At 34.0% G+C, this 60,948-nt stretch overlaps 1 protein-coding gene across 2 annotated transcripts; it reads left to right on the top strand.

The window, feature by feature from the left end:
• Positions 1–13,029: 13,029 nt before the first annotated feature.
• On the top strand, positions 13,030–54,440 carry LOC129231370 (arylsulfatase B-like). Of its 2 annotated transcripts, none has more exons than XM_054865666.1 (10): positions 13,030–13,205; positions 19,962–20,165; positions 23,919–24,078; positions 26,116–26,228; positions 28,216–28,350; positions 40,937–41,059; positions 43,193–43,319; positions 50,247–50,543; positions 53,317–53,771; positions 54,208–54,440. In XM_054865666.1, exons 2-10 carry the CDS (start codon positions 20,013–20,015, stop codon positions 54,367–54,369), a joined length of 1,725 nt encoding a protein of 574 aa, XP_054721641.1. In that variant the 5' UTR covers positions 13,030–13,205; positions 19,962–20,012; the 3' UTR covers positions 54,370–54,440. The 2 variants fall into 2 exon arrangements, with proteins under 2 accessions (XP_054721641.1, XP_054721642.1); XM_054865667.1 differs by lacking the exon at positions 13,030–13,205 and adding an exon at positions 13,306–13,454.
• Positions 54,441–60,948: the final 6,508 nt, after the last annotated feature.

Here is a 60,948-nt window from a genome sequence, read left to right on the forward strand (position 1 = left end):
AAAATTTACTGAGTTGGAGTCGGTTCTTTTTCTTTCGACTCCGCAACCCTAATTTGTTGCAGGACTGCGGAGTCAGCGCCGGACTGATTTTGGAGTTAGAGTCGGAGTCAGAGATCAAAGATTTTGAAATTCCAAGTCAAAATCTGAGTCGGACTGCTTTTTGGGTAAAGGAGTCGGAGTCGCAGTTGAAGGCTCTAAAATTCCCTGAGTCGGAGTCGGTCATTTTCTTCCGACTCCACAACCCTAATTCGTAACAGAGCCGCGGAGTCGGAGTCGGACAGATTTTGAAGTGAAATAGTCGGAGTCGAATGCTCTAAATTCTCGGAGTTGGTCATTTTACTTCCGACTCCGCATCCCTAATTTGTAGCAGGGCTGCGGAGTCGGACTCTGAGCCGGACTGATTTTTGTGCAAAGAGTCAGAGTCCGACGCCTTTTAAACTCTAAATTGAAATCGGAGTCGGATTGTATTTTGGGTAAAGGAGTTGGAGCCAGAGTCTGTGATTTTTGCTACAACTCCTCAGCTCTGATTTTTAGCCCCGACATCATAATTAGCGTCGTCGCATAAAAAATATTTAAAGCCAAAAGAGCGATTGCGTGCCAAAACGCGACAACTTCTCAACCAAACTAGTCACCTGACCTGGGAAACATTGGGTCCCAAGCTTATCTCACTGAGACATTTGCTGTCGCTCCCTCCATCAGTATTCTATCTCAATGGGATACTAATGGAGGGAGCGAAAGCTTCAAAAACATTTCTCCCAGGTCAGGTGATAGTTTGGCTGGGAAGTTGTCGCGTTTTGGCACGCAATCGCTCTTTTTGCACTAAATATTTTTCAGACGACGGCACTAATTATGAAGTCAGGGCTACAAATCAGAGCTGCAGAGTTGTAGCGAAAATGACAGACTCTGGCTCCAACTCCTTTATCTAAAACATAGTCCGGCTCCGATTTCAACTCGGAGTTTAAAAACCGTCGGACTCGGACTCTTAGCATCGAAATCAGTCCGGATCCGAGTCCGACTCCGCAGCCCTGCTACAAATAAGAGTTGCGGAGTCGGAAGTAAAATGACCGACTCCGAGAATTTTTGAGCATTCGACTCCGACTTTTTTTCTTCAAAATCAGTTCGACTCTGACTCCGCAGCCCTGCTACAAATTAGGGTTGCAGAGTCAGATGAAAAATGACCGACTCTAACTTCGAGAATTTTAGATCCTTTGACTCCAACTCCTTTACCCAAAAACGCAGTCCGACTCCGACTCTTGAAGTTTAGAAGGACTTAGACTCCTGATGCCGACTCTTTTACGTTAAAATCAGTCCAACTTCAACTCCGCAAGCCTGCTACAAACTAGGTTTGTGAAGTCGGAAGAAAAATGACCGACTCTAAAACGGGGAATTTTAGAGCCTTCGACTCCGACTCATTTACCCCAAAATAAGTCGGACTCCGATTTCGTCTCAGAGTTTAAAAACCTACGACCTCCGACTAGGTTACTTAAAAATCAGTCCGACTCCGACTCTGCAGCCCTGCCACAAATTAGGGTTGTGGAGTCGGAAGAAACTGGCCGACTCTGACCCAGGGAATTTTAGAGCCTTCAACTCCGACTCCGACTCCTTTATCCCTAAAACAGTCCGAGTCAGATTTTGACTTGGAATTTCAAAAACTTTGAACTTTGACTCCAACTCTTGAACTTCAAAATCAGTTCGGCTCCGACTCCCCAGCACTGCAACAAATTTGGGTTGCCGAGTCGGAAGAAAAAGAACCGACTCCAACTCACAGGGAATTTTAGAGCCTTTGACTCCTACTCCGACTTTTTTTTTACCCCAAAAGCAGTCAGACTCCGATTTTGACTCGGAGTTTCAAAACCTTCGAACTCCGATTCTGACCATTTTGCTTCAAAATCAGTCCTACTCCAACTCCGACTCTGCAACCTTGAAACAATTTAGGGTTGCAAAGTCGGGAGAAAAAAAGCAGACTCCGGGAATTTTAGAGCCTAAGACTCTGATTCCGAACTCGCAAGACTAGCACTCAGTAATTATACACCAAGCTTACAAAAGTAGCAGATAACATACAGTACAAATCTTTTAATAAGGATTGATTTCGGATGAATTAAATTTTGAATTGTTTCAGCAAAAAATGTACATATTTATTTGATTTGTTGATATTATTATTTTGAATTTCAACCCTTAAACATTGATTGTTTACCAGAAGGTTTTTAGAATGAAGGTCTTTCTTCCTGTTTTAACTATCTACGTAAATAACTATTCGACAGTTATTAACATTACTAATTTATGTATAATTTTTGCACACATTTCTGATAGATCGAGACAATTCGTGAAAATTAAAAGCATCCTTTTTTTTTTTTTTTTTTTTGGTAAAGTCTGCCCATCTCTGTTCAATTCAAATGAATATGTATTCTGAAAAAATATCGTCTGCTTTCGAAAAACAATATTATTAAAACAGAAGATTAAAGCCAAGCCAAGTAAGAAGAAAACAAAGTAGAATAATTCAGCAGCCCTATTTTTTAATTTATCGTCTGCGTAAATTTATTTTTATGATATTTTGGAAACAATTAATTGTTATTTTTTCTGAGAATATTAGATCGACCAAGTGTGTAGTGAGTAAGCGAAAGTTTTCAGCCTGAATTATTGTGATAAGTTTTTATGTTGTGCATCGATGTAGTTAAATTGAGCGCTTGTGTGTGTGCTTTTTGAAAAATAGTATTGCAACTTTCTCAATGATTGTTATTAGAAGATTAACAGAGTTTTGAGCAATGTTGAAAGATCAGTTCTAAAAGGTATCGTTACTGATTATTGTTACTAGCAAAGGCAACGCTGCTAACCTTTTGCCAGTTTTAAATAAATAACGGATACCAGGCCTGTCATTCAAACTCCCCCTCCTCACTTCTTCCCGGATTTTAAAATATGATGTAACTGCATTTTTCATGTATTTTGATTTTTATTCCTTGTAATGACGGTCATGTACAAATATATGTTTAAAGAGTTCGCTCATTGACTGAAAATTTATGGATTCTTGTGTCTTGTAATCAATGTTTTGAAATTATTTCATACACAGGCACACTAGTATTTAAATTAAAGCATAAAAGTAACAAATATTTATTTTCAAATCTAAAACTTGTTCTAAACGCTTCTGCTGTTCACAGGAGCTTGGCGAGAAGCTACTCGCCAACAAAGCAAACGTACACAAAATACTCGAGAGCCGTTAAAATAATTACTAGTTAAGTAAAAAGTGTTTTTATGGAACTAAAATGTTATTTGCACTCATGATATACAATCTTTTATTACATTTATAAGTAAAATCAGTACAAAAATTTAAAAATTATAGGCAACTGTGGGAAATGTACTCGTTGAATGCACATATATGTTGTCTTTTTCTTTATTTAGAAGTAAAAAACATTTGTACATACCTAAGAAAATTTACTGGATTTCCTGGTATGGCTTTTTCTTCACAGTTTATAATGCTACAATACTGCTTTATTGCTATAAATCTAATTTTTCCCCTTCTGCAGTTAAATGTTTTTATCATTCATGGCTTCAGCTTATGAAAACTTCTTCAGCGGTTACGGTCAACTAGAAATTGCTCCCCAGGTCACATGTTATGGTTGCCGTTTTGCGATAGTAGGGTTGCACGTCCTCCACGCTAGAGCCCCTTGAAAACGACAGGCTGACTTATCCGACATTTTGGTTTCAAGACGAAATTGGATTCAACCTCGTTTCTAGTATTTATAAATACGTTGTAATATTCGCTGGTTGCTCTGTCATAAAACAATTGACGATAAGTAGAGTAAAATGTCACTTAAGTTGAATCTAAAAAGATAACTTAATTCACAAATTCAACAAAACATGTATCGGAAATGTTTGCTGTAATAAACCTCATTTTCACACCTTATTTGTTTTTAATTTGTATTAATTAAATGGTCTTCATCTACAGAATAAAATTATCAAACATCAATCAGGCAACACATCTAAAGCTTGGACACCAGTTTTCTGCAATAAGGCATTTGTAAAAATACTATTTTTTTCGCCCGACAATTTTGAAATCAAAATGTCGGATAAGTCAGCTCCCCTTACTCCACGCCGTTACAAATTTCTGCTCTAAGGTTAAAACCAGTCGTATTTCTGGACCCGTCAGGATAAAACGAGGTAGGTTTTAAGTGCTAGTTTGGGCACCTTCCCGATTTGTCAAAAACGTTCCACAACAGTGATGCAACTGGGGGCCAGCGTTAAGTCAGAATTGCAAGTACCACGCATCTAAATTGCTTGGAATAGCTGCGGAACCCGGAGGCCTATCTAAATAGACCGTAAGCTCTCGTTAGTCAAAACACTTAATAAATATGTTCAGTTAATCTTTAAACTGGTAGCTAGAAATATTTTTACCCGAAAATGAGAAGTGTGCATCCATGCAACTTGGAGTAATTCAGAAAACTTTTTGACAGAGATACTTAATTTTCACAGGAAGTTATTAAAAACCTGTGAAACCCCAAACGTTCTATGGAACTTACCAGTAAAGTTTCGGAATTTTTTTCGATAAATATATTCAAAACTGTACGTTAATTTCCATTCATAGTAGTTTTGGTAAGATAACGTATTTTTATGTTACTAAGGTGTAGCTTAATGTACTTTTTAAAACGAAGTTGATTCCATAGTATTAGAGTGGTATGAATTGCTGGATTTTCTGTTTTTCGGAACCGAGGCAAATGTTAAAATTGCCACTCTTAGCCATTTTCTTTCAAGTTTATAAATTGATTTTCAAAAAAATTAATAAAGAAACACTCAATTTTCTGCTTCTCTCCCCCCCCCCTGAAGTTGCCACTAGGACCCCCCAGCTTGCTCCTCCTTAGATCCAGCACTGGGATCTACAATAACGGTAATGGGGCATAAAGAACGGGATACAACATCGCTCTGCAGCACCATGATTCACGTCAGTTTGTAGATTTCGAATTATTTCTTTAATGGTTTAGTAATTTGAAAAATTAAACAAATTTTTGTGGAACAGTAATGGCGGAAATAAAACGAACTTCTGAGCAAAATGGAGGAGGGAAAATCCAACTGCTATGCAAAACTTAATATACACTAAAAAAAGAAAGAAAGAAATTCATATTTTTTTTCTAGTGGTGCCCAAACTTTTAGTTGTCGTTTTTTTTGCCCTCCCCCCCCCCCCCTTTCAGTCTCAATCGCCGGCTCTGAATTTTATGCATCATTTATACTTTGACTTCAATGCATATGTTGAAAAGTTCAGAGAAACTCCGTTAACACGAAATTTGCGGGACCATGATAATTTTTTCATGTTAACTGGATTTCGTCGTATCCGATAAATCAAGGAAACAATTTATCTCCTAATAGCTATATCATGTTGGGGAATGTGTGGCACAGTGAAATTGTTAAGATGACCGAGTTTTTTTCAAAATGAGCAAATCGGAAATTTGTTTTAAAAATTACATTAGTACATAAAGAAAGAACATTGTATTGTATAACAAAACTTTAGTTGAAACAATATTTTTTATTTTTAGCAGTAAATTTGTGTCTTCAAAAAAAAAAAAAAAAAAAGAGGAAATTTTTCATTTTTTTTTTAATGGGGGCAAAATGAAAAATAAAATATTTTTCTAATGAAATATTTTCTGTTCAATTATAAAACATATTTTTGATCAAAAGAATGAGCAAATAAAGGATTAAATGAATAAATGAAAATATAATGAAACAGTAAGCGAGTAATTAAATGAATAAATCAATTAATATATGAGGGAAAATAAATGAGCGAGTAAAAGAATAAAATGAATACGAAAATAAGTGAATGAATAAATAAATAAGTGAACTTATTAATGAAGGAGTGTAAATGAATTAATTAATAAATGAAAACGTATATTAAATGATTGAGTAAGTAAATGAAACAGACTATTTCACTTTGTTTCGTCCACTTTTCCCTGCATGTACTTGATTAATTGTACAATTTATTTAAAATACAAATAAGCTTAATATTGACTAACTTAATACTGCATTGAATGTTAGGAGGCCTCAATTAATATTCAAAATGTTAATAACAAGAACTTTATCATTTTATAGTAACGAAAATAATTTTTGATTTACGACAAAAGATTACATTATGAATATGAATTTCCGAAAATTTCCTGCATTAGCATATGCTTAAATTTTCGGCGCTATTTGTTTTCCTGACTGGAATGGACTACACATATATATACTTAAAATAACACCAGATAGGTGGAGTTAAAAACAGAGCAAATATTTCACCATTTCACTTTGCCCCGCTATTTCATTTTGCCCCATGTTCCCCTACTACAAACAACGTACTGTTGTATTTAATACGTATGTAAAAATATGATGCACTAATTGAATTTTCCGCTCAATGCTCTTTAAAAGTCGGTTTTTTCTTTTTCCAAACTTTTAATTTTCTTTTATTCTTTTTAGTGTTAATATATTTTACAAAAGCATGGACAAGCGTTGTGGCACTCGACCTCTCCATCCTGATATCATTTCCTTTTTATTCAAAGTAAAATCCACTCAATCGAATCATTCATTAAAAAAAAAGAGCTAAATGATATTAGGAGAGAAGATCACCAGGAATTGGAAACGAACTCTCTTAGCAACCTTTCTTAGTCAAAGACGGATTTCGACCCATTAAAGGGCGGTGCACAAGCTAACAAAAGGGCGCCAGTCATTTAGGGTTTGTGTTTAGATGGATAGCGTCATTAGGAAACATGAGGTGTTAATTCACACTTTCGCAGGCTTGTAGCCAGTGACGGATCTAGGGGGAGGGGCAAGCCGGGGTTCTTTCCTCTCGCGCTGACTTCAGGGGGCGGCAAATTCGAGTGGTGCGTCCGGGAGGGAAAAAGGTTTATTCTAAGAAACTCTAGAAAGTGCACAAAGTATTAAGCATTTAAATATGAAATTAGAAAAAAAAAAAGTAATGCAAGAGTTAAATAAACTGAGAAAAATTTACTAAACAGGTAGGATAAAAATCGTATAGGTGGGATTTTATGCTTTCTCGTTAATTTTGCTGACAACTGAAGTTGACTAACAGAGTGATTTGTTTTAAAAAACGTCTGCATATTTTTAGAAAGAAGTCGGTAAAACAGGGCGGCGAGCGGCAAGCGACTCTTTACACAGGCGTTTTTAGGTGTTACAGAGTGGGATAAGCAAGCACTTTTGGTGGGACTGAATTGTAATACGTGTACTAGCCACATAAATTAAATTTAAATAATAATTTACCGAATAATTATTATTTCCTCGTTGATCAACCGGCTCCTGGTGTAGGCACTGTGCAACCACTTATCGTGTAATTACTATAATAACTATATCGTCCAATTATCGGTATATTTTAGGGTGTCAAAGTAAAGTATTAAAAATGAATAGATAAACTTTTTTTCCTTGTAATAGATTTTATGTCATGCTCAAAACCATACAATCGTTTTCCATCCACAAGTTTTCTAAAACATCCTTTTCTTAGAAACAAAGTGGGAGGGGGGGGGGCTGTTGAATGTGTAAATAATATTGCTGGATGCCTTTACGAGCTACAGCAAGTGACACATGACTCTTCGTCCTAGGCGCAAGATGGAGGGAGATAGTCTTGTCCAAAGAAAAAATACATATATTTATTTTATTCTGTAATTTTATTATTATTTTTTCAGTAGGAAGTAAAAACTTTGAAAAATGCTGTTAAAGATATCTTTAACAGCATTGATTTATTTTAGAAAAGATTATAAAGACGTATGTGTACAGTATCTAATTCTTTCTTCTTTCTCTTTCTCTCTGAACACAAAATAAATTACAAAATGAAAGTAAAAACTAGCAATGAAAATGTAATACTACAAGAATAAATGAAATAATTTTTCATATTCATACTGAAATGAAATGCTTCATGACTTAGAACGTGTTAGTTTGAAAATTGCTGATGTGGATTGATCAAATTCAAAACAGGGCATTTGCTTTACTAAATCAATTTAGGGGCTCCGCACCCTCCTCGCTTCGCTCGTCAACTCCCGTTCGCCACTTGCGGTGGCTCAATGCCATCTGCGAAGGGTGACAATTGATGATTTTAATGCTTTTCAGTGTGTCAGGACATCCCTAGATGTCCTCAGGACTGGATGTTCAAGCCCTTACGGTTTAGAGAGGTGAGACAAGGCGGAATCCCTTCCTATTTATGTCACTGTATACAAAGAAACCAGCATTAATTTTACCGAATGCTTACGAAATGAAATACACTAAAATCCCGATTATCCGTGGAATGGGGCGGCACGTAACCGCGGATAATCCGAATAATAGGTAGAAAATGATACTACTGTATGCGATAGCTAAAAAATATGAATAACACTGACTGCTAACAACATAGCTACATTCCATATACTAGTATTTAACGTAAAAAATATACATATGTAAAACCTAAAAACGGGCAATAACATAATCGTACATATGTAAAAGCTAAAACCGAGCAATAACATAATCGTATGTTTGAAAAGCATTTAATGACCGTTAAAAGAAACAGTGAAATGACCTGCGGATAATCCAAACCACGGATAAACCGACCACCGATAATCGGGAGTTTACTGTAGTTGACATTAAGCTGTTTAAACTTTAACTTTTATACATTTAATATAAATTAGGAGTACTATTGGGTGGCAAAAATTCATATTTTGCTTCTTATACCCAGGTGATTATTAATATCAAATCAATGATAGAGAATCTAAAAGAACTTGCAAATGTGTTTAAGGTAGAAGTCAGTGGCGTAGCTAGACCCGACTTTCGGGGGGGGGGGTTACTTCTTTTATATATATATATATATATATATATATATGTATAATCGCTTGGAATTTTTTCCTTTTCTTCTTTTTTTTTCGTTCTCTTCTCTCTTCTTTTTCTCTTTTTTTTGAGACTAACTTTTCGGGGGGGTTTTGTCCCCAAAACCCCCCCCCCTTAGCTACGCCCCTGGTAGAAGTTACTATAAAATTACGCGAGTAAGAAAATTGTGGAAAGTGGAAAGTACGAAGAAAATGAAGACACTACACAAATTAGGGGGGGGGGACGAAAAAGCGTCCAAAAAAATGGGAAAAAAAGAAGAAAAGAGGAAGAGCTAAAGCAACAAAAAAAGCCCACCTCGGTTTAAGAAAACCGAAAAGGGGATGCCAGATCAGCTTTTTGTCGGAAGATGCAACATCCTGGGAAGGATGCGAAAAATGCTAGCCAAAACGATCCCGTTGGTCAAAGGTTAGCTTGAAAGAGCGGAACAAAGTGTCACATGGAATTGAAATTTATCGCCTCCAAAAACGCGGTCTCCTTTCTTGGGGAGCATTTTGAAACATTTGAAAGGGTGCGCCATCGCTCTTAAGAGGGTGGAGGGGGGGGGGGGATCACTACACTGTAACAAAAATTCCGAAGCGCTGCTGATTATTTCCATGGAACGTTGCAGGATTTCACGGGATTTCACCTATTTCCCCATAAAATCAAGTGTCTTTACAAAAAAATTTCCTGAATTGGTTCAAGTTGCACGACTGCAGACTGCTTACTGGTGTGAAAAATATTTTTAGCTACCATTGTAAAGATTAATTGAATGTATTTATTACGTGTATCGTCCTTAGTTCGGCAGCTACAGGTTCAGGTTGACAATGCTCCTTATGAGAGTGAATAAGTTTCTGGATAGCTGCAGTTCTGCGCGACAAGAACTAACAGGCCCCAGGATAGCTGCAGCTTTGCACGACAAGAACTAACAGGCCCCGGAGATGATTGGTTTTTACTTGCAAATCTGCCTTAGCGCTTTAGACATGGTTGCATTGATGCTTCTGGAGCTTTCTAATAACTGTAGAAGGTTAAAATGAATTGAATTAAACTTATCGAATTTCCCTTGAAGCTCTGTTTTCTTCAGAAAGGTACCTGATTTTCGCTAGATAAACGTTCCTGAAATTATCTTTGAATCGATCCATGGTTAAAACCAGTCTGGTACCTTCACGGGAAATTCGGCAAGTTTAATATAATTGATTATAACCTTCCTGAGTTATTAAGAAATCCCCAGAAGTACCAGCGAAGCCATAGCAAAAACTAAGGCTTAATTGCAAGTAAGGACCAAGCATCCCCCTTGTCTGCAATTCTTGTCTCGAAAATATGCAACTGTCCAGAACCTTATTCGCTCTTATAGGGACCTTAGTCATTGGTCAACCTGGATGAGCTGTAGACGAGCTCTATACTTATTTAACACGCTCAGTCAATCTTTAAAATATTAGCTAAAAATATTTTTCCCAACTGTGAAAGTCTGCGGTATTGCAACTTGTAGCAATTCAGGAAACCTTTTTGCAAAGGTACTTAATTTTACGGGGAAATAGCTGAAAAACCGTGAAATCTCGAAACGTTCCACGGGAATAATCAGTGACGCTTCGGAATTTTTTTACAGTGCAATCAAAACTAAATTACATACTGATCCAGTTCAGGCTTGGAGTAATCGCCGATTGTAATACTCGTAATCGATTACATTTTCATATAATCATAATCGTAATCGTAATTTGTCAATGGGATATCCTCGTAATTGTTAGCAAAATTTTAATCAAACTTTTCTTGAGCAGTCGTAACTGTAATGATGTAAATGAACTAACTTGTACTTGTGTCACGTAATCGTGTGATCTTGACTTGCCGACATTTAAAAAAATTAAGTTTCTACAATTGTATGGAGAATTTAAGAGTTCAATAATAACCTGGAAAAAGTACTTTAAACTGTTTAGTGCTCGACAAGGGCCGGTCTAATGTGGACTAAAATGCTAGGTAGTTTGACTAGCGTTACACTGTAAAAAATTTCAGAAACATTACTGGTTATTTCCGTGGAACGTTTCGGGATTTCACAGGTTTTCACCTATTTCTTAGTAAAATCAAGTATCTTTGCGAAAATGTTTCCTGAATTGCTACAAGTTTCACGAATGCAGACTTCTCACGGTTGGGAAAAATATTTTAGCAGCTTAACAGGGAAGATTTCACAATTCTTCAAAAAGTTTCGAGTTTAACTTCAGAAAGGTTACTGACATTCAGCAGAAAACGTTCCTGGTTTTTGCAAGATATATTACTGTCAGAAATTTGGCACATCAGCTGCCTATTATTTTCCAGGAACGATTCTGAATCGTTTTTACAGTATATATATATATATATATATATATATATATATATATATATATATATAAAAGTACGGGTGTTTACTCAGAAAATACGATACTGTAAGTGTATGCATTCTTTGCTTGAGAGAATACAACAGATAAGAAACTTCCCAAATAATTGCTGCAAATCTTTTTGCAAAACACTTTTTGAACAAAGACACTTGAAGCAAACATCTTCGGAACAGTTTTCAAACACACTTTCTGTCAAGACTTATACAGCTCAGCACACTTTGTGACGCATTTGCGAACAGTTCAGGGGACGCTTTTGAGAAATTTTTATCAACCCTAACAGAGAATACTGTCACCATGTTTAGAACAGTTTGTATCACATTTATGAAACCGTCATCTTTTCCATTAAGGTACTTCTGATTTGTACCAGACGTACGCTGTACAAACCGAGGTGGTATACCCAGTCACCGGCCAATGGATGGCTTCAAGGGCCGAGGCCATCACTAAAGCGATGCGCTCCTGGGAATGCGCAGAAGTGCTTTTCCACAACTTAGCACGGACTCCACTAATGTCTGGAGTAATGCCAGAGATTATTTAGCCAATGAATCCTGCAGGGCAATCCACAAATCCATAGTAGTGGGACGTGATGGTGATATCTCCTAAGCAGCACGTTGCAGTGTATTCCAGATATGCTCCACAATGTTCATGTCTGAGGTTTTGTCCATTAATGTATTTAACTGAAAAGAAAATGAGACAAAACTGAAAGCAATGAATAAATAATATGGAAGTTCCCGATAAAAACATTAGGCTCCATTTTTGTTAAATGTCAATGATGATTAAGCTGAAGTCAATATTTAAATGGTTCTAATTAAATTAGAATGCAGATAAATCCTAGTAGATAGGAACGAGGATTAGTTTTTTTTTAATGCCAGTTGCTCATCGTTTTAGACGCGCCCAGATAGGTGTCGCAAAAAACAGAGTAAATATTTCACCATTTAACTTTACTCAGCGAAACAAATCTCTAGAGGCAATGGCATTCCATATCTTAATTATGATTCATATGATAGAATCACAACTGCAAGTTTTAAAGAAAAAAGTCATACACCAAATGTTATTTTCGCAACAACAAAAAAAAAAAGAAGCGGTTTGAAAAAGAAATGTTTTTGTCTCTCCCCCCCTCCCTCTTTTTTTTGTTTAATATGGATTGAGCCACATTTGACACTAAACGCAAATAAAATGAATCAATAATACAACGTTTTGATGCACAAAAATTGCAAATTACAGCAGACAGGTGTTTCGATGTTACAAGGAACACCTTTTTCAATGCAAAGAAGTGTGAGCTTTTGAATGAAAAATTTTGATGTTCACGGATTTTTAATCATCACGGACGACTTTTCATCCAAAAGCTCACACTTCTTTGCATTGAAAAAAATGTGCCTTGTAACACCAAAACAAGTGTCTGCAACAATTTGCAATTTTGATGCATCAAAACGTTGGATTATTGATTAATTTAATTTTCAAGCACAAAGTTATTTATCCGTTACTAAACTCGACATTTATGACACTATCTTTTTCCCTTACGCAATTAATGAAAAGTATCTCATGTGTGAGTATGTGTTTGTGTGTAACTAACAAAAATCACTTCACAGATCATTAATTCTTCTTTAGATAGACCATTTCACTCACATATACTTCAGATTCGAAAGAGCATTGTCGCAGAATGTTTCATCATTGAACAACAACAAAAGATACTTATCCCTATTCACGTTATTTTTGCATTTGCATTGTATACATGTCTATTTAAACTCTCCAATAAACTTCTCTTGTCAGTATCAAGTGACTATACGTTTGTTCTGCTCGGGGTATGAAAACAGCGCAGGGTGGTGGAATGTATTGTTCGTCATATTGTCTTCGAGTTAGCTCCGAAAGTTATGACATACCTCAAGTTTTTACTACGGCTTTGCAAGGTCAGCATAATCACAGGAAAGATCGCTTTTGTTTAGGAGGCATTTCGAGCCGATATTCCTTCAGTTTGCTTCTAAATGCCTTGAAAAATTATGAAAGACTTGTGTGATTACTCTGGTAGACGGCAGATAAGGAATGCTAGTGAGTTAAATTTAATCAATTTTTACAATTTCTGCGAATTTAGTGTAAGTTAGTTAGTTGCAATTTTTTTCTTTAAATTTTTTCAAATAAAGAGTACTCGTAAGTTCACTGCAGTTATTTCTTTTAATTTCTTTAAATATGGAATACCGATAAGTTCACTGCAGTTATCTCTTTTAATTTTAACAAATGCGGGATATCTTCAAAAAGTCTTGTGTGATTACTCTGATAGACGGCAAATAAGGAACGCTAGTAAGTTAACTTTAATCAATTTTTATAATTTCTGCGAATTAAATGCAAATAAGTTTGTTGCAGTTTTTTCTTTAATGTAATTTTTAAATAAAGAATACTCATTATTTCACTGCAATTATTTCTTTTAATTTCTGTAAATAAGGAATATTGATAAGTTCATTGAAGCTATTTCTTTTAATTTCTAAAAATAATGAATATTCAGTAGCTCACTGCATTTTTTTTGACGACTTTCCAATTAATAAAACTAGCTTCTTGTTGAAATTTGATGAATAGTTTGAGCCGGTAATTCTTATTGATTAGTCATTAGTGTAACATGATGTGTCAGCATTGTTAAATTGTCTAAAGTTTATTTCACATCGATATACTTCATGTAGCTCTGCCTGAACCCTAGCTTAAGGGCAGTAACTTATTGCTTTTACCTTCATTTTTGAGGTGAACCGTACGATAGCTTGCGGACTCTCGCTGGCATGTTAAAATAATTTTAGCTACCAGTTTGCAGGTAATTTCAACTTCCATGAGAGTTTGTCACGACCGGGTGGCCGGTGCATAATTGCGTAAAACTAATGCAAGATGTGTTATTAAGTAATACGTGAGGTGTATAATAATTATTTCTCAAAAGCAGATAATTTTTATTTATACGAAAGAAATAAGAAATGTTGAATTGAAACTGAACACGTTGCAGTCGATTTTATGAAGCTCAAAAAACTTGAACGTGCTGTTTTTGTGAACTAAAATTAAAAACTAGAATATAAACATGTCTATATATGATTGATAAAATAATGCGTCAAAATGTTCATGTATAGTTGTGATTTATTAAATAAATTTATGTGTGTATTATACTCTTTAATTGGCAACATTTGGAGGATTAGAAGTAAAAAACCGGCAAATATTTCATTGCTGTAGCTATAGATACAACATCAAAATGTTTACCGTTGTGAATGTTGCAATATGTTTATTTAATTATGTTCAGTTTATAAAGTTATTTAATACTTCTGATTCTGTAAAATCAATTGCTGGAAGCTTCAGTTTTATAGAAAACCTAACGTAATGAATGAAAAACTCTAACATTTAATGATCATATATCCCAATTTAATATTCTACACATTTATATTACTATATTTTAATTTTACAACGGCATATTTTCATTTTCACGTAATCTACCATGGATTACATTTGGAACAAATATTCTACAACAACCAAAGATTCAAGTTTTGCAGTTATCTTCTGAAAAATATGGAATGTTGATGTGTTACGGAGAATCACGCGTTTTACATACTTGTAGCACTTTTTAATTGTTTTAACTGATACATATGAAAATGTTATATATGATTCAATATTGAGGCTACTGAATGCAGGTCATTTACTTTGATGTGTTGATGCTTTCTCGCGGCCCACGCCGTTATCCTCCTAATGCGTAAAAATTAGTTATTCAAGCGACTATTAGGATAAAACTGATTAGTGTACTGAAAATTTTAAGTAATAAGGCATGCTCTTCTTTAATGTATTAGATTTGTGTACTGAAAAAATTAAATTTGGTTCCATTTGAAAACAAAGTTTTTTTTAATAAATGGTAAAACTAATTTTTCATACAAAGTCTATCAATTTTAAGATTTATATATGCAAGAATTTATGATTCCCCTCAAAAACGTTATCTTTTTTATTCATATACAGTCAGGGGCGTGCACAGAAATTTTTGGGCCCTTCACGAATGACTTTTACGGGCCCCCCCTCCATACTGTTTATCCGAATATTTCACCCCTCTTTTTACAAATACTGGACCGTCTCCAGACTCGGGTCCGGGCCAACATGTGTTAAAAGGGAAAACTAACCTCAGAATTTATGCATGAGCTATATGATTAAAATATTTTCGTAATTAGGAGAAAAAATACTGATGTGTTTTATCTGAAATAGTGTTAATAATTCACTTTATTTTAAACAGAAAAAGTTTCAAGAACTCATTGGAGACAAAAAAAAGACTTCTCCAATCCTGTCACAATCGTAACAGCTGTAAAATAAATAAGTTTAATAGATGAATAACTGAATGTGTTAGGTAAAGTACTTTCAGGTTATTGCTAACTAAAAATCTTATAAAAATACATAAAAATCTTATAAAAATGCTTTCAGGAGACACAATTAGTGGTGTACCATCTGTTAATTGTCTGCTTTGTGTCACAACCGTAGCCAGGATTGGCTTGTTTCACTTCTCTAATGTAACATGTATGTACTAAAAAAGAAAAAAAAAAGAAATTAACGGTAACTTTGCAGGGGAAAAAAAACAATCGCGAAATAGGTGCTTTTTTTTTTTTTTTTTGGAATATGAATAGAAATTTCGTTTCTCGGTTTTGACAGCAAATCGGCGGTTTTGCAGTATTTGTTGTCCCCAATTTTGCAGTGTTCTTTTCTATGAATCGAAGAAACATTCATTTACATGCCATCTGTTTTGCTAAAGAAATATCTGCCGTAAACCCCGTCCCCGAATAACCACAAATCAGCGGAAGTGGTAGTCGTCAGCCCTCGGCAGTGCGATGATGACCCGAACGACCTGCAATGGAGCGTGTGGTTTCCTTTTTTTTTTTTTTTTTTCTTTTACACAGACCATGTGCAACAACATCGCCGGTGCCTTATCGTAACATGTTTTGAATCTAGCATCATACTGTTGACACGTTTAGTGTGCGGGAGTGTCAAAAGGACAGGGAAGTTTCCAACAAGGCGTTGCTATGCGTGTTGTTAGGGTAGTTAACCTTATTCGAGGGTTACCTCAAGTACCTCAAAAATGACCAAACGATCAAAAAAAAAAATTTTATTGCTTATTTCGAAACTAAACACTAGTCCAAACACAGGGGAAAAGTTTCATTGCTTTAGTTCAAATATTGAAAAAGTTATGAGTGGTTTTAGGTCATGCTCGCTATGTGTTCTTGTGTAAAAAGAAAACTTTAACTTGATTTTACTCGATTTTCGTTTTTTTTGTGTTTTCGTGTCATAAGAATCCCTAAGGATATTTTTCTATTAAAGATACAGCTTCAAAGTAATACTTTTTGCAATTAGGATAATATATTCAACAAAACTGTGCATTGGATAAGCATTTCATAAATTACTCAAATGTTTAGAGCATGTTATACCTTTAAAAACCAAATTTTTTTGAAAAAAATTACAATTTTTTACGTAATTGATCACAGAAAATTTTCTAGTAAACACAAAAGCAAATGAATGCACAGATTTTTAGAGATGATGATTGTGATCGTTTAGCAAAAAGCTTTTTTTATATTAGTTTTATAACAAAAAAGCCTTAGGGATTTTTAAAAATTGAAATTTTCCCAAGTGTTTTGAATTTTCGAAAAAAGTAAGCAATATTTTAAAATTTTTAAAATAAATTATTGATTACAAAGTAAGTAAGCATGTAATGGTTTCAACAAAAAAAAAAATAACTTACTTAAATTGAAAAAAATTGCTTGAAAGGTACTGTGACCCCTTAAAACGATATTTATTGAAGTTTTTTTTTTTTTTTTTGATTTACCTCCTTTAAATATGTTTTGATTGGTTCACAGTTATAAATAAGCCACTTGCCTACATCATCTGACGAGTATCGATGATTTTCCCATGCGAATAGCGTTTAAAGTTGGTAATACATATACTTATGTGCACTGCCGTGTGTAGGTAAAGAGCAGTAACTGCAAATTTTGCATTTTTTTTTTTTTTTTTGCATTTTTGTCATCTATTGTACGTTGTCTTTATTGTACTAACTCGCTTACATGATTTCCGCTGAGAAAAAGGCGTGAAAAAAATGCCTAATTCCATCATGTTCCTATTATTAGTATTGAATTCACCACACATTTCTTCAAATATCTTTAAAACTCATTTCTGCAGATACTGCTGTTCACCTGCACAAGGCGATGCAGGCCCGTATCCAAATTTTTATGAAGGGAGGGGTTTTAATGCTTTTACAGCCTTATCCGAGGGTGGGGCTTAGCGCTTGCCCCTCGAAAACCTTGGTTTTACGGCAAATTGCTGGTCCCAGTATGGCATTTATACACCTGCGAGGATTGTTGTACGTTCTCCCCTCCAAATGGACAATTCTAACTGCTCAAGTAACCACAGTATTCCTTAATTTTACAACTTCTATTTTATCAACTCTTATTTGATTCTTTAAAAAACCTTGTTCGTTTCTTTTTAATCAAATCTGTTTATTATGCGGTACTTAGCAATAAGTGCTAAAAACTGTTCAAAAATTATTTTATAATGTAGCAATTATATTCGACTTTATATTCTGAAATAATGCTAAATACACTAAGCAAGAGCCTATTGCAGGTTCAACTGACATTACCAAACATTATCACTAATGCATCTTCATAGCTGCAATGTATACCAAATTCATCATAACTTCCTTACAATACGCAATTTTAACGCACTTAATGCTTTGTAGTGATAGATCATTCGGCTGTTATTCCACCAGTTTTTCTAAAATATTATTCCATTTGGTAAAGCTCTAACAGTCGTGAGTAGCCGGAAAACTTCAGTGAGAAAGTTAAAAAAAAAAAAAAAAACACTGCATACAAACTTTCACATTAAAGATAATTCAAGTCAAATGTACATTTTCTGCATTGTGCTTACATCTTTTTTCCCAATGGGAAAAGCAATTGCATTTTCTTTACCTTGAATATCTGAAACAGTTTTTCGATAAAATGTGTTATTATGATTTACCCTGTTGCACACTTCGCAAGGTGAAAATTTTACCCTACATTTAAAGGAAGCGTGCCCTTTTCTAAAGCATTTGTAATAGCACTCCTGATTCTTTAGAATTTCTTTTTTATTCATTTGTTCTTTCACATTTTCTAACATCTTGAGCATTTTCATTACAATAATAACAGTATGAGTTGTGGCGCATTGTGGTTAGCGCCGAAGTCGTGGAAACCCCTCTAGAGAAATTATTTTTATTTTGCGTAAACCCACTATTTGCTTTCCTTTTCTTCGAATTTATAATTATATTTGACGCTTCCCTACCCCTATTCTAATTTTTCTACCCCTAATCTAATGAAGTCCAAAAGTTTCAGCATGAAAGTGAAGTCAGGTTTTACTGTTTTTTTTTAGAAATGTGTTGTTCTAAAAAACAGTAAATACCTACAGTATATAAACCTAAATTCTAGATTGATATCATCAGACAACAGTTTAAAAATAATTGGTCCTAAAATACTCTAATAGGATTCTGAAAATGATTTTAGACTTCTTATGTTTGTTTCGCATGAATCGTTATGTGCTCTTAAGCTTTTACATTAGACGAATACGTGACAGGCTCCGTATTAAGGAGCTTATTCGTGTCAGAAAAAATACATAAATCTCTACGTGCCCAACCGTTTTTTAATCAAAGCTATACTTGTGTCATTATTATCATCTGAAAGTGTGAACCCAGATAACGACTTTCAATAACAACAAACAATAAGAACAACGCTTTCAATAGCTCAAGACATCCTTTTTTTAACAAAACTTGCTTCTAAATTCCAAATTCTGAAGTTTTGAATATCAGTTTACCCATTTGATTCCGTGCCGCACTTGTTAGGGGCCAAAAAATGTAAAAACTTACTTCAAGAATTCAAGGCTCGAGTTTGTATTGAGTAAAATCACAAGTCTTTCAAATTTGAGATTATTTATTTTTCAACATTAAAATTCTATCCTGACTGACCTTATCAGATTGAAAAAAAAATCACCGCATCATGAGCGGTTACGGTTATAAAACGAATTCACAAGTGCAGAAATAATTTACATAAATAATTCTTACACTACTTACTACCTTCGATCTATACTACATACTGATTTTTAAATCTATACCACTCACTACTTATTAGAAATACACTACTTACGCCCGTTAACGAGTGACCGGACCAGTCTTGTTTGAAAAAAATGCCCTTTCATGCCTTTTTGTTGTAACCTTATTTGATCTGTTTCATTTAATCTGTAAGCACCATTTACTGTCGTATATATGTAATCTATTGGCAATAATGAACGATCATTTTTTAGGTTTTATATAATTTTTTTTGTATACATTGTTATCCGTTTTAGATATAGCTTAAATGTATGCTAGTATTATTGATATTGTTAAGCTATTGCATCGTTTTTTGCCTATATTGCGGATTATCCGCGAATTCAGGGGTGCCCACCTGGGGAGTAGGGTCATGGTACAGACTGCGCCATTAAAATTTTTAGGAGGTGTTTTGAGGGATATTTTTTACTTTTGGGGAGGGGCTTTTGGGGGCATCACGATACTTAGAGGGGTGCGCCCTTGCTCTCAAGGGGAATGGGCGCACCTGTGCGAATTCACTTATCCGCGGTTACAGTGCCACTCTCTTTGCGGATAATCGGAAGTTTACTGTGCATTGCATTCATATTTGCTGCCAAAGCCAATTTAATAATTAATCATAATTTCAGTTTTTAATGAAACCGAGAAAAATATTTTAAAATTGATATACACATGGTAAAAAAGTAGTATAATAATTCTCTGCTTTCCCTTTTTTTAAGGAGTTTACTTAAGAATCAGTCATTAGGCTCCAAGCATCAGCAAAGGAAACGATGTTGATCTTAACGCTACTACTAATAACAGGAATATGTCCCCTATATGCTGAAGAAGAAGAAAAAGAGTCATCTAAAGAGAGTTCTGAAGAAGCTACTAACCTTATTGAGCCTGCAGCTCCAAACATAATTTTAATATTAGCTGATGACTTGGTAAGTTATTTCTTTCATTCTTTCACATCTTGCTTCATATTTTTCTTCCTTACATTTAATTGTTTAGGTTTGTCTGAGTACGCTTTTACTTTAAATTTGATATAATGACCATCATTCGAAGGATTCAAAACATTAGGGGCCATTCCATGTGACGGAACGGGACATTTGGAGCATTTTTGTCAATATTTTGTTCTATAAATTCAGAAATAACAAGCTAGAAATTTTAATTTTGATAGCAGCAGTAAGAAATTTACGTAGAACATTAAAATTTATTGTTTTCAAATAAAATAATTGCAGAATAGGCAATAAAATGCCTGTGACGGAACGGGACGTCCCAGTCCGTCACAGGCATTTTTTTTATTTCATATTGTTCAATTATTTTCTTCAAACAGACAAACGTTTGATGTTCTACATGGTTCTTATGACTAATCTTTATTGTTGCTATAAAAAATAAAATTTCTAGCTATTATTATTTGTATTTATAAAAGAGAATCTAGTGACAGAACTACTCCCAATGTCCCGTTCTGTCACATGGAATGGCCTTAGTTTTGTTAAAATGGTATGGTTTGTGAAGTTGGGTCTCATTGTGTTGCTATTGTTGTGGTTCACGTCTTAAGAAATAATCAGTATTACAAGGGAGCCCACCATCCCTAAGAGCAAGGCGCACCCCCTACCCTAAATATCGCGAAGCCTCCCCCCCCCCCAAAAGCAAGAGACCCCCTACCCCAAAAATGTGAAAAATACCCGTCACCCCCCCCCCCCTAAAAATTTCGATGGCACATTCCTGCGCCATGAGCCCCCCCCCCCCTCCAGGTGGATACCCCTGAGTATTAGTGTGGATAACAATGACTTTTTGTTTTGGACACGAATTAGGTTTTAATTGAAGTACAAGGCAGTATCTAGAACTTTCTTTCGAAAGGTAAACTATTTAAATGGTAGTTGCGAAATAAATAGCGAAAATGTTTGCGAATATCTTTTTTTTTTTCTTTAACGTTAAAAATTTCAATGCATTACAACTGAGTCTCACGTCTCACTTTCTACATAAATGTCCTATCCTGTGACATTCATGTAGAGAGTGAAAAAAATCACACTCTGCGAATTGTTAAAAAAAAAAAAAAAAAAAAAAAAAAAAAAAAAAAAAAAACTTTGCTTTTTTGCGATCAAAACGACAAAAATTTGAGCGAAGCATGCAGATTTTTGGGATCCTTCCTATTTACTGACAAAAAGAGAAAAGTTTAAATCAATAATGTATTTCAACCAAGATTCTTCAAATTGAGGACAAGGGACCCACCCACCTATAAATCTGTAGTTTTTTTGTGTGTATGTCTTATTACTTTTAAAAATAGGCACCGAAATGTAGTTTATATTCATGCTTTCTTCCCCGAAGAAAGCACATTCCTTGCACCTGAGAATGGATGCCCATTTTACTATATTTTAAGCTACGTGAGGATACGTAATTTGAGAGTTTTGAGATTAGAGTTTTAAAATTTTTCTTGAAATTTTAGGCGAAATCTAGTTTAAATCAGCTGCTCCTAAGTTATTCTTATGCGGGTCAATAAATATTTTGTGTTTTCGATTGGCAGGAAAATGAAGCATACAACGCCCATACTAGTAGAATAAATGCAAGAGGGGTCAAAATGCAAAGCGCAAACCACGTTGTACTTTCTTGATGCAGGTGCGGAGTTGAGATTAAACGATAAAAAAATTCAGAAACATTACTAGTCATTTCCGGACAACGTTAGGGGATTTTTCGAGTTTCCTCCAGTTTCTTGTGAAAAAAAGTATGTTTGCGAAATGTTTCCGGAACCGCTGGAATTTCCTTAAATGCAGAATTCTCACTGTTATAAAAATATTTTTGGCTATCTGTGAAAAATATATTCACCATCTTTATTAGGTGTTTGAACCTCAAACAATTGCGAGATCGCAGCTCTGGCTATTGGAGTTTGGCAAGAATTGCAGGCAATTAACTGTTCCGTATTTGCTTGCAATCCTGCCTCAGCGTCAGTCATATTTGCTTTAGGAGTTGTCCTGGTAAGTCAGGAAGACTCCACTCTATTTCTTCAAACATATCTAAGATTTCCTGGAAGGTTCCTGATTTATTCCAAAAGCGCGTTTTATTAGAAAGGTTACTTTAGTAGGAAATTTTCCTGTCTTTTGCAAGCTGTGTTATTGGACACATTATTCAGGCATATACAGAAATTAGACACATTAACTATCCATTATTTTTCAGAAACACTGCTGTTTTTTTTTTTTCCCTTGGTAGTTTAGGGACAAACAAATAAAATGGCGAATTCGCATGCGTGCAAAAAATTAACTGAATGTTTCACTGGTACTCTGACTTTCGAGAAGAATTCGCAGAAAAGTAACGTTCTCAAGGAATGCAAAATCATTTGTTAAATGAAAAACAATTCAGTGCATAAAGAGTAGTTTCTCTGAGAGTGTAAGCATGCGTAAGAGCTTTTTTTATTTTCTAGAAACTTTCAATTTTCAATTGAGATGCTTAAGAAAAGTTCATACATAATAAAAAAAACTATTGTCAGATATTCACCCATACATTTAGCATGACTGGTTCAATAATAAATCACAAAATAATAACAATAATGACTACTTTTCCCTCTTGGCAATTATAAGCATTGCTATGATGGCATGCTGAAGAGACTCGTTTACTGCCTTACCCAGCAAACAAAAAATATACGGGAAACTATTTTTTAGGCGGATCTCAAACGAACGTAATTTCTAATGAGGTACACTAATCGTTCTAAGTTTTCAGCAACCAAGTCGATATTTTTATGAATTAAAGTGACATAGGCCAGAATTTTGATCCATAGAACCAATCATTGCGGACATTTGCAGTTTCAGAGTATTCGGATGCACAAATTTAAGCTTCAACAAAATAAATCCCACTTATAGGAACATAGATTAGAACTCTCGCTGAATGTAATAAATTCCATGGCTCAGAGCCAGATTAACGCAAGTTCAAAAATAGCGATTTTCCGTTTATTAGTGCATTGTATGAAGAATTCTTTTCCACATCCAGCCACGTGAACGTAATTCTAAAAAATTCCAAAAAAGAAATCCTTTGCAATTATTTACTAGTGTTAGAAGGGCTTGCTTCCTATCCTTTGCATGCACCAGACAAAAGTTTTTTCTCTCTCCTGTAAAGTAACAATTATGTGACTTACGTTAGTCTGGCTCTGAGGTACAGAATTTTCAGTGCCTCAAACAGTTGTACCGTGCATTTGCGTGTCCCGAATAATAGAATATCCCTCTTATTGGAATAATTTTTCGTGGCAAGTTGGCTATTCCATTTAGTCAGATCGATTGTATTACTATTTAGCATTCAAAATGTCTTTTTTTATTTCTTTTTTTTTTATTTACTACAAGTAAGAAATTAAACTCAAAATTCAGAACAAAAAAAATAGAACATTTAAAACTATTAATTTTGACCTCTACTTACACAATTTAAAAAATACAATCCAGGCAGCCGTAATCGCTTTAGTATAAACAGGACGTTGTCTATGTTCCGTCTACCTACCTAAATTTTGTTTCCAAAAATAGACTTCAAATCGTCTTGACTGTATTACTCATGTAATATCACGCTAATGACTTATCAAATTTGAAATCTTGATGAACCTATTATTATGTGCGAAATAATACTGACAGCTCAATCTTTTGAATTAGATTCGGGCAACCTAATTCAAAAGCAGCTCACCCTTTTGAAGCTATTTTTTATGATCAATCCAATTATTTCAGGGCTGGAATGACGTCAGTTTTCATGGTTCGCCACAGATACCAACTCCCAACATCGATGCACTAGCATCATCGTCCATAATCTTAAACAATTATTACACTGAACCACTATGTACTCCATCAAGAGCAGCTTTACTAAGCGGACAATATCCGATCCATCTTGGTAAGCATTTTAACTCTTTAATTCACAAAAACTTTCAATTAAGAATGTATCTGAAGTGTTCAGAGCACAAGTGAACAAATCAATAACATACACTGTAAAAACCATTGAGAAACGTTCCTGGAAAATAATGGGCAGCTAATGTGCCCAATTTCTGCCAGTAACATATCTTGCAAAAACCAGGAATGTTTCCCGCTAAAAGTCAGTAACCTTCTTGAAATTATCCTTGAATCTGTCTAAATGTTTCTCTGTTCAACGACACTCTATTTAAAGACGACTTTTCACGGTCCGGGATGCTCCACTTTCGTTTTAGAAGCATTATATTTAAGGACGCATTTCACTTAAGGACGATTTTTTGTGGTCCCTTGAAAGTCGTTAAATGGAAAGGCAACTGTAATACAAATATCTATCCGGTTAAAGTCAGTCATTGTCCTAGAAACTCCAGAAGAAACTTAAATTGGTACTATGTAATAGCTCGGTGCCTTCCTCATTTGCAGAGAAAACTCTATTACATTATTACAACCACAACCATGGCCAATGTCAAAACAGATTTAAAAGTAAGAGTCATGCATCTCCCTTGCTTGCAGTTTTTGCACAGAGGCGGAATTTAAAGATCTATTGGTTCTCTCCGAGAGCTTAGCTAATCTAAACAAGCTGTAACAGAACACTAGCCGTTACACGTAATAAATACGCTCAGCTAATCTTTAAACTGGTAGATAAAAATATTTTTCACAAGCGTGACAAGCCTGTATTCGTGCATCTCGTAGCAATTCAGGAAACTTTTCTACAAAGATGCTGAATTTTCACAGGAGAACGGTGAAAATCTGTGAAATCTCGAAACGTTCCCCGGTAATAAGCAGCGACGCTTCGGATTTTTTTATAATGTATTATTTCCTGAAATCCCGTTTCAAAGTCTTCAAAATTTATTGACAAACAGACTTCTAAACTTGATATATGCTGATGTTCTGCGGCGTTGCAGGAACAAAGGATTTGGGTCAGTTACTCACAAAAAAAAATCAGAAAGTATAGCCTTTAGAAAGTTATCTTTTATCTCATACGCAAAAATCCATTGAAAAACGAAAGGAAGTACAGGAGCTAAATTAGACCTTAGAGCAGAAATTAGTAACTGGGAGGAGCAAGTCCAATCGCTGACTCAGGAAATGCTCAGACAAAGAGACCAAGTCACATGGTTCATCTTCAGCGAGTGAGAGATGGAAGTAATCAGGGAATAATGGAAGATCAGGGAAGTAATGGAAGAAATCAGGTTTTACATGAAACGAGTGGAAGAAACCTGATTTCTTCCATTACTTTGTTTTTAAATATATCACGTGACTTGGGATCCTAGCTTCAAGAATTGAAGGCTTCACTCTCTCCATTTATATTCCATCTCAATGAATTAGATTCTTATGCACAAAACCACCTCTGTGTGTAATAATTCTCAAGAAAATGGAATAATGATTAGTGCATTAAGCGATAGTTAAGATAGCTTTCAGGAAACTCGGATAATTTTCGAAAAAAAAAATCGCATCTCTATCTACTGGAGCATATTGCACACTATCTTTACTAAAATCTACACTGTCGCTTTATAATATGCTAATATTGACTAGCACTGTCCTAACTTTGTAGTTGATTAGTCCACGAATTATATTGAAAGAGAAATCCGCACTTTTTCATTTATTCGGTATGCAACTTTTTGTATTTTGCGCAATACAAGCTTTGTATTTTATTGGTCGGTGCATCAGTTGTTATGAGAAACACTGATATTTGTAGAGCAGTCGAAGTATAAGAGAAAAACAGACAAAACTTTGCATCAAATTTGTTTTTAATTTCCCTAAGCGGCTACCTGAATAAACATGCTTAAATTTTTATTTAAGTAGAAAAATATGTATTAATTTATAATAAAGGAAATTTATTTTAGTGTAAATAAATTAGTTTTTAAAAGTAGGCAAGTACCTTGCTTTATGTTTGCTATTAATGTGTTTTCCTTTTTTTTTTTTTTTTTTTTTTTTTTTTTTTTTTTTTTTTTTTTTTTTTTTTCAGGTTTGCAACATTCCAATATAAAAAGTGGAGAACCAACAGCTCTTCCATTGAATGTAACAATATTACCCGAATATCTCCAAAAGAAAGGCTATGTCACGCACATGGTTGGAAAAGTAAGACATATTTCTAACTGAGCAAAATTAACTTTTTTCACTTAAATTGAATTTTAAAAATCGATATTGTAATTTCCCCTAACCTTCTTTCGATCTCAAATTGTAGTCTTAACCTTCCAGAAAAGAAGAACAGGCATGTAGGGTTTTCAAAAATTCATAACATCGCGAAGAAAGGTTGCATTTGGCACAGGACAGTAAAAAACATTTTAGCTGATACATGTATTTATTTCGAAAGTCAATTTAAAAAACTTATTTTCAGGATTGTACAGTCGAAGTCGGTTTCAGACTGATTTTGGGGTAAAGGTGTCGGAGTCGGGAGTAGAAGGTTTAAAGTTTTAAGAGTCGGAGTCTGTTATTTTCCCTCAAAGTTCGCAACTTTGCCAATATTTGGGTAGTCTGGGTCAGAGTAATTTTGGGATAAATGAGTCGGATGCCGGAATTAGAGTTGAAAGTTCTAAAATTTACAGAGTCGGAGTCAGAGCCGGAGTTGGTCGTTTTCCTTCCGACTACGCAGCGCTGCTTACGATTCTGCTTCAAGCTTTTCGGAAGTTGAAGTCAAGAAAAAATTCACCAACCCAAAGAGTTAGAAGGACACCAAAGCTGCGGAGTCAGACAGTCGAAGTCGGACTGATTTTGGGGTAAAGGAGTCAGATTCGGAGTTAGGAGTCGCAGGTTTAAACTTCCAATAGTTGGAGTCGGTTGTTATCCCTCTGAGTCCTCAATTTTGCCAGCACTTGAAGAGTCGGAGTTAGAATCGGAATCGGACTGTTTTAGGCGTAAAGAAGTCGGATTCGAAGGCTTTAAAATTCCCTTAGTCAGAGCCAGAGTCGATCATTTTCCCTCTGACTCTGCAGTCCTGATTAACACTAATAGCCAGTTCCCAAACGCAGCGTTTTTTAGTCGTTTTCATTTCGTATAACGAAGAAAGTTACTACTGAAATTCCATCTAAGAAAAAGTTTTTGAAACCTTCCGATTTAAATGAATAAGAGCTGTTCAGTCACTTCTGGGGGGTTTCATTTACTGGTTGGTCTGTATACTAGCAACTATAAAATTATTGAGAATACACTTCACGCTTAGTTACGTGATATTCGTAAGCACTCAAATGCCTGAAAACCACAATATAAAATTACTTTATCATACTTTAATGACCAAATAAACTTAAAATTAAACTGAAACTAATAAATGTTAAAATTATAGTTAATATTACAGAAAATAAACAAAACATGAATTCTTTTCTGACAACTTAAAGTTTTCACAATCAATAATGGTTTAAAAATTTTAATTTTGCAATTTAACATAAAATTAAAGGCTATATTTAATGCCGATTTTTTTTTCAATTTTAAACAATTAATTTCTTGTTCCATAAAAATTTTTGGGGACTATTTCCCTTATAGTGACAAGGATTTTAATTACCGTTGACGTTGTTTGAAAACGGTTACCTTAGTTTTAGCAGAAATTGATATATTGTCGTGTAGCTGTTAAAGCAAAAATATTTTTTGTTCTTTTCGTATGACATTTAAAATGTGAATAAAAGCTCTGAAAAAGTAGTTATAACTTATGCAAAACTTACTTTTACAAGCATGGAGTAATCAACTATGGAGCACAGAAATTGGGAAAGTGGAAAAAGAACGTTTGAAAAGAATAACAATAATAAAAATAATAATAAAAGAAGCAATACTTCAAAACCTGGCTGTAATTCTCATAAACTTATAATTTGCCAGAACCTTTTTTTTTTCACTTTTTTCTTCATTTCCGAATCTTTATTTTGTTTAGTGACCAAAAAGAAAGAAATTTTGAGCTAGAGTGTTTTTTTTTTTTTCCAGATATTAAGTTGGATTTATTGATAAATAAATTTTTTAAAACAATTTACATATTTTTAATAATATTTTTTATTGTTCATTAAAGTAATATAAAAATTAAGTAAAGTTATTATGTATTGCACTTTTCGATATAATCTTTCTTATTTATTGTTGTTTCTGATTCCAGTGGCACTTAGGTTATGCAAAAAAGGATTATACACCGCTCAGCCGAGGTTTCAACTCATTTTTTGGATTTTACAATGAGATGATTGATTACTACGACTATACGAACTTAGAAAGACAAAATGATCAAAAGTCATCGGTAATATATTTATTTTCAAAATATTCCAATTCATTTTCACTATTTAACTGAGTGACTATTAGTAACACATCGTTAGTTGATGGAGTGAAATGTTACTGGTATAGCCAAAGAGGAAAAATCGACGCACTAATTCGTATTTAAAAACTGTTTACACTAGAGACACACGAAAAGTCAATTTATCAGGAATAATGCTGCCGTGGGCAGGTAAACGGCAGTATCTGTAGGGATGAGTTTTCGAGATATTTGAAGAAACGCATTTCGGACTCAACATTAACGATAGGTAAACATTGAAATTGGACGTTTTTTTTTTTTTCTCTCCTTTTTTTTCAGCGGAAACCAAATAACCAAGCTTGTACAATAAAACTAACGCATAATAGTTGACAAAATGCAAAAATACATAAATAAATAAATAACAATTTGCAATTACTGCTGTTTACCTGCCCACGGCAGAATGTATTTATGAAGTGTATCGGCTTCTGCTCGACTATGGCCCGTCCAGATTGACTAAGAGCCCCTTGAAAAGGGCAGGCGGACTTATCCAGCATTTTGGTTCCAAGACAAAATTGGATCCAACCTCGTTTCTAGTACTTATAAATACGGTATAATATTCTTTGGTTGCTATGTCGTAATACAATTGATGATAAGTTGAGTAAAATGTCACTTAAGATGAATCTAGAAAGATAACTTAGTTCACAAATTCAATAAAAATGTATCGGGAAATCTTTACTGTAATAAACTTCATTTTCACATCTTATTTGTTTTTAATTTGTGTTAATAAAATCGTCTTCATTTACAGAATAAAATAATCAAACATCAATCAGGCAACACATCTGAAGCTTGGCTACCAGTTTTCAGCAATGAGACTTTTATACAAATACTATTTTTTTCGCCCGACAATTCTGGCACCAAAACGTCGGATAAGTCAGCTTCCCTTAATATATAGGAGCCTTAGATTTGCTAAGTTCCCAATAAAAGAAAATAAGGCTCTGGGGTTCGTAGCTTTGCAAGAAAGTGAGATGATTGTCTCTCACTTGCAATCCTGTCTTAGCTCTGGTCATGGTTGCAGTAATGCTTGTGGAGCTTTCTAGGAAAATGAAGAAGACTCCAAGCTATCACTTAATACCAGTTTAAGTTTTTGCTAAAGGTTTCAGAAACATAACTGTCTTTAACCGGATAGATTTCTGTGTTATTTCGAAAGATTCAAGGATATTTTTAGGAAGATTGCTGACTTTTAGTGAAAAATGTTTCTTTTTTTTGCAAGATATGTTACTGACTGAAAATGGGTACATTAACCGCCTATTATTTTCCAGGAACGTTTCTGAATTGTTTTTACTGTGTAATTAGCAACTATAAAGGTAATTACAGTAAACTTACATACGAATACAATTAAACTCGCAAGGAAAATTTTTATCATACAGTCGTTGATTTAAGGAAGAAAGATTTTACTGTACCTATATTTAGAATGCAAATGTTTTTAAAAGCAATTTTTTTCATAAAATAATAACGTACTGGCATTTTATCACAAGAAACAAGGTGTACTGCACAGACCACTGGTGCTAAAAAAAAAAAAAAGTGTGAAAGGTTAGGGATCATAGCCTCTAATGTTTTTTTTTTTTTTTTTGTAAATTTAAAATATATAATTGAATTTTAACATTATAAACTTTGCTGGTGATTAAATAAAAGGAATGTAAGACAACTGACCTTATAAATTCATTAAAAATTTCTCTATACATATGTTGCGATTACTTAATTTACTACCCTCGTATATTATTGAATTACTGATTATATGACGTATAAAAATGAAATACAGTCTCAAAATTCAAAAACTTGAAGCAATCGCAGACTTCCCACCTTCCAACTCAAAGTTACATTCTTACAAAATAGCATGAGAAAGTCCAATTATTTGGAATTTTTAGTTTTTATTCTCGGGAAATAAATTAAACCAAGGAGTGAAAATTCAATTTTCAATCGGTTATGAATTTTTAACCTACGCTCCTCCCTCCTGACGTTCCCTTACATCTACTGCTCAAATTACAGTTCCTCTGTTCTGCACTCAATTACGCAAATGCCTCCGCTTTTCTGTTCATCAATGCAACAATCTTTGTTACTCTTTCAGGCTTTTTTTTTTCATATTCCTCTCTTTTCATTTTTCGAAGATAGGTTGCCATCTTCTCCGCATTTTGAGGAGTTGCTCCGCAAAAATGGTGTAACTCTGCTGCTCCGCAAAGAAGTTCTTTTGCTCCGCATTTCCTGGTCGAAAGTTTTCAAGTTTAAATTTTGCTATTTTATCATAACAAGCATATAAATATGGGAAATTAAAAATGCTTATACTCGAAGATTAAAATATCGTTTAAAGCTGTTTTATTAATTTAAAAATATTTATTTTTATATTCGTGCCTAAAAGGGTTTATTAAAGCTATAAAACAATTTTAAATGCGTAGTTTTAGTTACTTTCATTGATTTTTTATACAAAATACAGAACTGCTCCGCAAAATTTTAAATTGCTCCTCAAAATCACCACAGAGTCTCCTCAAATTGTTTCTCCAAGTTTGGCAACCCTGAAGATATGTTCCTGTAGTGTTACAATTGTAAAACGCAGCCATTTTTTTGCGCGTTTCCCTGTGAAGATTACAGGTCTTTTGCACACTAATTTTCAGAGAGACGGATCTTTTTCCTGATTACCAAAACGGAAAATGATTATATGAAAGCATCACAATGCAAAAGGCAGAGAGACGCCCACCCTCGTCGACTGCACGGCGGACCATATGAAGCGACGGAAAACTGCAGATTTTGGACCTTGAATTTCGAGGCAACAGTCGAAGAAAAGGTTCCAGGCCACACCTATGTGTGCCTTATTACTTCATACCCCCCTTTGAATTTCTTGAGCTCACATATTAGCACTGAGTCGTCTTCGCGTGACGGCAAATAGCTCAAAAGAAAACGTGAGGTGATCAATCATTTTAAGAGTAGATCCACTCGACTGTAGCTTCTGCCAGAAAAACCCAAATATTCTCTCCTTAATAATTAGGAGGTGTCGTCGTCTCAATTCCTATTCAAGAACTGTTAAATTATACAGCAGTACTTCCTGCATAAGGCAAGCTCGTAGGTAGAACTTTGCTCTGGGAAGGGGGGATGTCTAAGGACGGTTGCAGGAACTTTACAAGAGGAGGAATGCTAAATCAGAAGTATTAGCTGTCAATTGCGTTTATTAAGGTTAATCCAAGTAAGACAAATTAGTGAAGCACCGCTTATACGTTTTTGAAGGGACTGTATTAAAAAAGCGTACAAATGAACAAAAGTATAATAGGTATAGGTTAATGTCTATTAGACTGCAGGGATCAATTTAAAAAACGTATGACTGATAAAAACGTATAAAAGAGAAACGTATAAACGGTGCTTCACTATTGAAATATGATGATTAGCTAATAAGTTAATTAAATAACTGAAATTGATAGAGCCATAACTAAAAATTAGTTGACAAAAAATTTATATAAAGGTTTAAATTAATTATTGTAAGTTTATAAAACTAACATTAAACTAAGAACAGTTATTATATACAAAGTTTCAAAATATCGTCGCTTCAGAGCAACAGTAACATATCTAAACACAGAAATAACAATTTAAAAAATCCAACTCTTATTTTCAGGTGACGATATGGAAGAAAAAATTCCATCACATAAGCGTCCTCTCGAGCATTATCTTTTGATGCGTCGAAATAAGTGTAGTATAATTCCTAAGAACAAAAAGTTCGCTATAAAAGAAAAAAAGGAAAACAAAAACGCTTTTAGACACATTACTTGGAAATAACAGATTATAATTTATAAAATATAAAATTTTATAGTAGCTTTCAACAAACTATGTATATACTTCAGCCCATTTTATTTATAAAAAACGCGAATTAAATTTACATCTATATGAATGCTGTATAACATAATTTCGCTACTCTCTCCGATTTAAACAAGATTTCAAGCAAAATTCAATGAGGTCGTTTCCGAAATTTTAAAAGTATTTTTTTCTTAAACAGCATGCTTAAAAACATAGGATTTCACGATTTTTTAAATAATTTGACAAAGTTTAATATTTAAAAAAGAAATGTTTTAATCTGTGCGCAGATTCAATTTTCTTTTTTACGCTTCTGCACATGACATCACAAGTGATGAAATGTATTCACTGATGCCATGAGCGCAGAGCGAATATTTAATTCGCTTCTTTACTCTCGTGTACTGGCAACGATATGGGTTGATAGCAAGCGTGGAACGAAATATTTAATTTGCATCTGTGTTATCATAAACTGGAAACGCGGTAGACAGCCAGCGTAAACATTCAAGGGCGCCAGTGGAATGCGCGCCAAAGTTCACCACTTGTGACGTCGTAAAGACAAATTGGACATTAAAAAAAATAATTAAAAATTAAACGTTTTGGAAATGAAATATTTTCCTCGCTCCTGTTTTTTTTTTTTTTTTTTTTTTGCTCATTCTATCAACTTCAGTGACAAAAAGTAGTACTTTTGACTGATGGAAACAACTCCATATCCTCTGAATAAAAATATTGGCAAGGTTTAATTTAAAAAGCTGGAATTAATTATTTATTTACTAACATTTGTAATTTCTTTTGGTAATGAGAAATAGAATGAATTTTCTAATCTTATCCATTTTCTAACTATCATTTCTAATCGTCGTTTAAAAGCTTGAACGAACACTGTTAATCCTTTGTGGCGCGTTGGTTTCCTTTGAAGCAACGAATTTATTTATTTTTCTTCAGCCAACTGACACAGTGACTTTAGTTGGCTGAAAATATAAAGAAAAGGGATGGAAGAATGAAACTCTGGCCTGAAGTGAAGTTACCGTGTGTCAAAGGGTAAAAGCTGTTCGAAAAACTTTAAATTATTTAAAACTTTAAATTGCTTTATTACCGTTATTTATTTATTTGCAATGTATTGGTAAAATAAGATATCTTAGACTCAGTTGTGGTACGTTGTTTTTCTTTCTAATGGGGCTGCGTTGGAGGAATTAGCCTTTAACAGACGTAGTGCGACCCATCGATATGGCTTCCAGTTTTTCATGTGCCACCATTAAGGCACGGATGTCAAAGGCACACGAAATTTTGACGCCTAGTTTCTACCAGATGGAGATATCTGAGCTCATTTTGATGGAAAACTGCACTAGGAATTCAATTTTTCAAGGGGCATGCAAAGTCAAACGAATACTCAAGGAATATTTTACCTGCCGAGTTATGGTATTTATAATTAATTAAATTAGTGTGTATTTTTTACAACATTTTGGAAAAAAATCAAATAATTGCTTTTTGTAAATATATTTGATAAAATCATGGATGATTTTATTGGCAATTTTTCTCTGATGTTTTCCATTTGATACCTTCCTTATTTAAGGTATCAGGAGGTTGAGGCATTCATCCACCTGCCGCTCCACCGAGCTCGGTTTATACTGTCAATTAAAACAAGTTCTGTTCAAGTTATTCTTTTTTAAATTAAACTAGCAAAATAACTCAATTTAAAATAACTGTATCCTTTTTACAAACCAAATACACAAGAAATTCATAGTACTTGAATGGAATATTCAATTGGCTAAAAATTTTTATTTTTAATTCCATCCTCTTTTGGTTTACAGGGGCCTTAAAAATGTTATTTTTGTCATTTTTCTGATTTTTGAGGCGCTGTAATCTACAAAGGGTAAACAAACAAACAACAACAGTTACATTTTCTTCTTACCGGTGACCGTGGTTCCAGCGATTACTTTTTGCCATATTTCATTTTTTGTTTTTTCCTCTAAGTGATTTATCCCCCTTTGAAATGAGCAAAAATGTTACATTTGACCTTGAATTTGACCTAATGTCATTATTTTCATTATTATGTTACAGCCACGTAACTCAGCACATAAGACTACCATCTTATGCACTTCAACATCACAGTGTAAAATTAACTGCCATAAATGTTAATTCAAATAGATTTTGGCCAAAATGCAAAGGTCTAAAAGTCCCATTTTTGACTACGAAAACTGCTTTTGATGATCTCTAAAAATTTCAAAGATCCAGATTAGAGAAAAAATAAAAGTGGTTTTAAACATCTTTCACATGCAGCTTTCAGGGATATGAGTTTCAAAAAAATTAAAAATGGTCGAGCAATCCGTCGAATCTGTATGGAATGACCCTATGTTTAAACCGCCAGTAGGCATTGCCGTTACACAGTGAAATTTAACTACCAGTTCTCTAAAACGCTAAATATAGATAGATTGGAAAATGTATAACAGATATCGTTCTTGTTGCGTATCTTGCATTCTTTTAAAAACGCGGGTGTAAACTCTTGTGGTGAACACCTGTAGTGAGTTTAAAACCCAGATATTGTTGAAAGAAGCAGAAGTGCTTCGAAGCTATGTCAGAGGGCAATCTTTACGAAGAATGTCAGATTTTGTAGATTTTCGTATCAAGTTATTAAGTGTTAGGTAGACGCATTTTGTAAGTGTTTAGTAAGGCTCCTATATAAGGGGAGCTGACTTATCCGACATTTTGGTTCCAAAATTATCGGGCGAAAAAAATAAACATTTGTACAAAAGCCTCATTGCAGAAAACTGGTGTCCAAACTTCAGGTGTGTTGCCCGATTGATGTTTGATTATTTTATTCTGTGGATGAATACAATTTAATTAATACAAATTAAAAACAAATAAGGTATGAAAATGAGGTTTATTACCGTAAACATTTCCCGATACATTTTAGCTGAATTTGTAAACGAAGTTATCTTTCAAAATTTACCTAAAGTGACATTTTACTCAACTTATCATCAATTATTTTACGACTTAGCAACCAGCGAATATTATGACGTATTTATAAATACTAGAAACGAGGTTGGATCCAATTCTGTCTTGGAACCAAAATGTCGGATAAGTCAGCCTGTCTTTTTCAAGGGGCTCTAGGTAGACGCATTTTGTAAGTGTTCAGGTATGAAAATACATTACGTAGAAAAAAAGTTCAAATATTATAATAAACTTAACAACACGTGTCTGCGTGCACTTTTCATGGCAATTTAGTGCCATACCGTGGAGTAAAATAGTATTAAGTGTAACTTGCATAAAATACTTATCAGTTATATTTTATTTTCTTATATTCATGTCAAATTTTTCTTTTCGTAGGTAAAAAGAGCAGTTTGACAGTAATATCTCTGTGTTGCAACGATTTGAAATTTGTCGAGATTTAAAAATTTAAGATTTTTAAAACCTGATACTTGACGTAAGTTTTATACTTATGAACGCAGTAAGAACACTTACTTAGGTTTGTTGCAATAGAGTATTCCATTGCAAGAATCGAAATTTAAATTTGTAAATACACCGTCGTCAGTAGGAATCGGGGCCACTAAATATTATTCGCTACAGATAGTTTTAGTTATTATTTTAATTTACATAGAGCGTGGTAAATAGAAGTAGATGGTCGCATTTATCTGACGAACCATTTTAAAACCGTCAATTAAACTACGTTATAGAGAAAGAAGTAGGCGTGTAAAATTTGGCCACTATCTGCGTTAGCTTTTTTTTTTTTTTAATTTATTTGCAGGCCATGAAATAAAATTAAAAAAAAAAAAACTTCTTGTTTGTGCTTATTACTGTGCAGCCAATTCTTTTGTTTATTCAGCATCAAAATTAGATACATTAACAACAATATGTAAGTTAAAAGTTAGCAAACGTTTGGACACAAGCATAAAAAGCTTACAAGTCGCTTATAGCCTCAATTTGCAAACAATTTACTCAGAAGGCATTTGATTTTCTAAAGGATTAAAACAAATCTTTTATAAAATAAACTCTTAAAATAGTGTGGTTAGAAATCCAGTTATGATTTAAATCAATCTTTCGAAATTTAAATAACTATAAGAATAATAACTTTTGTATTTGAAAGCAATTGAATCTCTCCCCCCCCCCCCCCCGCCTTCTTCATCTTTTAGTTAGTTTTTAGTTGTCGATTCGTATCACTGATCAATTTCAGACGCTTTTATTATTTCTTTTCTCTTTCCTATTGAAGGGCTCGGGGAGCAAGAATGTGATATGCCACATGATGTGAATTTTTCAGTAGGCCAATTTCTAACCTATAAAAGAAATTTATAGAATTTTTCAAAGGTAATACACATTCTATATTCTGCAATACTAAAACCAGATATGTTTTTCTCCGAATGACATCATCCATTGTGATGTTTATTTCAATTTCAGTTATGAGAAACAAAAATTTTAATCGAAAAGTCCCTCCTTGTCGCATTTCTGCCCCGAGCCCTTCAATTTTACTTTTTAGCTGACCGAAACTCTTATATTTCATAATTTGGGTAGATCTCATTTACAGGCGGCTGGTGCATCAAGCAATACTTTCGAAACTGCAATGTCCGGAACCTGCATTATGCCCTTAATTGTGGCTCAGTCAATACGGAAGAGGCGTAACTAAGTTGACAGAAAAACACCTAATAAAAAACCCTAATACATTTTTACACTGGTAGCTAAAAATGTTTTTCACCAGAGTTTAAAATCAGCATTCACTTCTATTCTATTCTATTCAAGAGTCACAACTGACTACAAATGTATTATGTCGAGGACTGCATACTAAGTGCCTTGCCTCCATTATTTTTTATACCGATAGATGGCAGCACCACCACCGGATCCAACAGTTAATGAGAATTTTGAACTAATCCAGGAGCTAATAGCTACCTGAAATTAGCACCCCCAGAGGTATCGTTTCACTTGGAGGACATTGAGACCACGAGCATATTTAACGTCGCCCAGTCCCCTTTAATGACGACGGTGGGTCTTCGACCATCGAGGTTCGAACCCGAGGCCCTCCGGCTCCGAATCCGACACTCTACCGATCGGGCTACCACGGCCCCAGCATTCACTGACAACGTAAAAAAAATCCGAAACGTTATTGAGTATTTCCGTGTAACGTTTCGGGATTTCAATGGTTTTTATCCATTTCCTGGAAAAAATCAAAGTATCATTGTCAAAAAGTTTTCTGAATGGCTACATAGGGTGGTTCAAATATACATGTAAAAAAAAAAAATTTTCTCCTAGATAACAGGACACCCCTCAATATTTTTTGACTTATGGATAGTAATATACTGGGAGAATTTTAGCTTCCTATTTCAACTGAAAGAAGATACTCAACCCCTTCCCCCGAACTTCATAAGTATGGGGAGGGGTTGAAAAAATACATTGAACTGAATTGAAAACAAATACATTGAAACAATGCTACATATTATAATATACGCGAGTAATATGCATATACATTGCAATAAAATAATTATTTACAAAAAAAAAAACAGCTGGGGAAATTAAATGTTTCTAAATTTGTGACATTTTCTATGCTACGGCTAACATTAAATTTAGGGGTCTTTGAGCACCCTCTTAAAATTTGGGTAAGAATCTAAAACTTTTAAAGTATAATACTATTAGTAAGCCCCCCCAAAAGGGGGGGGGAGATTGGGCTCTAGCTGAAAAGAAGTTTTTTTTAACCACCCTAGGCTACAAGTTGCACGAATGCAGACTTCTCACTGGTCTAAAAAAATATTTTTAGCTCCCAGTTTAAAGATTAACTGAGCGGATTTATAAAGTGTATCGGTTACGGTCCGTCCGGACTGATTAAGTTCCAGAAGGGAGCAAATAAGTCCATGAACGTCATAACTTTGCAAAGTTCTAGAAGGGAGCGAATAAGTCCATGGACGTCTTAGCTTTGCAAGAAATGCTGGCGAGTAATATTCGTGACGCTTGCCTTGCAACTCTATCTTAGCTTTGGCCATGTTTGCGTAACTGGTATTGGGACTTCCTTGGTGACTACCAACTCAGGTGCTACGTGGTTATATCATGCCAACCAAAGTTTGCTCTAAAGTTGCAGAGACACAACCGGCTTTAAACGGGAAGATTTCTGATTTTTTCAGGAGGTTCCCTGGATTATTCCAGGAAGGTAACTGAATTTTTAGTGGAAAACCTTCCTGGTTTTTGCAAGGTACTGGCAGAAATTGGGCACATCAGCTGCCCATTCTTTTCCAGGAACGTTTCTGAATCGTTTTTTACAGTGTGACATTCTGAGATTTAGGAAACTTATTCGCAACAAAACTTGTATTTCACAGGAAACTACTCCCGAAATGTTACCCGAAAGTAGCCAGTGACGTTTCAGAATTTCTTTATGGCACAGTGTATTTTCATTCGAAAAGCTTTTTCTAATGTAATGTGAGTTCTGCTAGGTTAGCCCAGATATTAAATCTTTCATTTAATATTCTCTTTCATGGTCATCCGAAAAATATAAACTCAAGATAATGAAGCGGAAGAGACTCACAAAACTTATTTTTCGCCATTGCAAGTGTTCTGTTATTCACCTTGCTCTGACGTGTTTGTTCTTTGTGACACAATTAAGTTTTAGTCATTCTTTACACAATTCTGTGAAAGAAATACTTTCAACAGTCACTTCATTAGTTTCAAAACAATGCAATGATTCATCTTTCATCGAAAAATTAAATTTTGCAATACATTCGACCCAATTTTGCAAAATATTTTGTGTAGAGAAAGTCAGAAACTATTTAATTGAATTTTAAGAAAGTAGCATTTGTATTTTAAGCACTTTATTTTTATTGAATTTTAAACAATACCTAATTTCACATTTTGAGGTAGCTTTATCATTCACTGGAACAATATAGCATTTTGTTAACTTTTGCAAAAGAGTCAACCTTTCACTTGATGCCTGGATACGAAAAACACTGCCAGAAAACTCATAAAACAGAATAGATATGCCTATTAATAAGTGTCTGAATACTTTATTTGCTGTACGGCGAACTATATGTTCCACATTTCGACCATTCCGGTTGAATTTGAATTAATCGTAAAATATTGTAACTATTTCGCACGTATTCTTGCCATTGACTTTTTTTTTAATAAACTCACGTTTCTTTCTAGGGAGGCAATCCTTTATTTCATTTATTTATTTTTTCCGAATAAAATGTATGCGAACAGAACTATTACATTTTTTTATGTCTTCGGTAAAGAAAAACCGTGAAACCAGCACAACGCTTTTCTTATTCGGAGCATCACATAAAAAGTTGTTTCACTAGATATACAAAAGACAACTATTTGTCTTTCTATTATTACACAGACAGCATGCCAGTGACACGATAAAATCCAGACAACATGCCTCATGCGTTTTCGCTTACAGTTGATGCTTTTTCAGTAAAAAAATTTTATTTTCTGTGCTATAACATTCAAAAAATCGTTGATTTTAATTGTACAGAGTACTCGTTATGTTATTAAAAGGATCCTCTACATATGAAGAGAACACGATTAGACATGCATTTAAAAGCTTACTAAGAAAATTCCGAAATGTCTCAGACTATTTCTATGTTACGCTTCGGGATTTCACGGATTTCTACCAGTTTCCTGTGAAAAACTAGTATATTTGAGAAAAGTTTCCTTAAGTGCAGCATGGATGCAGGCTTTTCACCGTAATTAAGAATATTTTTCGATACCAGTGTGAAGAAATGTTTATTTATTTTATTTTATTTTTTTATTTTTTTTTTGTTATGTGTTTCGCCTACTGTTCTGTTACGGCGCTCCCTGATTGACTGGTCCTCAAACCAAGGGGAAGTGCAGTCTCTGAATGCCAGAGACTGCACTTCCCTTTGAGCGCTTTCCAGAAGCTTCAGGCAAATAAGCTGTTCGTATTTTTCTGCAATGCTCTAGAGCAGCGGTTTCCAACTTTTTTATAGATCTATTAACCAAAAAATGGGTAATATATTAGCAATTGGGGGATTTTTTGATTGACTCCTCTTCGGCCAGCCCCTCCTAATGCTGCTCCTGCAGCGTTCACCTTCTCCAGGTTGCATCCATATCCTACACACACACACACACACACACACACACACGTACACACCCGTCTACATACACACACACCCGTCTACATAAACACACATGATTGCGAAAAGCATAATATGAATTCAATGTGCCAAAAATTCAAATTTTCTTTTCTTTCTTTTTTTTCCAGATATGGCAGAAATTAGTAGTTCATTATTTTCTATGAATTTCCTGAATTTTTCATAGTGCTTAGCTGTGTAGCAACTGTGGAATTTAACGTCTTATCCCCTATTAGAGTTTCCGTTTTCACTATTCAGAAGCATTTTCTACTTCGAAGTCCAAGATTTAATACAGTGGTTAATATTAGATTTCACTTGGGTACAAGTTTTAACGGGGATCAAAAAGCCACAATAAATCAAAGTAGTTTTTAGATAACCAAATGGGGAATTATTTCGAAACGTGCGAGTAAAAGATAATTCAAATTACCTGTTTGAAATCTTCCTCTTCTTTTTTTTTACAGAAAACGGATTATATTGAAGAAAGCCACCTCCCCAGCTCACATCACTTAAAATATTGCAAAAAAAAAAAAAAAAAAAAAAATCGTTACTTCACAACAAACAGTATTTCCAAGAAAAAATAGACTGATTTTTTTTTTCTCATTTAGATGCAATGTAAAACTAAAAGTGAAATTTTGAGGCATAATTCACTGTTTTTGAAGATTTGTTCTTGCTGAAATTAAAGCGAACTAATCCAAGTCATATTTTAGGTATTCTACGGAGTTGATCTTCAAGATGGATTAGAGACAGTAAAGAATTTCAGAGGTCGCTATGCTACAGATGTGTTTGGTCAAAAAGCAGTTGATATAATTGAAAACCACAATGTAACAGATGTAAGTTTATTTAAATGAAAATAGTATGTTTATTTTTTCTTCTTTGAAGTCTTTATACCTTTTCAATAAACTTAGCATTATTTTGCGATGGTAACTAGTGCATTGTTAAGTTGTGTATTGTCTTAGATCCTATTTTTGATAAAAACGGCCTCTGGAAGATATTAGTTTGTTATTCACGGTTTGTTTGAAAATACCTTTTGATGCACAATAGTCTAAAATATTAAGAGAACCAGAAACTAATGATCTCTGCAGACAAATAAATTTCTAACAAGTTATTTTTTTTTATTATTGATATAAATACCCTCGCAATTAACATTTTTTTTTTGTCCTCTAGTATGTAAATTCATCATTCTGGTTCGATAAAAATCAGGTAGTTTTGGTCCAAACTGTTTTCAGATGTTATGTTGTATATCAGCCATTTTTTCAGGTATTTCCACTACACAGCGACCGAAATAAAGGGAAATCAGGTGGTGCATTGTCAGGTGAGTGCAGTGGGTCAAGCAAACCACCGGAGCTAAAAAAAATTTCAGCAGCCGGTACCGCTTCGAGTCGAGTAGCCGAGCAATCCCGTGTAAGAGCCAAGCACGTCGTTTGTAACTATTTGCACAGCTTCGGAATCTGGAGACCTACGGGGTCTTACTGAGAACTTAGCCAATCTAAACAAGCCGTAATAATGCTGCAGCCGATACACTTAATAAATATTTACAGTTAATCTTTAAACTGGTAGCCAAGAATATTTTTCACAACAGTGAAATGTCTGCATTCGTGCAACTTGTAGTAACTCAGAAAACTTTTTGACAAAGATACTGAATTTTTGCCGGAAAAAGGTGAAAACCTCTCTGCTCCCGAAACGTTTCACGGAAATAAACAATCACGTTTCTGATTTTTTTTAAAGTGCAAAAGCAAAACAAAGCTCTTTGTAAATCACTAAGTTTTTCATAAATCGCTAAAAAAGCTCATTCAATGAGTAAACATTTTCTTTGATTTCATTGCATACAAAAATGTATATAAAGCTTATAATTAGCAAAACTTAATATTTTGCTCTTCAAAACTTTCTATAACTGGTCTGGAAAACTATTTGCGCATCAACGTGTGTGGACGGTAGTATAATAAAACACTTAAGAAAACTGTATTTATGCTGTCCTAATTTCTTGGTTTTATTGGTCTGCAAATGTTTCAAAATGCTGATAGGTTTTTCTTACTTATTTCTATCCTTCGAGACCCACTTTTTACCTTCGCGTTTCGTAGTGGAGCCGTACCATGTTACGGTCTTCACTGATATGCTAAAATATTTTGAGCTAAAGGTGCAAAGATACACTCAACATCTGTATGAAGTTTTTTCCCTTGCCATCAGTTCGTTAGATTAAACGAAGTCAGATAATGAATTCGTTATGCATATTTCTGCATCTCAGAGCGAGACTAACGTAAGTCACATAATCGCTAATTGACAGGAAAGAGAAAAAACGTTTGTCTAGGGCATGCAGAAGATAGGAGGCACGCTCTTTAAACACTGATAAATAATTGCAAAGATATTTTTTTATTTAAGGATTACGTTTACCTGGCTCGATGCGGAATAGGATTCTACATACAATGCACTAATAAATGGAAAATCGCAATTTTTGGACTTACGTTAGTCTGGCTCTGAGTTGCAGATTTTATGATTAGTATTTGAGTAATGAGGTGGATCGTCTTATGCCAGAGGGAACTATGGGATTCATTTAAAGTTCCGACTCTGACATGTAAATGTGCTGCAAATGTTGCTTTCTGTCTTAAATTAATTAAACATGAATAAGTAAAGTATTACTTGGTAGTACAGCTTACCTAGGTTATAAAATACAAATATGGTTTATGTGTAATTTTCTATATTAAGATAACTTTGAATTTCTTCATTGAAAAATAAATATTATGGATGATGGTTCGCCTTGGCATAAGACCATCCAATTATTCATGAATATTTTATCCTTTAGGAACGTGTTAAGATTATCAAGATCCTTAAATGATTGCGTCTAATCTTCGAAAAGAATTTTTGTAGAAAATTAAGTGTGAAACTTTTAAACTGTATATAAATAATATATAAATTCCAACTATATTTTTTCAGCAATAAACGAAGTAACAACAGGTTTTTTCATTTAGCCTTTGTTCCTGTATATTTCTCATTTAGCGTGTCATGCTGGAAACGAGTACATGCCATTACAGGCTCCGGTCGAAACTGTAGCAAGAAATTCTCATATAAAAGATTTGAAAAGAAAATTATTTGCAGGTAAATTCCATAATGTTCATTCGTACAGTTTTTCTACCATGTATTTGAAAAAGTGATCAAGACAAAATTAAATTTTTTACCACCAATTGAATTCTGGCTACACCCTGATGGTTAAGCGTTGACCTTTTACGCTCAAAGTCTCCGGTTCAAAGAATCAAACCCAATGCTGGCGATGAATTTTCAAGATGCAGAAAGTCGTCATCGTCCACGCAAAATGATTATGTGGCTTCAAAGCTGCGGAGTCGAAGTCGGATTGATTTTGGGGAAAAGGAGTCAAAGTTGGGAGTCGAAGGTTTAAAGTTCCAAAAGTCGGAATCGGAATCGGTCATTTTTCTGCAAATCCGCAGCCCTGCTAGTGCTTGCAGAGTCGGAGTCGGACTGGGACTAATTTTTGTGTTACAAGAGTCGGAGTCGAAGGTAAGGTTCTAAAAGTTCTAGAGCAGGAGTCGGAGTTGGTGATTTTCCCTCCGACTCCGCAGCCTTGCCTTTGAGTGCCTAGTTGGCTTTGACATCCTCGGGTAAACTAAATTCCTTGTGCATATTCGCATCATGAGAGCCCAGGTGCTTTTCACAACTGGCCGTTTTTTGGCGCAGTTACCTGGAGAGAGAAAGGTTAAGTAATATTTTTTAAGAAAAAAAAACTGGCATACACCACTGCATTCTTTATTAATGTCATCAAAAACTTCTTAATTTTAATAAATTACAAGTGACTCCGCTTAGAAATTTTCAAAATTTTCAGAGGTAAGTTATAAAGGTGATTTAACTATTGTGTTAGTGTGTCTGACTTTAGTCTAAAAATATAAATAAATGGGTCCTGACCGATTCGGCACCAGATTTTTGCATTCTGAACTTTTTGAATGTCAACAATATTAATTTAAAAAAAAAGTTTAAGAAGAATAATGAGGATTTGAAGCTCCGGAAACTTGTTAAAAAATATTTCAAAATTTGCACTGTAAGGGAAACGGGGGCACTTGTGAAAGTGACATGTTATACGAAAAGAATCCTGAAAAATTATCGAGTAATGAAAGTTCCACTCCTACCTCTTTGTTAAACTTTTAGAGCAAAGCTAAGTTCTTTTGTGTTTCTGTGGTGATAATTTATTTGTTCTAGCAGTCGTTGTATGTAATTTCTTCACTAACTTCTTCACGTGAAAACATTTTTTGAACCTACTAAACAGCTCGACTAAGTTATTGAAAATCATTATATGAACATTCAGTTAAATTTAGGAAAATGATCTTTTTTTTCGAAAGTTATTTCTAAACACTTACATTAATTATTTTTCTGCAACAAATTTATAAATTTATTGTTAATTCCTTTAAAAAATTGTTTCTTTATTTTCATGATTTACTTATTATAATATTTTTTTTCGTATTACCAAATAGTTTGTCAAAAACTTAGTGTTTTAGATTATTTAAAGGAAATAAAAAGGAACAAAATATATTACTTTAATTAAATATTCAAGTTTAAAATCATTTTTATTACATCATCTTCTTCTTTATGAAGCTTAAAAACAATATATAATAAGAATAATCTTTACATAATAAAATACTCTTTGTACTATGTAGTCCTATAAGTTTTTATTGTCTATTCTTCTTTACCAGTGAAAACAGCATTTTACAAAACTTTTAAACTTGATAGTGAGCAAGGTTATATATTCGAGGAAAAATATTTTCTTATTGACACATCCATATACTGACACAGTATAAGTTACAAATCCTTCATTGTAATTGGTATCTACGTAAAAGCTTATATTATTAATAGGTTTTTCTTGAAAATATGATGCTTGTACTGCTTTTTTAGCCTTGTTCATATTCGCCCTGGCTTATTCACATATGCGCCCTGCAGTGGCACATGTGAATAATTGAAGTTATTTTTTTTAATAGCATTAAGTAAAGAAATATTCATTTCTTCTTTTTTTTTTTCCTCAAAAAGTTCCATTACGCAAAGTAAAGACTAGTCAATCCTGGGGACAATTTTGCTCTGTGTAATGTATAATATTTTTTAAAATAGAGAAATTAAAAAAAAAAAATGTTCACATGTACCTCCCTTTATTCCTACATATGTACAAAATTAAGTTCGTAAGCAAAAGTAGATTTTGAACGGATCGCGCAAAATGGGTTTCACGCCTAAACGGTCGCGCCGAAACAGCCGCGTCGAATACTCCCATTCCTCACTTATATCGCTGTTCCTCTCACCCCATCAGCAATCCCACTATTGAATTAATGTTTCGGCGAAACTTCAGTTGTTGTCCTCAAAATATCCCGAAACATAGTTAACACTCGACGATCCTATCTAAAAGTACATGAAGAATTTGCCCTTTGATCTTACCAGGTAACATTACGACTTCAGTAATCATGAAAAAAGTTCAAAATGGTCACATTCGAAAGAGCATATTTAGACATTTTTTTGACACATGAACTGTGTGCCCTCGTCCTCTCATTTTCGAGATATGAAGTCTTAAAATCTGCCAAAATCTCAAGAAAAGTCGCCAAATTTAAAGACTTGGCAAGAAATTTATAACACCGCGCTATTTCATCGTCTTCATGTTGCAAGGCATCTAATTTCCATTTTGGGTCATTTGCAATGCGTATAAAAGATGCTTTGCATTAATCCTTTACTTGCGTGTGTTAAACTAAAGAATCACCATCAAGCTTATGAAGTGGAAAGTAGAATGCTTTATTCAGAGGAGCGACAACTTTACATCGAAATTAGACCTAAATTTTTAAATTCCATTCGTGATAGTAATACGTATTAGAATATTTTGGAATATTACTGTATTTTAAGTGTGTAAAGTGTTAACTTTTATTAATGAAGTATGTTGTATTTCTTAATAATCTGGGTGAACTATTATGAATAAGTACGAAAATCATGGTAATTTGAGCTCATAAAGTATTATAGATAATGAAATGGATAGTCCTAGATGTTCAAATAAAGTGGCAATGGCTTATAGCATCAGTTTTTTTTTTTTTAAGTTATTATTAATACACGAATTTTTATTGTCTGATCACTGTGAGAGAAAATATTTAATTTCTAATTTAAAAGGAAAAGAAAAGTTAAATTCTCAAGTGAAAAGAACGGATGGTAAGTTGTAAATAATTTTTCGATAATTTTGAAGTGTAAGATGCACTTCAAAATTATCGATATCGGAAAGTACATCATGGATAGATGGAAATAGATATTTTCATTCTTAAAAACTATTAATATACTCGACGTTCATTATAACAGCCCCTATCGTCAGAACAAAACCTGTCACTACAGCTAAAAGTGACTATAACGTAAATGCACAACATATTGCATGTTATTTATTCATTTTAAAAAATACTGGAATAAATTTACAATTTTTTCAAGCAAATTAAAATCACTTATTCATTTCCAGATTAGTGCACCACTATACTTGGGCATGATACAATATGCCGGATACAATTCTGGGTTATTACAAACTCGGTCATCTCCATTTGAAACATCTTTGCAATTTTGCTTTTCAAAGGAGTTTGACCGCTACAATATCTGTACAAGACTTAAATCGATGAAATGTTCCTGGGACCACACTTTTTTACCTTTTAAGCATTGTTTTGTTCAGTATCATATTTGTCAGAGTCAGAAGCATTTTTTTTTTCTTTTCGATAGACTGCTTTCATTTTTATTTTCTTTTTCTCTTATTTGTATTTTATTAATCTGCTAATTACAATTTCTAAATAAGAAGTCTTTTTAAAATTCCTATTGCCTAAAGTAAACAAATTAGTTTTGCACAGAGCCTAAAAGAAATACTAATAATTAATACGTATCAGAACAATAACAAGAGATTACTTAAAATATATTACATCATTAATAGTGTAATTAACACTTAAAGTACTAAAGTAAAATCTATTTAAAATCCACTAAAATGCAAAGATATGCTTTTATCCGGCCCGTCTCTTCAAAATGTTATTGGGGAAAGGGTCAATTCTGCCGTGGGAAGTTAAAAGTGCAGTATCGGCAAAAATAAATTTTTTAGATACTTGAAAAACCGCATTTCGGATTCCATAAAGAGAAACGTTAGAATATAACGTTCTTTTCGTGCTTCATTTTCAGCAAAAACCAAATGAGCAAGCTTGTATCCTAAAGCTGATCCACAAAAGGTGACAAAAAGGCAAAAAAAAAAAAAAAAAAAGAAACATTTGCAGACATTACGCTTTACCTTCCAACGACAAATGTTTATTACACGCAAAGCAACATAAACATACTCATTGCTATACAGTCGAGTCCCGACTTACGCGAGGGATGCGTTCCAAGACTCCTCGCGTAAGTCGAAATTGCGCGTTGTGGAAAAATATATGTATACACATTTTTTAGAAGCATACAAAATTCTTTTAGGCACTTATAAACACCCCTTAAACTGCTTTAAAGCATTCCTCAACTGTAAATTACAGTTTCTTACTTAAAGAACTAAACTTTTACTGTATTTGAAAAATAAAAAAAAGCTGTTTTATTCAACGTGAAATACTTGAAGGTGCACAAAATGAATGATCAAAGACTAAATAGAGGAACACAGTACGCACTGTGTGTAGTAATAATAAAATGCTGCACTGCAACAATACAGTACAGTGGATTAGCAATAATATTTATGAGTAAAAAATGAAGATGATGATGATTTATGCTCCATGATCAAATTGTTATCTGATACATTTTTAAATACAGTTGCTTTGCCCTTTCTTTAAAACGTTTCCATTTATGGCAACTGCCTAGCTTCCTAATATCTTTACACCACAATACAAGAGCAGCTTCCATTATCATAATATATACTTTGCTTAGACATCACTCTGCAAGCTTCAATATTGAAACTAAGTTCTGAACTTTATATCTTTTTGTTTCGACTTTATTAATTGTATGCATGGTAGAATCACGCATGTTTGTGTCGAGCTACCGTTGACATTGGGTAGTTGTTCAAGCATATCGGGAATCTTAACCCTTCTTTTGTCAGAAACTTTGTTTTTCCTCCCATCTTCACAAACTTCAGATCTAACAGCGCACCCTGCCATTATATTTCATCAACTTTAATATTTAGAATGAAAGAAAGATAAATGAAAGATACTGGGTAGTTATTTGATGCACTAATAGTGCGATAGTGTAGACTAGTTTGGCGTGGGAACTTTCGCTGTCAGTGATGCTAAAGGTATGTACTAATATTCACGAAATCAGTATTTAGTAGCCAATAACAAAGCCGATACTTCTTTCAAAAATAATTCGTGTTGTGGACAAGGAATTCGCGTTAGCTATAAATTCGAAAAATTCGCGTTATAGCCATTTCGCGCAAGTCGAATCGCGTTGTAGCGGGAGTCGACTGTAGTTGTAAAAAATGTTTGGTGAAACTCACCTTAGGGCTTAGGGGATTCGCCAAGAGAGAGAGAGAGAGAGAAAGGTGGTTTAAAATCAATTTCATAATATTTGCATTGTTTTTACAATTAAAAAAAAAATATATATATATATATATATATATATATATATATATATATATATATATATATATTTCGGGTGACGACGTTTTCCCGCTCTCCCCTCCGCTATCATACTACACTTTTGAAAGTACATGTAACTACTTTTTCTTTAAATACCAGGAGGGTCAACTGTCATCTCCTGACCCCATTAGGGTGGGCCTTAGTACAATAGACCTCTGATCGCAGAGTGCTTGGCTCTACTGAGCCCCCTCTCCATCATTTCATTTCAAGTGGTGGGCCTGCTTTCATCACCAATAATAAGATAAAACTTAAGTTTAATCTTGTGTTAAAGTTGTCGTTCCTATGGAAAACTTTCCACTTGATAAACTTGATAGAGGTTCTAAAATTTAACACACACAAACAAAGCAGGGGTGCTTAGAGCTTAGTACCCCCCCCCATATTACCTAGAAGGCCTCACAAAAACAAAAGCCACCCCTTCCCCCCAGACAAGAAAAGAATTGCCCTAAAAATAACCCCCTAAAAATTTTAATGGAGCAGTCTGTGCCTCGACTCCCCCCCCCGGTAGTTACCCCTGAGTAAATAATTTACTTAAAACATCTTTTACCCACTTTGCCCCAAAATGACCAAAAATGGCAATGAGATGACTTCTCAGGTGCAGATGTTGAATTCGCGCCGTACATTCCATTTCCGAACGAAACTTGCTAAATTTGGCGACTTTACTTAAAATTACGGCAGTCTTTAAGACCTCATCTTTCGATAACGGAGCCACGTGGGCACGTAATTTTTGTGCCACAAACATATTTTACGATGCTCTTCCAAATGCTACCAGTTTGGATTTTTTCGAAATTCCTTGATCGTGTGGTTTTCTGAATAGTCTCTCTTTCACAATTTTCAGAGAGACTTGCGAGAACAAGAAGAATAAAGGAAACAAAATCAGTGAAGAAACTTGAGATATATTTACTAATACATAGCAGTTTATGACAAATATAACTGGTAGTTAAGCGAATAAACGAATTAGGTATACTGATAGATGATTTTTTTATTGCCTACATACTTCCTTATTTTGTCCCTGCATGCATCAAAAAGAATGCTTAAACCGGCTTTATAGAGCTGTTTTTTGAAATGAACAGGTAAGAAAATTGTTTATCGAAAGGAAACTTTCCCATCTCTGCTCCTCTCCTAAAGTTGGCCAGTCCTGCCTATGAATTTATCTAACAGCAAAAGCGTTAAGCGTCGATGACAAAAGTTTCCTAAACCGTAACAAGAGAACTTTGGGAGGTAATAATGTTGCAAAAAAGAAACTTTAAGAGAAAATATAAATCATTCTGGAGATTAGCAAAATGCCAAACTTAATTCCTAATTAGGATAATCCGGCTCAACTGTGAAAAATGAAACTATCCAATTTAATTGAAGCGTCATAAATTGCTAAACTATAATTTATCTTTAATTTTATGATTTATTATTTTTATGATTCATATTTTATATTCTACAGGTGTCGTCACAAGTTTAGACGACTCTGTTGGAAAGTTAGTAGACGCTTTGAATCGAACAGGTATGCTGCAAAATTCAATTATTGTCTTTACTACCGATAATGGTGGAGATGCTAGTGGTGATGGGGTTGGAAAAGCTTCAAATTTCCCTTTACGAGGTGAAAAAAAGAACGCTTGGGAAGGAGGTATACGTGTGCCATGTTTTATATGGAGCCCTCTATTGGGATTAAAAGAGCCCAGGACATCAAAACAATTGATGCACGTCACCGATTGGCTACCAACATTATACACTGCTGCAGGTAATAACTAAAGTATGATTTTTAAGTGAAATTAATGTGATCTTAGAAAAAATGTATATGTAATTGCAGGATAAGGCAAAAAAAAAAAAAAAAAACTCGGATAAAGTTTGCATCATCGAATGTAAGTTAAGTAATTTCTTTTTAATAAGTGTGCTCATTTCTTTGTGTCCACCACTTTAATAAGAAAACCTTGTATAATGTGCATCCTAGTACAGGTTTTTTTTTTGGCTTTCGTACAACCTAAGGTCACACTATAAGTCGAGCTGACTCATCCGACATTTTGGGTCCGGATTTGTCGTTCGACGAAAATTAGTATTTGTATAAAAACCTCGTTGCAGAAAACTGGTGCCCAAGCTTTAGTGGTGTTGCTTGATTCATGTTTGATAATTCTATTCTGTAAATGCAGAAGGTTTAATTACGTAATACAAATTAAAATGAGGTGTGAAAATGAGGTTCATAATCAGTAAACATTTCCCAATACATTTTATTGAATTTTTGAACTAAGTTATCTTTCTAGGTTTACCTTAAAAAAAGTGACATTTTACTCATTTTATCATCATTTTTTTACGATATAGCAACCAGCGAGTATTATAACGTATTTATAAATACTAGAAACAAGGTTGGATCTAAAGCTGCCTTGGAATCGTAATGTCGGATAAGTCTGCCTGTCCTTTTCAGGGGTTTTGGGGCAAACTAAAGATCTGCAAAAGACGTGGTGCGGTTCAACTCGTAGTTTACTACTTGTCTTTTGATGATTAGCCATAAGCTTGTTAAGAAAGTTATAAAGCAGTTGGTAGGTGCGGGAAAGTTAATATATCCATTCTCATGTTTGTAAGTATGGCAATTTAATGAAATTTAATATTACTATTTCCTGCTCCTTGGTCAACCTACACAACTGAAATTGCAAAAAATGAAACTTATACAATATCTACAGATTCATTTTCTGCCGTTTTTTTTTTCTTTTTTCTTTTTTTTTAAACATTCGTTTCTTAAGGGTTTGACTTAGGTATGTGTGTGTGTTTCTATTAGATTTGCTTATTTATTTCAAAAAAGTGACTGAATAAAAAGCTTTATGAATTCTTCAGAAAGAGTCCATGTTAATGTCAAAGGTTACTGACTTTTAGCTGGAAATGTTCCTGTTTTTTGCCCGACACGTTACTGGCAGAAATTTAGGACTATTAGCTGCCTAATCTTTTCCAGAAACGTTTCTTTTTTTTTACAGCGAAAGTAACCTAACTAATGACCACTTTACCCCATCTTAATTAACCCTTCAGAACCACATCAAGAAGAAATGAAACTTCTTTTTCATTTTGTTTCACTAAACATTTCATTTGTTTCATTAAATACTATTATTATGTATAAGACTTTGTGTTAGGAATAAAAAGTAAATGAAGTATTTGAACTAAAAAACATTTTAAACATTTTTTGAGGAAAATATGTAACGTGAGAAAAAATCTAACACTTGAGTTAGCAGTGCACTCATTTCGTACAAACTCGGGGGGGGGGGGCTAAAACGCTAGGTTCACATTAATAACACTCATAAAAATAGATTATCAACGTATTCAGACTAACTGTGAAGCAAATAGATGAAATCACTCAAGCTGACAAAAAACATATTCCATCCTTCAGAGATATTTTTAATGCCTTTTCAAGCATATTTTCGTCATTGAATATCGGACAAAAGCATCAAAAATTAGTCAAGCAAGTACATGTTTTGTATTTTAAATAAAATTTAGCATTTTGAAAGTGGAAAAAGAAAAGCAATTGGAATTTTTAAAGGGACACATTTGAATGTTTTGTTATATTTTTAAACACAAAATGTCAAAAACCTGAAATGTTAAAATGCAAAACATATTACACATCTCTTCTCTTACTGCCAACTTCCATTTTGTTCTTAGAAAATAAGTTTTATGAAATTAATCACTATTGTCATCTTTAATTACTTTCGCCTATTTCGCTATTTCAAAGTGAAATTCACTCCTCGGAAAAACGTCAAGATGTGTTTTCGCTTTTTGAGAAAACTGCCCTAGCTACATCTCTGACTTTACTAAAACTTTCTTTCTGAGACAACTTCGAGAAACTTTCCTGTGGGACATTCATCATTTCAGAAACACAATCTTTTTTTATACCTCCAGTATTAATATAATTTCAACAAAAATGTTCATGATTAGATTGTTGAAAGTGTATAATTCTTATTGAAAGTCTTTGTGCTTATTTTTTTCATTGAAGAAAACAAATTCTAGTTTTTTATCATATCCAATTTACTGTAAATATTAAACATCACACAAGAAAACCCAACTAAAGATAAGTTACTGAAACTACATTTGAGTGTTTTCATATTTCTCAATGTCACTGAATGCTCCTTCCATTTAGTGAACACTATTTTCTGGAAGCTTATTGTGTAGATAATCTCGATTTAAGGATTGTCAAGGGACTTTAAGAATTTATTGTTAAATCAAGAACATCGTTAAATTGAAGAGCATATACATTCAATGCAGTCAAATCCGGACCGGAGAAATGTATCATTAAATTGAGCAAATCGTTAAATCGGGTATCTTTAAATCGAAGTTTATTTAGTCACTATAGCATAGGTCATTTGCTGAAATTCTCCTTTAAGGAAGAATTACATTTCTAATGGTTTTTTTTTTCTTACACATTAAGCATTATTTTTTTTACTTTTTCTGACATGCTTTAAGTGTTTTCGGCTGCACACTGTGTTAATAATTAAACTTATGCTTCTTTACCTCAATAATGTTTGATATTTGCTCTTTAGGTGGAGATATATCTGACCTTGGAACTATAGACGGTTACAACATGTGGAAAGTGTTAATCAATTACTCTCCTTCTCCCAGACTCGAAATCCTTCATAACATTGATCCAATATGGAACATGGCCGCTTTAAGGAGAGGTGATTACAAACTCATAAAAGGCTCAGCTCCAGGGGGTGGTGATTTATGGTACGGATCGTCTGGATTGGAAGATATGGATCCACCTTCTTCAATGGATGATTGGGTTTTTAAAAATAACAGTATTGTGAAGAAAATACTCGAAGAAGTAAATTTATGGTTACCCAGTGTTCCTGACTTGTGGCGAATCAACGCAACCATTCAATGCCAAATTACTCCTCCTTCTGATAATGGTGGATGTGATCCAGCTACATCACCCTGCCTTTTTAATGTAGCTGCGGACCCTTGCGAGTACAATAACTTGGCTCAACGCTATCCTAGAGTAAATATGTTTGACCATTACTAATATAACTTTTAAAAAACTTCCTTTCTAATAGGCTAATCTTCCTCCTTTTCTTTCTTTTTTTTGTGAAAAAAATGCATGTAAATTAATATCGGGTAGCATTGCTTTACTTTTTTTAATTTATATTTATTTGTTTATTCATTTTAATTATTTTTTATTAATTTTATTTTATTTAATTCATTCATTCATTTATTTATTTATTTAATTTATTTATTTACCATTTATTTATTTATTTATTTATTTAATTTATTTATTTAATTTATTTATTTACCGTTTATTTGTTTATTTATTTTGAGAAAATCATTGAAATAACTACCATGAGTTAAACTTTTTCGTGTGTATGATCTGCTTCATGTTGCATATTTATCCATTTATTATGCCATTTTGAATAACGGAATTGATTTCTATTTTCCAGATCGTTCGGTCAATGACGGCAATTTTAAATAGGTACAATGCATCTGCCATGACACCTTTGTCTACAGTAAGTGATCTCCGTGCAGATCCTAGATGTCATGGATTTGCGTATGTGCCATGGATGGATGAACCATTTTCACTCGATTACTGTCCGTATGCTTGATGCCCTAAAATCTAAATGCATTGTACTATCTATTTATGTTATCATTCTCTTTCAAATAAATATATCATTCATGAATGCAAGCGCGGTTGCATTTATTCCTAAACAATTACACAACTGCTGCAAAAATCACGCATGCAATGTGATCGAAAAGCCTTTCAAAGCGCAAGACAGACAACTTTTCCTGTGATACAGCCACTGTAGAAACTTTTCAGAAGAGTTCCTGGAAAATATTTGGCAGCTGATGTGCCCAATTTCTATTGCAAAAAAAAAAAAAAAAAAAGGTTTTCTTTAATAGTCAGTAACCTTCCTAAAACTATCGTGGAATCTTTCTGAAGAACTGGAACCCTCTTAGAAATTCTTACTTAGGAAAAGCTCCTAAAGCATTACTGCAACCATGGTCAAACCTGAGACAGAATCGAAAGTAATATATGTTCCAAACATCGTAAGCGTCTGAAACTCTTGCCAAGTTACAGAATCCAAAAACTTAACATTTCGCTCTCATCAAAAGTTTAGTTAATCTGGATTAAAGCTCCTATATAAGGGGAACTGAATTATCCGGCATTTTGGTTCCAAAACTGTCGGGCGAAAAAAATAATATTTGTACAAAAGCTTCATTGCAGAACACTGGTGTAAAAGCTTCAGATGTGTTGCCTGATTGATGTTTGATTATTTTATACTGTAGATGAAGACGATTTAATTAATACGAATTAAAAATAAATAAAGTGTGAAAATGAGGTTTATTACAGTAAACATTTCCCGATACATTTTTGTTAAATTTGTGAACTAAGTTATCTTTCTAGATGCACCTTAAGTGACAATTTACTCAACTTATTATCAATTGCTTTACGACATATCAACCAACGAATATTATAACGTATTTATAAATACTAGAAACGAGACTGGATCCAATTTTTGTCTTGGAACCAAAATGTCGGATAAGTCTGCCTGTCTTTTTCGAGGGACTCTGAGCTGAATGTACCGTAATTAAACCGACGGCTATACGCTTAAAGCTCAGTTAATCTTTAAACTGGTAGCTAAAATATTTGTCAAAGCAATGAGAAGTCTGCATTCGTTCAACTTGTAGCAATTTAAGATATATTTTGACAAAGATACTTGATTTTTACAGGGAACTAAGGAAAACCAGTAAAATCCCGGAACGTTGCCCGAAAATAATCTGTTATTATCCGAAATTTTCTTACAGTGTCGCACTGAGTTTTACTTGCTGAGTCACGAGTAGTTTAACTTGTATTTCAGCATATTCAGTTGTTTTTTTCTTATTTTAATTCAATATTGAACCATAAAGTAAGGGATTTGCAAATTTAATCATTCATATAATCAACAATTCTAATAAATTAGAATCTTAAAATAGCCGATGAATGGCGTGTTGAAATGCAGAAATCAACAGCTAGTGGATGAAGAACTTTCTAGAGCTTTTGATGTGGTTTTATTTATTTATTTATTTATTTATATTTTCTGGAGAAACAACCTGACGTGTCATTACTGTGTTTTATCTCAAAAAAAAGATTTCTTTTCATCAAAGAGAGAAGAAAAAATTGTAGTCAATCTCGGGTAAAATGACGGTTAAATCAGGAAATGGACGTCAAATTCCCACGTTTCCCTGTTGTTAATATAGAATTCAAAACGCGTTTCTTCAAATATCTCAAAACCTTATTTCTGCAGATCCCTTTACCTTTCAAAAGCAGTATCGCATGTAGTTCTGTCGTAGCCCTGTCTTAAGGCGGCAACTTAACTGCTTATTAAGCGGTACTTGTTCTCAAAATCCATTTTTGAGGAATTTAGAAACAGACTGAACAGATTTCAACAACATATTAGTTTTAAGAAATGTACTTCATTTAAGCCATAGGAGAAAAAACTATTTTGTTGTTGTAGAACCTTCATCTATTGAATATTGTGTACAAAATTTCACTGGAAAATTATTGTATAGGAATTATATAAACGGTTTTTAAAGCTATCAGGTCAATGGATCAGTGTCAGAGTAAAGGTCAATCATATTAGTAATGATATAAAAATACCAGGTAAGCCAACGAAATTTCATTATATATCTTTATTAACAATGCATTTACGTATTTGTTTACAGTATAAAACGTGACAGCAGTTAGACTGTTAGCGAAGGGAATTTTAAAAACAACCTTAAATTATTTTTTGTTATAAATAGTTCATCCGTTTTGCACAGGATTAAGAATTGAGAAGTAATAAAGGCGTAATAGAGTATAAGAAGTTAAAAGCTACAACGGCGGCTTTTCTTAGAAGCTGCGTTCGAGGAAGCCGATGATGAGGGTCTTTTCTTCTCATTTATCATATCCTCCGCTGGTACTGATAATAATTTCGGATCTTTGGGCATTTTGTCGTCACTATTTTCGTTCTCATACCCAAAAAAGTCGACCACGATAGTTGGAAGTGGCTCTTGCGGGCGTTCTTCTGGTTGAGCAGTATCAACACAGTTATCTTCTTCTTTACCACAGCAGCTATGCTTCTCAGCATTCGGAACGTTGTCCAACATGAGGTTTTGAAAGTGCACACTTAGAATAGAGCAATCAGCACAGATAAGTTCTTTATTGGATCCACAGCTATGCTCCTCAGCATCTGAAATGTTCTCATCGCAAATACATATCGGATGTCCTGCCGGCTGGAGAAAAGTACTGGCTGCTCCACCAGCATCGTCCTGCATAAGAGTCGTCTGAGAATCCAAGGACAAAGGACAAGAGGACCTTTCAGTGGCTGCATTCGTATCAGCGTTCATGACTTGAAAGTAAGATTTCTTGCTCATTTTCACTTCTATATGGCTAGTAGACAGCAGAAAAAAGCTTGACAAATTAACTAAATCTGCAATAATAAAAAAAAAGAAACATTAATGAAGAGAATTCACAACTGTTTTGTATGACGCAGAAATACAACTATATTACTCTATAACAAAATACTCAACGTACCAAAAACAAGTGGCCAGAATGAAACGAGTTTTTACATACGAAAGGACAACATTGATATAAAAAAGTGATTTCAAGATTAAAGCAAAATAATCGTTTATTACTGAGAAAATCTCCATTGAGTGGAAGTTTTAGTACCCTACTGAACCACCTCTAGCGCCAATATACGAGGTGATATAGACGAGCATTGAAGCATAACTATCTTGAACACCGTCCCAAGTGATCCCAGATATGCTCGATCTGCGATAAATCAGAGGATCGAGCTGGATAGAGGAGGTGATAAAATGGAATGTGGAAGGAGAAATCCTCTGACAAACTCGGTGTGTGTGACCGAATATTATCGTGTTAAAAAATGGTATTTTGAGAACTAGAGGTTTTTTTTCCCCTGGGCAAGCAGTAATTATAATTATTTACTCACCAGCTAATTTTTGTTTTATAATTTTTATGGAAATTTATCAGTTATCGATCAGATCAAAAGGGTAATCAGTTTTTTTTTTTTTTTTTTTGAATTCTACCGATGAGTTTTCGGTTTTTAGCAACTTATCACAAAACTAGCGATTTTATCAAATTTCGACCTTTCCTCCAAAACTATTGATGGCTGGTTTGGTTGATTTTAAACTGACAATAATTGGCACATTCAGACTTTGATGATAATGAGTTACTTTTCAATCAACATTCAAAAAGCAAATAAAAAGGAATTTCCCATTGAAAAGGGATAAAAGGTAAAGAGAGTACACTGTAAAAAAATTCCAAAACGTTACTGGGTATTTCCGTGTCACGTTTCGGGATTTTAATGGTTTTTATCTACTTCCTGGAAAAATTAAGTATTCTTGGCAAAAAGTTTCCTGAATTGCTACAAGTCACAAGAATGCAGACTTTTCACTGTTGTGAAAAATATTTTTAGCTCCCAGTTTAAAGATTAATTGAGCGCATTTATAAAGTGTATCGGCTTTATTTCAAGTACGGTCCGTCCATGCTAATTAAACTCCCAACGGGAGAGCAAAAGTGTGGATTGCATTGCTTTGCTAGATTTGCAAGCATGTAAAATTCCCGTTACTTACTTGCTACTGTGGCCATGTTTGCAATAATGCTCTGTTAACTTCCTGGATAAATCAGAATGATGCCAAGATATTATTCCCACGGACACGACTGGTTTTAAACGGGAAGATTTCTGAATAAGAGGCTTCCAGGATAATATCAGGAAAGTTACCGAATTCTAGCGGAAAAAGTTCCTGGAATTTGCAAGATATGTTACTGGCAGATATTGGGCACATCAGCTGCCCATTATTTTCCAGGAACGTTTCTGAATCGTTTTTACAGTGTAAGGCCTTTAATGTTTGAAGCAAGGATCCCAAGTCACACGATATGTTTTTAAGTAAAGCATTGGAAGAAATCAGGTTTATTTCTCTAGTTCACGTAAAACGTGTCTCCCACTTGTCGTATTTGAACCACGAGACTTAGGATCTTTGCCTCAGCTTTTCTTAAGCCAATGATCGAGCTTACTCCCCCCCCCCCCCGGTTTGCGAATTACTGCTCTAAAATATTTCTCAACCCCATTATAGGGCTATTTGGGAGTAATTCTACAATCCTGAATTATGATACTAAAAATACTTGTACTACTGAGTAAGGATATTAAAATAGTTGCTTTGTCCCTCCAAGCAACTGTCTTATGAGAAGCCTTCAACCTACAACCAGCGGCCCAGTTTTGGCCCGCAGAAAACTTTCAAATTGAAAAAAAAAGCATTATTTTATTTGGTAATATATGTATTTTAGGCATTGTTAAAGAAAACCAAGCAGAAAAAATTTCAAGAATCACCATTGAGTGCTTTATTAAATTAAAATTGTGGCCATATGCTTCTAACTCTTTTAACAATGCAGTTTATTCAGGTTTTACCATTAACCCATGAACACGGGGGTTAACCCATGAACAGTTTTCAGACAGTTCATACCGAAAGAGACCTTGCATGTTATATGAACGAGCTTGAGATATTTTTTATAATGCTGTGAACTTTTAACTGTTCGACTTATTTTTACTAGCTTTCCTTGCAGGACCTACACTGTGTACTTTGTTGCAATTAAATGTCCGATGGTACTTGAGATTCTTACTGTTTTGCCCTCCTATCATGTTTTTCACAATGTACAATAAATGTCTTCACAGATCTTAAATAAATTAAATATCTTCTACTTTGAAACTTGTGAAATCAGTGTGTTTGCTAGTAAATTGAGAAATGGATTAGGAAGCGTTAAAATTGGATCAATTTTTTGTAACACATTTTTAAACACTGTTGCAACCTTTGTATCTAATATCTGAGTTCGCTAATCAGAAGAATCGAGGAATCGAGGTGGTTGTTCAAACCTTCTACAAAAGCAAAAGAATCCGTTATCTGTAGGCAGCGAATTTAACATAAATGCGTATTCTAATACAGTAGTTTAAACATATTGAAGGACTGGTTTGAACAAGAAACCCTCTCCAGAAGGTATTTTTGATGAGACGTTCATAATGAGATATCCTTCATTCTACTACAAACTACTTTTGTTTATTAAGCCCCAATATGCTTATCTGTTTATCATCTTTCCCAAAACCAACCCTCTGCTGCTTTTGCTACACATCATATTTTTCAATGGCTCCCCACTTCAAAGAACAACAAAGCTTTCGATTGCTATTGACTTCACCGATTAAAGGGAACGAATTAAAAATATCCAGGTTGGTTCGACACACTAGATGAAAACAGTAAGTAAACATGTTTTTCACACAAATAACTTTAATACTATTTTTTACGGTTATTTAGCTCTTGATAGTGGAAAATGAAAAACTAAATAAAATGCTTTTCAATTATTATTAAAGAAAATTTCTAACAATGTTACCTAAAGACAAACTGGCACCAGACAAAACAATATAAAAATACAAGTTTTATGCAAATCAGTCAGGTATTAACATAAATATGAGCATTAATGAGAACGCGTGGCCACCATCTTTGATGACGTCATAGCAGGAAAATGAACCAGGTGGCGGATGTTCACTCAAGTCCAAAATTCTTTCTAGGGCACCGAATAAACATTTTTTTTTTTTTTTTCAAATTTCACCCTCCTCAAATTTTTTTACAGATGTACTATCAGATCCTGTAGGGAAAGGCGGGGCAAAGTGAAATATTTACTCTATTTTTAGTGCCATCTATCTGGTAATATTTTAATTACATTAGTAGCACATGTACTCTATTCCAGTCAGGAAAAAAATAATACCGAAGATTAAAACATTTGATAATGCAGGAAATTTTCAAAAACTGATGCTGACATTTTAATGTTTTGTAGTAAGTCAAAAATTATTTTTCTTATTATAAAAAAGTAAAGTTCTTGTTATTAACATTTTAATTTTTAATTGAGACCCTCTAATATTCGTTGAGGTATTCATTTAGTTAATATTAGGCTTATTTGTATTTTAAATATTTTGTACACTTAGTCAAGTACATGCGGGGCAAATCACTTACGTATTCATTTATTAATTAACTCATCTACATTCCTTCATTTAGTAATTCATTTATTTATTCATTTATTAACATTATTCATTCACTCTTTTACTCACTCATTCATTTTTCTTCATTTAATTTATTTGTTCATTTAATTTTGGTTTATTGTT

Source organism: Uloborus diversus, chromosome 10 (genome assembly GCF_026930045.1).
Source record: "Uloborus diversus isolate 005 chromosome 10, Udiv.v.3.1, whole genome shotgun sequence".
Classification (NCBI taxonomy): domain Eukaryota; kingdom Metazoa; phylum Arthropoda; class Arachnida; order Araneae; family Uloboridae; genus Uloborus; species Uloborus diversus.

Excerpts from the sequence above, each read along its gene's own strand:
- LOC129231370 (XM_054865666.1), top strand. The coding sequence starts at position 20,013 with ATGTTGATCTTAACGCTACTACTAATAACAGGAATATGTCCCCTATAT. Across the intron at positions 20,166-23,918 it reads TAATATTAGCTGATGACTTG|GGCTGGAATGACGTCAGTTT; the intron begins GTAAGTTATTTC and ends CAATTATTTCAG. Across the intron at positions 53,772-54,207 it reads TGGCTCAACGCTATCCTAGA|ATCGTTCGGTCAATGACGGC; the intron begins GTAAATATGTTT and ends TCTATTTTCCAG.